A 68,438-nucleotide genomic window follows, 5' to 3' on the forward strand; every position below is an offset into this window, starting at 1 on the left:
AGGATCGCAGAATCCAACATGTTGGATTTCTGACGATCGCGATCAAAAAATGATCGCAATTGTCAAATCGAGGACATTTAACGTGTCAAATGTCTGCGATCAAGCGATGGATCGCAGAACATCTATGGTGGGCGATTGGAAATTTACGATGGTGATCGGAAAATTCCAATTGCAGCCCTGCATCGCGACGATCCGTCGCAGATGTATGGGCACCTTAACTGAAGGTGCTCATACATCTGCGACGGATCGTCGCGATGGAGGGGTGCGATCGGAAATTTCCGATCGCCCATCATCGATGTTCAGCGATTCGTCACCGGATCGCTGACATTTGACATGATAAATGTCCCCTATCATTTTTTGATCGCGATCGTCAAATCACCAAAATCCGACATGTTGGATTTCTGCGATCCTGCGACTCAGCATCGCAGGATTGCGGCACTCCGTCGCAGATGTATGGGGCCGGCCCATGACACCTGAGCTGTGTGGGTTCCTTGAGAACGGTGTTTGGGAACCTCTGGATTAGGCTATCCTTGTCACTTTCATATATTTATTTTGCAGCGAGCATCCCTTACAGAAAGGAAACATGCTAACGCCGCTGCAATAACATTCACACATCACAGGATGTCTGTATTCCCTAAAGGTGCAACTCCATCCAACAATGTTCCTACGCAATACGGCCTCTTAACCCCCTTATATAATAAGCCCATAGCAGGGGTTACATTAAAGTTATGTCAGTATTATTTTGCTACATTAACAAGGGAGACTCATATATAACAGGAGAACACTGCACAAATAAGGCTAAGAAAATATCTTGCCCCAACCAAGATGGCGCAACCTAGTATGTAAAGGGATGTTCCCTGAAGCAACATGGCGGTGCCTGATGCTTCAGCGTAACCCCAGGTCGGCGCATGCGCGTCGCACAGCTCCGGACTTTGCCGAGAGTCGCTTCATGCGTCTCCGGAAAGAGCCGAACCCACCCGACCCCGGAAGTAGCAGCTGGGGCAGCAGCAATCAGAGGGGCAGCGCCGGTGTCCGGCAGCATCCGAGGGGACAATGGAGGCCGGCGGCAGCTAGGTAAGGGTGGAAGCCCTGGGCTCTGATACATTGTATCACACACACACTGCAACAATGTATCATCATTATCCGCCTCTAGCGCCGTACTGCCCGAGGAATGGCTGCCAGGGGGAAGGGGGGTGGGGTGGTCTATGTATTATATATTATCCAGCTATACATTATCTGTGTATTATATATTATCCAGCTATACATTATCTATGTATTATATATTATCCAGCTATACATTATCTGTGTATATTATATTATCCAGCTATACATTATCTGTGTATTATATATAATCCAGCTATACATTATCTGTGTATATTATATATTATCCAGCTATACATTATCTGTGTATAATATATATTATCCAGCTATACATTATCTGTGTATTATATATTATCCAGCTATACATTATCTGTGTATTATATATTATCCAGCTATACATTATCTGTGTATTATATATTATCCAGCTATACATTATCTGTGTATTATATATTATCCAGCTATACATTATCTGTGTATATTATATTATCCAGCTATACATTATCTGTGTATATTATATATTATCCAGCTATACATTATCTGTGTATATTATATATTATCCAGCTATACATTATCTGTGTATTATATATTATCCAGCTATACATTATCTGTGTATATTATATATTATCCAGCTATACATTATCTGTGTATTATATATTATCCAGCTATACATTATCTGTGTATTATATATAATCCAGCTATACATTATCTGTGTATATTATATATTATCCAGCTATACATTATCTGTGTATTATATATTATCCAGCTATACATTATCTGTGTATTATATATAATCCAGCTATACATTATCTGTGTATATTATATTATCCAGCTATACATTATCTGTGTATATTATATATTATCCAGCTATACATTATCTGTGTATTATATATAATCCAGCTATACATTATCTGTGTATATTATATATTATCCAGCTATACATTATCTGTGTATTATATATTATCCAGCTATACATTATCTGTGTATTATATATTATCCAGCTATACATTATCTGTGTATTATATATTATCCAGCTATACATTATCTGTGTATATTATATTATCCAGCTATACATTATCTGTGTATATTATATATTATCCAGCTATACATTATCTGTGTATATTATATATAATCCAGCTATACATTATCTGTGTATATTATATTATCCAGCTATACATTATCTGTGTATATTATATTATCCAGCTATACATTATCTGTGTATATTATATATTATCCAGCTATACATTATCTGTGTATATTATATATTATCCAGCTATACATTATCTGTGTATTATATATTATCCAGCTATACATTATCTGTGTATATTATATATTATCCAGCTATACATTATCTGTGTATTATATATTATCCAGCTATACATTATCTGTGTATTATATATAATCCAGCTATACATTATCTGTGTATATTATATATTATCCAGCTATACATTATCTGTGTATTATATATTATCCAGCTATACATTATCTGTGTATTATATATAATCCAGCTATACATTATCTGTGTATATTATATTATCCAGCTATACATTATCTGTGTATATTATATATTATCCAGCTATACATTATCTGTGTATTATATATAATCCAGCTATACATTATCTGTGTATATTATATATTATCCAGCTATACATTATCTGTGTATTATATATTATCCAGCTATACATTATCTGTGTATTATATATTATCCAGCTATACATTATCTGTGTATTATATATAATCCAGCTATACATTATCTGTGTATATTATATATTATCCAGCTATACATTATCTGTGTATTATATATTATCCAGCTATACATTATCTGTGTATTATATATTATCCAGCTATACATTATCTGTGTATTATATATTATCCAGCTATACATTATCTGTGTATTATATATTATCCAGCTATACATTATCTGTGTATTATATATTATCCAGCTATACATTATCTGTGTATAATATATATAATACAGCTATACATTATCTGTGTATAATATATATTATCCAGCTATACATTATCTGTGTATAATATATATTATCCAGCTATACATTATCTGTGTATAATATATATAATACAGCTATACATTATCTGTGTATTATATATTATCCAGCTATACATTATCTGTGTATTATATATTATCCAGCTATACATTATCTGTGTATTATATATTATCCAGCTATACATTATCTGTGTATTATATATTATCCAGCTATACATTATCTGTGTATTATATATTATCCAGCTATACATTATCTGTGTATTATATATTATCCAGCTATACATTATCTGTGTATTATATATTATCCAGCTATACATTATCTGTGTATTATATATAATCCAGCTATACATTATCTGTGTATAATATATATAATACAGCTATACATTATCTGTGTATAATATATATTATCCAGCTATACATTATCTGTGTATTATATATTATCCAGCTATACATTATCTGTGTATTATATATTATCCAGCTATACATTATCTGTGTATTATATATTATCCAGCTATACATTATCTGTGTATAATATATATAATACAGCTATACATGATTATCTGTGTGTGTTATATATAATGCAGCTATACATTACTTGTGTGTGTATAATATATATAATACAGCTATACATGATTATCTGTGTGTGTTATATATAATGCAGCTATACATTACTTGTGTGTGTATAATATATATAATACAGCTATACATTACTTATCTGTGTGTGTATTATATATATAATGCAGCTATACATTACTTATCTGTGTGTGTATTATATATAATGCAGCTATACATTACTTATCTCTGTGTGAGTGTATTATATAAAATGCAGCTATACATTATCTGTGTATTATATATAATCCAGCTATACATTACTTATCTGTATGTGTATATTACATATAATCCAGCTATACATTACCTATCTGTGTGTGTATAATATATATAATACAGCTATACATTACGTGTGTGTGTGTATTATATATATCATGCAGCTATACATTACTTATCTCTGTATATTATATATAATGCAGCTATACATTACTTATCTCTGTATATTATATATAATGCAGCTATACATTACTTATCTCTGTATATTATATATAATGCAGCTATACATTACTTATCTCTGTGTGTATATTATATATGATACAGCTATACATTACTTGTGTGTGTGTGTATATTATATATAATGCAGCTATACATTACTTATCTGTGTGTGTATATTATATATAATGCAGCTATACATTACTTATCTGTGTGTGTATATTATATATAATGCAGCTATACATTACTTATCTGTGTATATTATATATATATAATGCAGCTATACATTACTTATCTGTATGTGTATATTATATATAATGCAGCTATACATTACTTGTCTGTGTGTGTATATTATATATATAATGCAGGTATACATTACTTATCTCTGTGTGTGTATATTATATATAATGCAGCTATACATTACTTGTCTGTGTGTGTAATATATATATATAATGCAGCTATACATTACTTATCTGTGTGTGTATATATATATATATATATATATATTTATAATGCAGCTATACATTACTTATCTCTGTGTGAGTGTATTATATAAAATGCAGCTATACATTATCTGTGTATTATATATAATGCAGCTATACATTATCTGTGTATTATATGTAATGCAGCTATACATTACTTATCTGTGTGTGTATATTATATATAATCCAGCTATACATTACTTATCTCTCTGTGTGTATATTAGATATAATGCAGCTATACATTACTTATCTCTGTATATTATATATAATGCAGCTATACATTACTTATCTCTGTGTGTATATTATATATAATGCAGCTATACATTACTTATCTCTATGTGTGTATATTATATATAATGCAGCTATACATTATCTCTGTGTATATTATATATATAATGCAGGTATACATTACTTATCTGTGTGTATTTTATATGTAATGCAGCTATACATTACTTATCTCTCTGTGTGTATATATGTATTGCAGCTATACATTGTGTATAATATATATATATATATATATATATATATATATATAATGCAGGTATACATTACTTATCTGTGTGTGTAATATATAATGCAGCTATACATTATCTGTGTATATTATATATAATACAGCTATACATTACGTGTGTGTGTATATTATATATAATGCAGCTATACATTACTTATCTGTGTGTGTATATTATATATAATGCAGCTATACATTACTTATCTCTCTGTGTGTATATATGTATTGCAGCTATACATTGTGTATAATATATATATATATATATATATATATAATGCAGGTATACATTACTTATCTGTGTGTGTAATATATAATGCAGCTATACATTATCTGTGTATATTATATATAATACAGCTATACATTACGTGTGTGTGTATATTATATATAATGCAGCTATACATTACTTCTGTGTGTGTATATTATATATAATGCAGCTATACATTACTTCTGTGTGTGTATATTATATATAACGCATGGGGGAGGAAGTGACAGTAGTGAGTGTGTGTGAAAGATAATTGTGTATCCCCCCTGACACACACCTGTCTGGACGGCATGAGACGTGGCGCCGCTGATGGGCATGAGACGTGACGCCGCTGATGGGCATGAGACGTGTTTGGTCCTGATGAACACACCCCATCACACGACGTCACGGGCGGCACCTCTGCTCTCTGTCCCCAGGTCACGGGCGGCACCTCTGCCCTCTGTCCCCAGGTCACGGGCGGCACCTCTGCCCTCTGTCCCCAGGTCAAGGGCGGCCCTTCCACATGGTCTCTTCATTACAGGTGGCAATTCCATTCGTGTAAGACATGACCCCTCCACCCTCTCTCCCCATGTCACACTTGCCCTCCTTGCCATCTTAACCTGGGTCGTATGTGATTATCACCACCCTGTCTCCAGTTGTCACACATCCGGGTGTCAGTGACGCCCATAGTGGTATGTCTGTACACACCAGGTGCGGGGCGCTGGTCAGTGACGCCCATAGTGGTATGTCTGTACACACCAGGTGCGGGGTGCTGGTCAGTGACGCCCATAGTGGTATGTCTGTACACACCAGGTGCGGGGTGCTGGTCAGTGACGCCCATAGTGGTATGTCTGTACACACCAGGTGCGGGGCGCTGGTCAGTGACGCCCATAGTGGTATGTCTGTACACACCAAGTGCGGGGCGCTGGTCAGTGACGCCCATAGTGGTATGTCTGTACACACCAGGTGCGGGGCGCTGGTCAGTGACGCCCATATTGGTATGTCTGTACACCCCAGGTGCGGGGCGCTGGTCAGTGACGCCCATAGCGGTATGTCTGTACACACCAGGTGCGGGGCGCTGGTCAGTGACGCCCATAGCGGTATGTCTGTACACACCAGGTGCGGGGCGCTGGTCAGTGACGCCCATAGTGGTATGTCTACACCCCAGGTGCAGGGTGCTGGTCAGTGATGGGGGGCATATTGAAAATTTTCCCCCTTCAAAATGTAAATCTGCCCCCCTCACTGACCAGCACCCTGCGCATGACGTGAACGCTAGAAATGACTTGTTCTCGGCTGTATGGGACCCGTGGTTCTGCTGTATGGGACCCGTGGTTCTGCTGTATGGGTTGGGGTGCAGGTGGGATTGATATCACTCTTCATTTTGCTCGGAGTCTTTTCTGCTGTATTACATAGTGCTTCTAGCTCTCACTGACTGACCGTAATACTTGCTGCATATAAACCGCTCTCACCGGACCATTGCTTGGTCTATTCCACCTGTACAATACCCTGACTCTCTGTCTTCCTGGGCAGAGCCGGCCTGAGGCTGCTGTATACTTTATGGTGGTACAGGACAGGGAGGGATGTGAGACCTGCAGAGGGTACTACCCACAGGTAGCGATTCTGCCATGTGGAAGTGGCACTGTGCATACGTACATACACACAGAACAATACCCGCTACTGAGAACTACATCTCCCAGCTGATGAAATGATTCTTCTTGTCCGTATTTATATACCATATGGGTCTCATACATGTATTTTCCCCTGTCACACGGAACATGCCACTGTTTTCGGACACGTCTTGCAGTAAAATGCAGACAAGGGTTTTCTCTCCTTTGACATTTCAGCATTTTAAACTGATATCTTTGCATTTTAGCATATTGTGTTGTGTCCTTGGAACTGTATAGTATAGTATAGTATGTGCTCATGATAAGTCATCTGATTAGGTGTAACCTTTTACCTGTGAGACATGACCACCCCGTGCCCTGTATGTAATGTGTATGTACATTGCTCTGCAATAATAACTAACTGCACGTGGCAATCTGGGGGGTTGTTACTGACCCGTCTGTTGCTGTTTTAGGCTGAGCATAAGCGCGTTGATGAGATTCGCTGTGAATTGCGTCATCATTGCGCAGTGGAGAGATGCTGATACGGTTTGCGTCGTCCCGCCCCTCACGCTGGACCCCTGCATCTCCTGTATGGGAGCTCCCAGAGGGGCGATCGTCAGGATATTCCCTGATCAGTATAAGTCATACTGACTGCTGCTAATAATTGTAGCTATATTCAATAGATGGGAGTGTCAGCTCTTGGGCACAGGATCTCAGAGTGCCAGATGCTGGCCTCAGGGTAGGGTTCAGCTGCTGAGTTAGGATCTTATTACATGACCTATGGAGTGTAAGCCTGTGAGCAGGGCCCTCGTACCTCTCTGTCTGTTATGACCCAGTCTCGTCTTATCTCTGTATGTAATTGTAAAGCGCGATGCTATATAAATGTTAATAAGAATATGGAGAGCTGGTGCTTGCTGGGAGAACTTTGTTTAGTGGCCTAAAGCAGAAGATTGGCGCATTATTCCAGCGTCGCGAAGCTACGATCGCGTACAACTCACTCGGAGTAAACCTATTTAACGTTTCTCCCAAACTATAAGGGTAAGCGCAACGCGTGTAGCATAAACCTAAGGGTAAGCGCAACACGTGGAGCATAAACCTAAGGGTAAGCGCAACACGTTTAGCACAAACCTAAGGGTAAGCGCAACACGTGTAACATAAACCTAAGGGTAAGCGCAACACGTGTAGCACAAACCTAAGGGTAAGCGCAACACGTGTAGCACCAACCTAAGGGTAAGCGCAACACGTGGAGCACAAACCTAAGGGTAAGCGCAACACGTGGAGCATAAACCTAAGGGTAAGCGCAACACGTGGAGCATAAACCTAAGGGTAAGCGCAACACGTGGAGCATAAACCTAAGGGTAAGCGCAACACGTGGAGCATAAACCTAAGGGTAAGCGCAGCACGTGTAGCATAAACCTAAGGGTAAGCGCAGCACGTGGAGCATAAACCTAAGGGTAAGCGCAACACGTGTAGCACAAACCTAAGGGTAAGCGCAACACGTGTAACATAAACCTAAGGGTAAGCGCAACACGTGTAGCACAAACCTAAGGGTAAGCGCAACACGTGTAGCACCAACCTAAGGGTAAGCGCAACACGTGTAGCACCAACCTAAGGGTAAGCGCAACACGTGGAGCACCAACCTAAGGGTAAGCGCAACACGTGGAGCACCAACCTAAGGGTAAGCGCAACACGTGGAGCACCAACCTAAGGGTAAGCGCAACACGTGGAGCACCAACCTAAGGGTAAGCGCAACACGTGGAGCACCAACCTAAGGGTAAGCGCAACACGTGGAGCACCAACCTAAGGGTAAGCGCAACACGTGTAGCCTAAGGGTAAGCGCAACACGTGTAGCATAAACCTAAGGGTAAGCGCAACACGTGGAGCATAAACCTAAGGGTAAGCACAACACGTGTAGCATATACCTAAGGGTAAGCACAACACGTGGAGCATAAACCTAAGGGTAAGCACAACACGTGTAGCATTAAATAACACACCCAATAAGGGTAAACATAACACCGATGGCCCTCATACAGCCAGCCTCAATACACTGTGATGTGAGATGCCTGGCATCAGTGAGCCACCAGGTCCCGTGCGTCTAGGCTTGTGTCTTTATGCAGAAAAATGCGTCTTAGTTGCTATCGGATACGACATACCGCTTTACGAGACTGCACTAATGACTTTGATAAGTGACACTTGTACATGTGTGTGCGTCTGAGTCTGTATAAGAAGCACAACGGAACTTGGTGTAAAAAACTGTGCGGCTACAGATCTCTCTGCTAATGATGCTTAGATCTATGTACCTTCTCCTGACCTCCCCCCCTCTCTCCTCACTCATATCTCCAGCTGTCTCTCTGCTCTCTCTTCCTGGATGTCCCAGTCTTACACTTACCATGTCTGAGCTGATCATCTCTCCACCCTCCCACATAACCTCACTTCCCACTATTCTCCACCTCTCTACAAAGACCCACTAAAACTTCATCATAGCCTTCCAGCTCTCATCCTATTCCACTACTTCATCATAGCCTTCCAGCTCTCATCCTATTCCACTACTTCATCATAGCCTTTCAGCTCTCATCCTAACCCTCCACTTCATCATAGCCTTCCAACTCTCATCCTAACCCACTACTTCATCATAGCCTTCCAGCTCTCATCCTATCCCACTACTACATCATAGCCTTCCAGCTCTCATCCTATCCCACTACTACATCATAGCCTTCCAGCTCTCATCCTATCCCGCTACTTCATCATAGCCTTCCAGCTCTCATCCTATCCCGCTACTTCATCATAGCCTTCCAGCTCTCATCCTAACCCGCTACTACATCATAGCCTTCCAGCTCTCATCCTATCCCACTACTACATCATAGCCTTCCAGCTCTCATCCTATCCCACTACTACATCATAGCCTTCCAGCTCTCATCCTATCCCACTGCTTCATCATAGCCTTCCAGCTCTCATCCTAACCCACTGCTTCATCATAGCCTCCCAGCTCTCATCCTATCCCACTACTTCATCATAGCCTCCCAGCTCTCATCCTAACCCACTACTTCATCATAGCCTTCCAGCTCTCATCCTAACCCACTACTTCATCATAGCCTCCCAGCTCTCATCCTAACCCACTACTTCATCATAGCCTTCCAGCTCTCATCCTATCCCATTACTTCATCATAGCCTTCCAGCTCTCATCCTAACCCACTACTTCATCATAGCCTTCCAGCTCTCATCCTATCCCATTACTTCATCATAGCCTTCCAGTTCTCATTCTATCCCACTACTTCATCATAGCCTTCCAGCTCTCATCCTAACCCACTACTTCACCATAGCCTTCCAGCTCTCATCCTAACCCACTACTTCATCATAGCCTTCCAGCTCTCATCCTATCCCACTACTTCATCATAGCCTTCCAGCTCTCATCCTAACCCACTACTTTACCATAGCCTTCCAGCTCTCATCCTATCCCACTACTTCATCATAGCCTTCCAGCTCTCATCCTAACCCTCTTCTACATACACCTTCCTCCCTGTCTACCCCTATCGGTCTGCCACCTGCCTCTCCCCTTTACACTGTAAGCTCTCACAGCAGGGCCCTCTGTCCTCATGTGACTTTCCTTCGCTTACCTCTGCTTTCATCTACTCCTTACTCCCCACTAGGGCACCTAACACCTGGATTATACACATTGCTGCAATAGTGGTCATAACACTCACATAAACAGCAGGGAGTCAGCAACCTTGTCCTGCATTGTATTGTACTCTTAAGCTGGGTACACACTGACAGATACATTGGCCGATCAATTGATCGGCCAGTGTATCATCTGCTATCGGGCCGTGTGTACTTGCGATATGTCGGTGAACATCGGTGTTCACCGACATGGACAGATATGTCTGCAGACTGCCCGTACACACACAGCGTCAGCCGCGGGGACTGGGCAGGACATGCCCCCAACATGCCCGCCGGGACCCGCAGCAAGACACAGATGATGGTCGCTCAGTGTGTATGAACGTCCATCATCTGCAGATATATCTGTCAGGTGTGTACCCACCTTAAACAAATGCGCGAACAAGGAGCCAGTGACTTATGTACTGTATAAGGCGCTGCGGAACCCTTGTGGCGCCATATAAATAAAAGATAATATGACGTGAATAAGACACTCAGTGTAAGCCGAGTCGCACAGGACCTGCCACGCCAAGAAGGCCTGTTTGGCTCAACTGCGTGGTATAAAACTATAATGGTAACCACAACATGCGTAGCATAAAAGTAAAAATGAATATAATAAGTGTTCTGGCTCTAGTAAGATCCACCCTGGTGTGTTCCCTGTGGGGCTGATTAGTAAGGTAAGATTATCTATTTATGTATTTGTAGTGTCATTTAGCGGTCATGTCTTATGTGTGATACTTTTCCGTGATTTATATCCTGTAGAGCGAAACCTCCAATTAACCTTTTAACAAGTTTTGTCTGTCTGTTTTATGTCTGTACTAATTAGAGGTGCTCTGCAGAAATGAACATAGATGATCCTGGATGTATGTGTTGCGTGTCACTGGTGTGTTTGTACCTAGCCGATGTATGTGTTGCGTGTCACTGGTGTGTTTGTACCTAGCCGGTGTATGTGGTGCGTGTCACTGGTGTGTTTGTACCTAGCCGATGTATGTGGTGCGTGTCACTGGTGTGTTTGTACCTAGCCGATGTATGTGGTGCGTGTCACTGGTGTGTTTGTACCTAGCCGGTGTATGTGGTGCGTGTCACTGGTGTCTTTGTACCTAGCCGGTGTATGTGGTGCGTGTCACTGGTGTCTTTGTACCTAGCCGGTGTATGTGGTGCGTGTCACTGGTGTCTTTGTACCTAGCCGGTGTATGTGGTGCGTGTCACTGGTGTCTTTGTACCTAGCCGATGTATGTGGTGCGTGTCACTGGTGTCTTTGTACCTAGCCGATGTATGTGGTGCGTGTCACTGGTGTGTTTGTACCTAGCCGATGTATGTGGTGCGTGTCACTGGTGTCTTTGTACCTAGCCGGTGTATGTGGTGCGTGTCACTGGTGTCTTTGTACCTAGCCGGTGTATGTGGTGCGTGTCACTGGTGTCTTTGTACCTAGCCGGTGTATGTGGTGCGTGTCACTGGTGTGTTTGTACCTAGCCGATGTATGTGGTGCGTGTCACTGGTGTGTTTGTACCTAGCCGGTGTATGTGGTGCGTGTCACTGGTGTGTTTGTACCTAGCCGATGTATGTGGTGCGTGTCACTGGTGTGTTTGTACCTAGCCGGTGTATGTGGTGCGTGTCACTGGTGTGTTTGTACCTAGCCGGTGTATGTGGTGCGTGTCACTGGTGTGTTTGTACCTAGCCGATGTATGTGGTGCGTGTCACTGGTGTGTTTGTACCTAGCCGATGTATGTGGTGCGTGTCACTGGTGTCTTTGTACCTAGCCGATGTATGTGGTGCGTGTCACTGGTGTCTTTGTACCTAGCCGATGTATGTGGTGCGTGTCACTGGTGTCTTTGTACCTAGCCGATGTATGTGGTGCGTGTCACTGGTGTGTTTGTACCTAGCCGGTGTATGTGGTGCGTGTCACTGGTGTGTTTGTACCTAGCCGGTGTATGTGGTGCGTGTCACTGGTGTGTTTGTACCTAGCCGGTGTATGTGGTGCGTGTCACTGGTGTGTTTGTACCTAGCCGATGTATGTGGTGCGTGTCACTGGTGTGTTTGTACCTAGCCGATGTATGTGGTGCGTGTCACTGGTGTCTTTGTACCTAGCCGATGTATGTGGTGCGTGTCACTGGTGTCTTTGTACCTAGCCGATGTATGTGGTGCGTGTCACTGGTGTCTTTGTACCTAGCCGGTGTATGTGGTGCGTGTCACTGGTGTGTTTGTACCTAGCCGGTGTATGTGGTGCGTGTCACTGGTGTGTTTGTACCTAGCCGGTGTATGTGGTGCGTGTCACTGGTGTGTTTGTACCTAGCCGATGTATGTGGTGCGTGTCACTGGTGTGTTTGTACCTAGCCGATGTATGTGGTGCGTGTCACTGGTGTGTTTGTACCTAGCCGGTGTATGTGGTGCGTGTCACTGGTGTCTTTGTACCTAGCCGGTGTATGTGGTGCGTGTCACTGGTGTGTTTGTACCTAGCCGGTGTATGTGGTGCGTGTCACTGGTGTGTTTGTACCTAGCCGATGTATGTGGTGCGTGTCACTGGTGTGTTTGTACCTAGCCGGTGTATGTGGTGCGTGTCACTGGTGTGTTTGTACCTAGCCCGTTCCCTGTGGCACACCACAACTATGGCCCGTATTCAATTTGAGGCAAAAAGTTAATTTTTTGGGAGAAAAATAACTATGGCTATCAAATTTGGGGTACATAAAAATGGGTGCAAGGATATTTATTTATATTTTTATATGTTCTTTTTAATGAAACACCGTATACAATATAAAAAAAATAAAAACAATATTTGTTACATATCAAATCGGTAACTGGAAACAGAATCAAAAACAAAATAATCTTAAATCGTCACAATAATAAGAACATATATTCATAACAATAAATTGAATCTAAATAATCAAATCAATCGCCTTGAAACAATGCTCCCAATAAAACCTTCACTACAACCTTGTCAAAAAACGAGAGGCGAGAGTTATGTGCAAGGCTAGTTTTAAGTCCCTAAAATTATTATTAAAAATTCTTCAAAAATGCACCTGCCGCTACTACCCGCAATGAAGAAAACACCTGCCGCATACTTTGGAACCCCTCTGCAATTATTTAAGCTATTTTAGAAGTGTGTTCCCTATTTTTTTTTCTTTTTTTTTTTTTTTTTATATATAACCAGAAAATGTAAAATTTTGGGGTGTCCCGATTTTTTATATATTTTTTTTAAACTTTTTTTTGCACACATTGTTTTTAGGGGCCATTCCCAGGGCTGCAGGCTATTTTTTTTATTAAGCCTGAACCCATAAACCCCAATTCTGCACTTTTTTTTCGCCAGCTATAGGCTGGTGAATAATTATCCCTGTTTTTTTTACATTGACTTTTCGCATCGGCGAAAACTCTTTGTAGTTGAATACAGGGATAATGACAATAGGCGAAAATGACGTCATCGGCGATAAATTATATCGCCACTAACGGGTTTTCGCCTCAAATTGAATATGGCCCTATAATGGAATGAGTTAGTGAGATGTTAGGGTGCCTGGGTGACGAGATCGCTGAGCTGTGTCCTGTGCACCTCCTGCTGGTCATCTGTTGTATTACAGGCTGCTGGCACTGACATTCTCATTGGCTTTATAACTCCGTCTACACAATGGGGTCAATCCAATCAGGTGCGAGGTGCTGTTTTCTCTGCAAAGTCATTGTGCCATCCAATTAGCAACTCGCACTGATCCAATCAGAGTGATCTCGCATGTTTCCATTCGCACCTTCCTGAGGGTGAGAGATGGGAAGGAAGATCTTTATTATAGGGTTAAAATGTCAGGACACCGTGATGAACCCCTTGTACACCCGCCCCCCCCACCCCCCCAATCACTAATTAGGCAATTGGAAGTTTCCAATTAGCAAAATTAGACCAATAATTACATGACATTTTTTGGGGTAGAAAAAAAACAATATCATCTTTTTCGTTAGTTGAGGCACCCCAAATTTAATTACAGTGTGTTTTTTTTTTTAAATTGATAAATAATTTGCTTTTTATGTTGTTATCACAAATCAGCCATTTGACACCATTTAAAAATCTTCCGTACTTACCTTATGCCCACGAACAGCCTTCTATAGTACTGCTGACCAAATTATCCATTTTGGGGGGTTCAGAATGGTCTCCCCTCTTTTTCAGGCACTTCTCTCACATTTGACAGTCCATTTGCAAACCCTCGCTGCGCGTACCGTGAATAGGCATTTTTAATTGGATTGGAGAATTCTCAGATGTTCATTTGTGCGCAATCCTGCGAGTTTCATGAAACAAACTCCCAATTCGCCCCTCTTTGGATGCCCCCCATTGTCTGTGTCTGTTGTGTTATCGGCTTAATGTGCTTTGTTCCTCTTGGAATGGCAGTCACTACAGCTACGCCCTGTCAGCCCACCCCGGGGTCACTACAGCTACACCCTGTCAGCCCACCCCGGGGTCACTGCAGCTACGCCCTGTGAGCCCACCCCGGGGTCACTGCAGCTACGCCCTGTGAGCCCACCCCGGGGTCACTGCAGCTACGCCCTGTGAGCCCGTCCCGGGGTCACTGCAGCTACGCCCTGTGAGCCCGTCCCGGGGTCACTGCAGCTACGCCCTGTGAGCCCGTCCCGGGGTCACTGCAGCTATACGCCCTGTGAGCCCGTCCCGGGGTCACTACAGCTACGCCCTGTCAGCCCACCCCGGGGTCACTACAGCTACGCCCTGTCAGCCCACCCCGGGGTCACTACAGCTACGCCCTGTGAGCCCACCCCGGGGTCACTACAGCTACGCCCTGTGAGCCCACCCCGGGGTCACTGCAGCTACGCCCTGTGAGCCCACCCCGGGGTCACTGCAGCTACGCCCTGTGAGCCCACCCCGGGGTCACTGCAGCTACGCCCTGTGAGCCCACCCCGGGGTCACTGCAGCTACGCCCTGTGAGCCCACCCCGGGGTCACTGCAGCTACGCCCTGTGAGCCCACCCCGGGGTCACTGCAGCTACGCCCTGTGAGCCCACCCCGGGGTCACTGCAGCTACGCCCTGTGAGCCCACCCCGGGGTCACTGCAGCTACGCCCTGTGAGCCCACCCCGGGGTCACTGCAGCTACGCCCTGTGAGCCCACCCCGGGGTCACTGCAGCTACGCCCTGTGAGCCCACCCCGGGGTCACTGCAGCTACGCCCTGTGAGCCCACCCCGGGGTCACTGCAGCTACGCCCTGTGAGCCCACCCCGGGGTCACTGCAGCTACGCCCTGTGAGCCCACCCCGGGGTCACTGCGGCTACGCCCTGTGAGTCCACCCCGGGGTCACTGCGGCTACGCCCTGTGAGCCCACCCCGGGGTCACTGCGGCTACGCCCTGTGAGCCCACCCCGGGGTCACTGCGGCTACGCCCTGTGAGCCCACCCCGGGGTCACTGCGGCTACGCCCTGTGAGCCCACCCCGGGGTCACTGCGGCTACGCCCTGTGAGCCCACCCCGGGGTCACTGCGGCTACGCCCTGTGAGCCCACCCCGGGGTCACTGCGGCTACGCCCTGTGAGCCCACCCCGGGGTCACTGCGGCTACGCCCTGTGAGCCCACCCCGGGGTCACTGCGGCTACGCCCTGTGAGCCCACCCCGGGGTCACTGCGGCTACGCCCTGTGAGCCCACCCCGGGGTCACTGCGGCTACGCCCTGTGAGCCCACCCCGGGGTCACTGCGGCTACGCCCTGTGAGCCCACCCCGGGGTCACTGCGGCTACGCCCTGTGAGCCCACCCCGGGGTCACTGCCGCTACGCCCTGTGAGCCCACCCCGGGGTCACTGCAGCTACGCCCTGTGAGCCCACCCCGGGGTCACTGCAGCTACGCCCTGTGAGCCCACCCCGGGGTCACTGCAGCTACGCCCTGTGAGCCCACCCCGGGGTCACTGCAGCTACGCCCTGTGAGCCCACCCCGGGGTCACTGCAGCTACGCCCTGTGAGCCCACCCCGGGGTCACTGCAGCTACGCCCTGTGAGCCCACCCCGGGGTCACTGCAGCTACGCCCTGTGAGCCCACCCCGGGGTCACTGCAGCTACGCCCTGTGAGCCCACCCCGGGGTCACTGCAGCTACGCCCTGTCAGCCCACCCCGGGGTCACTACAGCTACGCCCTGTCAGCCCACCCCGGGGTCACTACGGGCAGTAATAAAGGCACAGTGCTATTATATGTTATACTCCTATGATGATAAAACATTATGTACTATCAATCCCCCAATCATATGTTTTCTGCACCCACCTATTCCTTAGTACAATGAACACATTTACTTTACAGCTAATTATGAGGCCGTGTAATATCAATATGTGCCGTCCCCTAGTCTGCCGCCAACGCTCCGCCCTTTATATATGCGCCAGTGTGACCACGCACATGAGCTTGGAGTAACTCAGTCACTCGGCGGATGCAGGTGTTTTATTTGGCAGGCACTTATGCCGCTTTTATACCGAAATTCCGGGTCTGTCCCGCAGGTTGGAACAGGGTTCCAATCCGGATCAGACCCGGAACTTCCCCTGCACCAACCCAGGATATTCCCAAGCCGGCGCCGTTCACAACGGAGTTGGGTCTGTAGAGACCTGGCTTTTCCGGCGTGGAAGTGGACGCCTGGAGAAGACGTAATCTCTGAGCGCCATTGAAACCGTCCAATTGGCCGGCATGAGCTCCTTTCATCTCCTCCTGTAGCATCTGAGAGACGGGCGTTCTGCTGAATGTTGCTGTTACCACCCTGTACAGCGGCACTTTCTATGTTTATTCTGCCCTGAGGGCACAGCATGAAGGGAACCTGTCCAGTTACATTCTCCTGACTGGTTTGACCACAGTGTACAGAGCTGATTGTTACATTTATACTAACTCTGTTTGTGTTCTACAAGTCTATAATTAATTAGGGAGGGTAAGTGTCGTGGTAATTACACCTAATTTCCTTTGTATCAGCCGCATTCCCCAGGACAGCGTGCTGGCACTGACGGCACTAATGTCGCTTCTCACCCTTTGTGGCCCAGCTCTCTGCCACCCGGCTGGAATAACCTGCTCCTGGCACGTGATGGCACTCTGGAATGACGTATCGCAGGATCAGTGCAGTATAATCACTGGTTCTGCCACGTTGTGTGATATTGCGGCTGCCCACGGGTGTGTGTGGCAGAGGGATGTAGGCAGCTGAGGACGTAGTGACCCCCTGAGCTGACGGTGGACGGGGACCCACGTTAAACATCAAGCAAATTTCTGTCGCCGCCTTTCCTGCTCGTGCGCTAATCCGCCTGTCATTGTGTCCTCCCAGGTCTCGCTGGACATGATTACTTGGACCCCAGGACACCGGGAGCGCTGTACAATGTCCCAATAACACCTATGACAGCTGTGAGGTGAGCTTGGGGGGTAAATTGGGGGAGCTGTACCAATAGTGAGGGACTTGGGGAGGTGGGAAAGATTCTTGTTTGGGGGGTGGGAGGGACCATGATTATGAATTTGTGTAGCGGACAGTTGGGTTACTTAGTGCACGCTATTGGGTAGTGTAATATAGAAGTATAACTGTGTCCATATCGCATATAACGGAGAGAAAGTACCCTGTGCCCAAACATATAACCAGAGAACTGTTCCCATCTCTTCCTGGTGTTATATAGTCACTGTAATAAGTCCAGGTTCCCTATGTCCTACGTGTGATATAGCGCAGATAAATCAGCCCCTCCTGGTCGCTAGACGCTATGTTGGGCAAACTAGAACTCTTCGACACTATACTTTCCAGCCTGCGACATAACAGATAACGGTAATTTTCTGTATTTACAGTCCTGTATATAACGGCAGCATAATCCGTGACCCTGTTACCATTGGGAATCTAAATGATATATGTTTAAAAAAAAGAGATAAATGTCATTGTTTGCATTGAAAGCTTGTGGTAGCCAACCCTGGTCCTCAAGAGCTACCAACAGTGCATGTTTTCCAGGTCTCTTCACAGAATCGCAAGTGTAATAATCAGCTCCACCTGTGGATCTTTTCACATGTGTTGGTGAGTAATGACTACACCTGTGCACCAGCTAGGTGGTCTGGAAAACGTGACCTGTTAGTAGCTCTCCAGGACCGAGGTTGGCTACCCCCTGACTTAGAGCAATAGTTGGGGAAATCCGTATCTCTGCTGCCCGAGGACCAATAGGATTCCCGGAATATACGCGCCACACTGTGAACTGACTGCACTGCGCAGGGGGCAGCGCTGAGTGCGATGGTAATGAGTGTACAGCAGCACTAATGTTACATCGGAGACATGAATAAAATCGTGGCTGGTTTATAGCCGTAAATTATTAGCTAATCTAAAATCAGATGGTTCATTTGAAAATAAATCTAATAAACTGGCGCTCAGGTAAATAGCGCCATAGCCCTGGCATATTGTCCTTTTTATGCTGTATTTGGTTTTGTACAAATGGGCGGTGCCTGTGCATAGGGGCGGTGCCTGTGCATAGGGGCGGTGCCTGTGCATAGGGGCGGTGCCTGTGCATAGGGGCGGTGCCTGTGCAGATGGGCGGTGCCTGTGCAGATGGGCGGTGCCTGTGCAGATGGGCGGTGCCTGTGCAGATGGGCGGTGCCTGTGCAGATGGGCGGTGCCTGTGCAGATGGGCGGTGCCTGTGCAGATGGGCGGTGCCTGTGCAGATGGGCGGTGCCTGTGCAGATGGGCGGTGCCTGTGCAGATGGGCGGTGCCTGTGCAGATGGGCGGTGCCTGTGCAGATGGGCGGTGCCTGTGCAGATGGGCGGTGCCTGTGCAGATGGGCGGTGCCTGTGCAAATGGGCGGTGCCTGTGCAGATGGGCGGTGCCTGTGCAGATGGGCGGTGCCTGTGCAGATGGGCGGTGCCTGTGCAGATGGGCGGTGCCTGTGCAGATGGCCATGTAAACTGAAAACAATGGACTGCCTCAGCCGAGGTGCAGCAATGGCTCCTCTCTGCATAACAAGTCTTTATATTGCTTATCTGTGTCTAGAACATAAAGAACAAAGGATAAGTAACCAGTTCTATTTCATGTCCCCTTTTCAGCTCCGTTGTGCTAATGTTACGCTGTGAGTCTCCCGCATCAGCTTCTTGTTTTGGGCGTCTGTTGGGTACAGAATCCCAGCACCTTCCCCCGTCTCCCTTTTACTCTCCATCAGTAATATTTTAGGAGCATGTGTCCTCCAAGTCGCGATCAGTATCCGTCTGGCACCATCGCAGGGGCGTGTAATCCTATTTGTGCTCTGAGTACGAGCGGCCTGACCTTTCCTGAGCCTTAAATCTTACTCTCATCAGTAACAAGTCCCCCTGACCGATGTCCCTTAGGTGTTCTATATCTAGCTCTGTGTGTGGTCATCCTCAGCTACCGGCCATTTAGGGTCCAAATTCCCCTCACTGTCCTACAGTACGGTTATATGGAGGTGTCGGCATTACGGCCCCAGAGAGTGGTCCCAGTAGAAACAGCGACCGGCTGCTCGCTCTAGGGCTTCCATATTGGTGTAGAGCCGTGATATGTGGATAGGACCTGCCGTGGGTAACAGTCAGTAGATCTGAGCACGTGGAACAGGTGCGATTTCTCCTGTCGCTGCTTCTGTGGTGACTCGCCCTCTTTTATATATAGAAAATTACTCTTTGGGGCTGATGGCGTACAGGCCGGCACAGTTACTCTAATGTGAAACTGATCATATTAAACCATGAACATACTTGAAATTGCAGACGTGTGCGGGTACAATGGACGGCTGTGTATGTCCGGTCCTCCTCCGTCACACGTAGCAGGACAGTGTGTATTACACAGCGAGGAGCACAGCACCACAATTGTCCAGGACGTGCCGGCAGGGTGTGGTTGTATCTGTGGGTCTGTGACCTTCTCTCTCTCCTCCTCCTCTCTCAGGGCGACCTGTCAGACATGCAGTCCTCGGGACACCGCTTCCGCGACGTGGAGCACCATCCTCTTCTTACCGAGAGCGATGGCTATAACACCTCCCTGTCAGAGGGCGAGCTAGCGGACAAGCTGTGGTTCATACGCGACGGCTGTGGCATGGTCTGTGCCGTCATTACGTGGATGCTGGTCGTCTATGCGGACTTTGTGGTGACTTTTGTTATGTTGCTGCCCTCCAGAGACTTTTGGTATTCTGTGATTAACGGGACGGTCTTCAACTGCCTGGCGGTGCTGGCCCTGACCTCCCACATGAGGACCATGCTGACCGACCCGGTGAGTAGCTGACACACTCTTCTGCCGGGTGCTCTTGCCCACTGACCACCCTGTGTACTCTGTCTGCTAGTGATGGGTAATATACACAGGTGTACTCTGCTAGTGATGGGTAATATACACAGGTGTATTCTGTCTGCTAGTGATGGGTAATATACACAGGTGTACTCTGCTAGTGATGGGTAATATACACAGGTGTACTCTGCTAGTGATGGGTAATATACATAGGTGTACTCTGCTAGTGATGGGTAATATACACAGGTGCACTCTGTCTGCTAGTGATGGGTAATATACATAGGTGTACTCTGCTAGTGATGGGTAATATACACAGGTGCACTCTGTCTGCTAGTGATGGGTAATATACACAGGTGTACTCTGCTAGTGATGGGTAATATACACAGGTGTACTCTGCTAGTGATGGGTAATATACACAGGTGTATTCTGTCTGCTAGTGATGGGTAATATACACAGGTGTATTCTGTCTGCTAGTGATGGGTAATATACACAGGTGCACTCTGCTAGTGATGGGTAATATACACAGGAGTATTCTGTCTGCTAGTGATGGGTAATATACACAGGTGCACTCTGCTAGTGATGGGTAATATACACAGGTGTACTCTGTCTGCTAGTGATGGGTAATATACACAGATGTACTCTGTCTGCTAGTGATGGGTAATATACACAGGTGTATTCTGTCTGCTAGTGTTGGGTAATATACACAGGTGTACTCTGTCTGCTAGTGATGGGTAATATACACAGGTGTATTCTGTCTGCTAGTGATGGGTAATATACACAGGTGTACTCTGTCTGCTAGTGATGGGTAATATACACAGGTGTACTCTGCTAGTGATGGGTAATATACACAGGTGCACTCTGCTAGTGATGGGTAATATACACAGGTGCACTCTGTCTGCTAGTGATGGGTAATATACACAGGTGTATTCTGTCTGCTAGTGAGGGGTAATATACACAGGTGTATTCTGTCTGCTAGTGATGGGTAATATACACAGGTGTACTCTGCTAGTGATGGGTAATATACACAGGTGCACTCTGCTAGTGATGGGTAATATACACAGGTGCACTCTGTCTGCTAGTGAGGGGTAATATACACAGGTGTATTCTGTCTGCTAGTGATGGGTAATATACACAGGAGTACTCTGCTAGTGATGGGTAATATACACAGGTGTATTCTGTCTGCTAGTGATGGGTAATATACACAGGTGTATTCTGTCTGCTAGTGATGGGTAATATACACAGGTGTATTCTGTCTGCTAGTGATGGGTAATATACACAGGTGCACTCTGCTAGTGATGGGTAATATACACAGGAGTATTCTGTCTGCTAGTGATGGGTAATATACACAGGTGTACTCTGTCTGCTAGTGATGGGTAATATACACAGGTGTATTCTGTCTGCTAGTGATGGGTAATATACACAGGTGTATTCTGTCTGCTAGTGATGGATTATATACACAGGTGTACTCTGCTAGAGATGGGTAATATACACAGGTGTATTCTGTCTGCTAGTGATGGGTAATATACACAGGTGCACTCTGCTGCTAGTGATGGGTAATATACACAGTTGCACTCTTCTGCTAGTGATGGGTAATATACCCAGGTGCTCTCTGTCTGCTAGTGATGGGTAATATACACAAGTGCCCTCTGCTAGTGATGGGTAATATACACAGGTGTACTCTGCTAGTGATGGGTAAAATACACAGGTGCACTCTGCTAGTGATGGGTAATATACCCAGGTGTATTCTGTCTGCTAGTGATGGGTAATATACACAGGTGTATTCTGTCTGCTAGTGATGGGTAATATACTCAGGTGTATTCTGTCTGCTAGTGATGAGTAATATACACAGATGTACTCTGCTAGTGATGGGTAATATACACAGGTGTACTCTGCTAGTGATGGGTAAAATACACAGGTGCACTCTGCTAGTGATGGGTAATATACCCAGGTGCTCTCTGTCTGCTAGTGATGGGTAATATACACAGGTGTACTCTGCTAGTGATGGGTAATATACACAGGTGTACTTTGCTAGTGATGGGTAATATACACAGATGTACTCTGTCTGCTAGTGATGGGTAATATACACAGGTGCACTCTGCTAGTGATGGGTAATATACACAGGTGTACTCTGCCAGTGATGGGTAATACACACAGATGTACTCTGTCTGCTAGTGATGGGTAATATACACAGGTGCACTCTGTCTGCTAGTGATGGGTAATATACACAGGTGTACTCTGTCTGCTAGTGATGGGTAATATACACAGGTGTATTCTGTCTGCTAGTGATGGGTAATATACTCAGGTGTATTCTGTCTGCTAGTGATGAGTAATATACACAGATGTACTCTGCTAGTGATGGGTAATATACACAGGTGTACTCTGCTAGTGATGGGTAAAATACACAGGTGCACTCTGCTAGTGATGGGTAATATACCCAGGTGCTCTCTGTCTGCTAGTGATGGGTAATATACACAGGTGTACTCTGCTAGTGATGGGTAATATACACAGGTGTACTTTGCTAGTGATGGGTAATATACACAGATGTACTCTGTCTGCTAGTGATGGGTAATATACACAGGTGCACTCTGCTAGTGATGGGTAATATACACAGGTGTACTCTGCCAGTGATGGGTAATACACACAGATGTACTCTGTCTGCTAGTGATGGGTAATATACACAGGTGCACTCTGTCTGCTAGTGATGGGTAATATACACAGGTGTACTCTGTCTGCTAGTGATGGGTAATATACACAGGTGTACTTTGCTAGTGATGGGTAATATACACAGGTGTCTTCTGTCTGCTAGTGATGGGTAATGTACACAGGTGTACTCTGCTAGTGATGGGTAATATACACAGGTGTACTCTGCTAGTGATGGGTAATATACACAGGTGTACTCTGTCTGCTAGTGATGGGTAATATACACAGGTGCACTCTGCTAGTGATGGGTAATATACACAGGTGCACTCTGCTAGTGATGGGTAATATACACAGGTGCACTCTGTCTGCTAGTGATGGGTAATATACACAGGTGTATTCTGTCTGCTAGTGATGGGTAATATACACAGGTGTATTCTGTCTGCTAGTGATGGGTAATATACACTGGTGTATTCTGTCTGCTAGTGATGGGTAATATACACAGGTGTACTCTGCTAGTGATGGGTAATATACACAGGTGTACTCTGCTAGTGATGGGTAATATACACAGGTGTATTCTGTCTGCTAGTGATGGGTAATATACACAGGTGTACTCTGCTAGTGGTGGGTAATATACACAGGTGTACTCTGCTAGTGATGGGTAATATACACAGGTGTATTCTGTCTGCTAGTGATGGGTAATATACACAGGTGTACTCTGCTAGTGGTGGGTAATATACACAGGTGCACTCTGCTAGTGATGGGTAATATACACAGGTGTATTCTGTCTGCTAGTGATGGGTAATATACACAGGTGTATTCTGTCTGCTAGTGATGGGTAATATACACAGGTGTACTATGCTAGTGATGGGTAATATACACAGGTGTACTCTGCTAGTGATGGGTAATATACACAGGTGTACTCTGCTAGTGATGGGTAATATACACAGGTGTATTCTGTCTGCTAGTGATGGGTAATATACACAGGTGTATTCTGTCTGCTAGTGATGGGTAATATACACAGGTGTACTATGCTAGTGATGGGTAATATACACAGGTGTACTCTGCTAGTGATGGGTAATATACACAGGTGTACTCTGCTAGTGATGGGTAATATACACAGGTGTACTCTGCTAGTGATGGGTAATATACACAGGTGTATTCTGTCTGCTAGTGATGGGTAATATACACAGGTGTATTCTGTCTGCTAGTGATGGGTATTATACACAGGTGTATTCTGTCTGCTAGTGATGGGTAATATACACAGGTGTACTATGCTAGTGATGGGTAATATACACAGGTGTACTCTGCTAGTGATGGGTAATATACACAGGTGTACTCTGCTAGTGATGTGTAATATACACAGGTGTATTCTGTCTGCTAGTGATGGGTAATATACACAGGTGTATTCTGTCTGCTAGTGATGGGTAATATACACAGGTGTACTCTGTCTGCTAGTGAAGGGTAATATACACAGGTGTACTCTGCCTGCTAGTGTTGGGTAATATACACAGGTGTACTCTGTCTGCTAGTGATGGGTAATATACACAGGTGTATTCTGTCTGCTAGTGATGGGTAATATACACAGGTGTACTCTGCTAGTGATGGGTAATATACACAGGTGTACTCTGCTAGTGATGGGTAATATACACAGGTGTACTCTGCTAGTGATGGGTAATATACACAGGTGTACTCTGCTAGTGATGGGTAATATACACAGGTGTACTCTACTAGTGATGGGTAATATACACAGGTGTACTCTGTCTGCTAGTGATGGGTAATATACACAGGTGTACTCTGCTAGTGATGGGTAATATACACAGGTGTACTCTGCTAGTGATGGGTAATATACACAGGTGCACTCTGTCTGCTAGTGATGGGTAATATACACAGGTGTACTCTGCTAGTGATGGGTAATATACACAGGTGTACTCTGCTAGTGATGGGTAATATACACAGGTGTATTGTGTTCCGAAATAATAGAGAATACACTCCACTCATGTATTACATTTATTTTAATACATTGATGGTTTTTCAGGCTGTTGGATAACACCAGAGACGTACACACTGTGGGGCTGATTCAGTACGGAACGCAAGTCTGCATACGCACGTACCCGGCCGCTGCTAAAATTTACTAATGAACCCAATCGCAATGACACCACAGCACAAGAACCAAACACCCAGCACTATATAATAGCGCCCACTTCCCTTTTCTAACATCCACAATACCTCGCAATACATCCCACATTACCCCGCTATACATCCCACAATACCCCGCTATACATCCCACAATACCTCGCAATACATCCCACAATACCTCGCAATACATCCCGCAATACATCCCACAATACCTCGCAGTACATCCCACAATACCTCGCAATACATCCCACAATACCTCGCTATACATCCCACAATACCTCGCTGTACATCCCACAATACCTCGCTGTACATCCCACAATACCTCGCTGTACATCCCACAATACCTCGCAATACATCCCACAATACATCCCGCAATACATCCCACAATACATCCCACAATACCCCGCAATACATCCCGCAATACCCCGCAATACATCCCGCAATACCCCGCAATACATCCCGCAATACCCCGCAATACATCCCGCAATACCCCGCAATACATCCCGCAATACCCCGCAATACATCCCGCAATACCCCGCAATACATCCCGCAATACCTCGCAATACATCCCGCAATACATCCCGCAATACCTCGCTATACATCCCACAATACCTCGCTATACATCACTCATTAGCATAATATTAGGTGATCTGTCCTCACTCAGGATTTGGGCAGCTTCCTGTGTGTATCTATAGCTCTGGCTGCGTCTTCCGTTGCGGGGGCTTAATTATGCACGCCCTTGTAACGGCGTTCAAACACACTGGCACGCCTGCGTTTCACTGACCACCCCCCCAATCGGTCACTTCCTGTCAATCCATGTGTGCTGAGACTGCGTGCTCCCTGCGAGCGTTACCCGATCGCAGCGGTGAGTAAACGCTCACGCACTGCGATGAATGCGCAGTGTGAAACAATCTACCGGGTGCGTGCGAAATCGCTGCTGCATTCCTTGCCGCATCAGGCACTGCTGGTACATGATCTCTGCTCTCTCATAACCGCTGTGTATATACAGACGCAATGGCGTGAGAACTCACATTGTTAGGCGTTTTACGTTTTTGCATCAGTTGCTTATTATAAAGGGGGAGATGTACCAAGCCTTGGCTAGAGAATTAGCACAGAGCAGCCAATCGGCTACTAAATGACATAAGCTGATTGGTAGCTTTGGGCACCTTCTCTACTGTATCTCTCTCCAAGGCTCGGTACATCTCCCCCTGTGCTGGACAAATGACTTAGACGCTGATTGGTTGCTTTGAGCAAGTACTACATCTCTCTCCAAGGCTTGATACATCTCTTGTTTTCCGTGGTGTCTGTAGGGGGCGGTGCCCAAAGGAAACGCCACAAAGGAGTTTATGGAGAGCTTACAGCTGAAGCCCGGTGAAGTGATCTATAAATGTCCAAAATGTTGCAGTATCAAACCCGAGCGCGCTCACCACTGCAGGTAATCCCCGGCGTCGCTGCCGTGCGCACACTCTGTACGGTGCCCGCAAACAGACAGGAATTGGGCACCTGCGTAAGGGGAGTGGCCACTAGCGCTCATGTGTGTTCACATGTCAGCGTGACAGGAACTTGGAGCATAAACTATTCACCAGCAAATGTCCAGCTCCTGTGTCTGATATATGCTGGGAGCACTGGTGGGGCGACTGCCCTGGGAACCTCTCACACTCAGGATTGAGGTCTCTGAGCATTATAAACAGTGGTCTGTGTGAATGAGGTGTCTGTGAGCGTTATATACAGTAGTCTGTGTGAATGAGGTCTCTGTGAGTGTTATATACAGTAGTCTGTGTGAATGAGGTGTCTCTGAGCGTTATATACAGTAGTCTGTGTGAATGAGGTGTCTGTGAGCGTTATATACAGTAGTCTGTGTGAATGAGGTCTCTGTGACCCGTTATATACAGTAGTCTGTGTGAATGAGGTGTCTGTGAGCGTTATATACAGTAGTCTGTGTGAATGAGGTGTCTGAGTGTTATATACAGTAGTCTGTGTGAATGAGGTCTCTGTGAGTGTTATATACAGTAGTCTGTGTGAATGAGATCTCTGAGTGTTATATACAGTAGTCTGTGTGAATGAGGTCTCTGTGAGTGTTATATACAGTAGTGTGTGAATGAGGTCTCTGTGAGTGTTATATACAGTAGTGTGTGAATGAGGTGTCTGTGAGTGCTATATACAGTAGTCTGTGTGAATGAGGTGTCTGTGAGTGCTATATACAGTAGTCTGTGTGAATGAGGTCTCTGTGAGTGTTATATACAATAGTCTGTGTGAATGAGGTCTGTGACCCGTTATATACAGTGGTCTGTGTGAATGAGGTGTCTGTGAGTGTTATATACAGTGGTCTGTGTGAATGAGGTCTGTGAGCGTTATATACAGTGGTCTGTGTGAATGAGGTCTGTGACCCGTTATATACAGTGGTCTGTATGAATGAGGTCTGTGACCCGTTATATACAGTGGTCTGTGTGAATGAGGTGTCTGTGAGCGCTATATACAGTAGTCTGTGTGAATGAGGTGTCTGTGAGCGCTACATACAGTAGTGTGTGAATGAGGTCTCTGAGTGCTATATACAGTAGTCTGTGTGAATGAGGTGTCTGTGAGCGCTATATACAATAGTGTGTGAATGAGGTGTCTGTGAGTGTTATATACAGTAGTCTGTGTGAATGAGGTGTCTGTGAGTGCTATATACAGTAGTCTGTGTGAATGAGGTGTCTGTGAGCGCTATATACAATAGTGTGTGAATGAGGTGTCTGTGAGTGTTATATACAGTAGTCTGTGTGAATGAGGTGTCTGTGAGTGCTATATACAGTAGTCTGTGTGAATGAGGTGTCTATGGATAGAGTACAGACTGCGCTCCGGTTATTTCCCCGGTAACACGGTCGTTTCTCTCTGTCCCAGTATTTGCAAGCGATGTATCCGGAAGATGGATCACCACTGCCCGTGGGTGAATAACTGCGTGGGGGAAAAGAACCAGAGGTTCTTCGTGCTGTTCACTGTGAGTCCTCCTCAGTATGTACGATTCATGGACCGCTCTGCTGGTGTGACGCAGGTCATGTGATGTCTGCCGTTACCGCTCCTCCCTTGCCTGACCGCAGCATGATGGGAGTGACAATGTGCTATTGGCCTTTCATTAATAAGACCAAGATGCTATCAGTGGATGTTCAATGCACTGGGAGTCTGGGTTACTGTAGGGAGGGGGGACCCTGGTGCCGGGCTACTGTAGGGAGGGGGGACCCTGGTGCCGGGCTACTGTAGGGAGGGGGGACCCTGGTGCCGGGCTACTGTAGGGAGGGGGGACCCTGGTGCCGGGCTACTGTAGGGAGGGGGGACCCTGGTGCCGGGCTACTGTAGGGAGGGGGGACCCTGGTGCCGGGCTACTGTAGGGAGGGGGGACCCTGGTGCCGGGCTACTGTAGGGAGGGAATGAAGAGGACCCTGGTGCTGGGTTACACTAGGGAGAGGAGATGACACCGGCAATGTCACAATGTATAGGAAATCAAGCTTTACTGTGGGGGAGGGGCCTGAAATACGGAGGATGTACTGTGGGGGAGGAGCCTGACATTCGGAGGATGTACTGTGGGGGAGGAGCCTGACATACGGAGGATGTACTGTGGTGGATGCTTGAGATACACCAGATATACTATTGGGGGGGGGGGGCGATTAAATATGAAGATGTATTCTGGGGGGGTTATATACGGAGGATGTACTGTGGGTTAGGGGCCCGAGATGCAGAGCATGTACTGTAGGGAGTGACACTTGCTATAGACACAGTCTCCTAATTTGACTCTCTCTATCTTCCAGATGTACATAGCTCTGATCTCCCTCCATGCTCTCATCCTTTGTGGCCTCCAGCTTTTCACCTGCGTCAGGGGGCAGTGGATGGGTAAGTGGCTGAATCTACCTTCTACAGACATGGCCAAAAGTTATGAGAATGACACAAGTATTGGTTTTCACAAAGTCTGCGGCTTCAGTGTTGTTAGCACTTTTTAACAGATGTTACTATGGTATACTGAGGTAACATTACAGCATTACATAAGTGTCAGATGTTACTATGGTATACTGAGGAAACACTACAGCATTACATAATTGTCAGATGTTACTATGGTGTACTGAGGTAACATTACATAGTGTCAGATGTTACTATGGTATACTGAGGAAACATTACAGCACTACATAAGTGTCAGATGTTACTATGGTATACTGAGGTAACATTACAGCATGACATAAGTGTCAGATGTTACTATGGTATACTGAGGTAGCCTTACATAAGTGTCAGATGTTACTATGGTATACTGAGGAAACACTACAGCATTACATAATTGTCAGATGTTACTATGGTGTACTGAGGTAACATTACATAAGTGTCAGATGTTACTATGGTATACTGAGGAAACATTACAGCACTACATAAGTGTCAGATGTTACTATGGTATACTGAGGTAACATTACAGCATGACATAAGTGTCAGATGTTACTATGGTATACTGAGGTAGCCTTACATAAGTGTCAGATGTTACTATGGTATACTGAGGTAACATTACATAAGTGTCAGATGTTACTATAGTATACTGAGACAGCATTACATAAGTGTCAGATGTTACTATGGTATACTGAGGTAACATTACATAAATGTCAGATGTTACTATGGTATACTGAGGTAGCATTACATAAGTGTCAGATGTTACTATGGTATACTGAGGTAACATTACAGCATTACATAAGTGTCAGATGTTACTATGGTATACTGAGGTAACATTACAGCATTACATAAGTGTCAGATGTTACTATGGTATACTGAGGTAACATTACAGCATTACAGAAGTGTCAGATGTTACTATGGTATACTGAGGTAACATTACAGCATTACATAAGTGTTAGATGTTACTATGGTATACTGAGGTAACATTACAGCATTACATAAGTGTCAGATGTTACTATGGTATTCTGAGGTAACATTAAAGCATTACATAAGTGTCAGATGTTACTATGCTATACTGAGGTAACATTACAGCATTACATAAGTGTCAGATGTTACTATGGTATACTGAGGTAACATTACAGCATTACATAAGTGTTAGATGTTACTATGGTATACTGAGGTAGCATTACATAAGTGTCAGATGTTACTATGGTATACTGAGGTAGCCTTACATAAGTGTCAGATGTTACTATGGTATACTGAGGTAACATTACATAAGTGTCAGATGTTACTATAGTATACTGAGACAGCATTACATAAGTGTCAGATGTTACTATGGTATACTGAGGTAACATTACAGCATTACATAAGTGTTAGATGTTACTATGGTATACTGAGGTAACATTACAGCATTACATAAGTGTTAGATGTTACTATGGTATACTGAGGTAACATTACAGCATTACATAAGTGTTAGAGACTTTTATTGACAATTACATGAAGTTTATGCAAAGAGTCAGTATTTGCAGTGTTGACCCTTCTTTTTCAAGACCTCTGCAATTCGCCCTGGCATGCTGTCACTCACCTTCTGGACCACATACTGACTGATTGCCGCCCATTCTTGCCTAATCAGTGCTTGGAGTTTGTCAGAATTTGTGGGTTTTTGTTTGTCCACCCGCCTCTTGAGGATTGACCACAATTCTCAATGGGATTAAGGTCTGGGGAGTTTCCTGGCCATGGACCCAAAAATTTGATGTTTTGTTCCCCGAGCTATTTAGTTATCACTTTTGCCTTATGGCAAGGTGCTCCATCATGCTGGAAAAGGTATTGTTCCTCACCAAACTGTTCTTGGATGGTTGGGAGAAGTTTCGCTTGGAGGATGTTTTGATACCATTCTTTATTCATGGCTGTTCTTAGGCAAAATTGTGAGTGTTCCCACTCCCTTGGCTGAGAAATAACTCCACACATGAATGGTCTCAGGATGCATTACTGTTGCCATGACACAGGACTGATGGTAGTGCTCAACTTTCTTTCACCGGACAAGCGTTTTTCCAGATGCCCCAAACAATCTGAAAGGGGTTTCATCAGAGAAAATAACTTTACCCCAGTCCTCAGCAGTCCAATCCCTGTACCTTTTGCAGAATATCAGTCTGTCCCTGATGGTTTTCCTGGACAGAAGTGGCTGTTTTGCTGCCCTTCTTGACACCAGGCCATCCTCCAACAGTCTTCGTCTCACTGTACGTGAAGATGCACTCCCACCTGCCTGTTGCCATTCCCGAGCAAGCTCTGCACTGGTGGTGCCCCAATCCCGCAGCTGAATCAACGTTAGGAGATGGTCCTAGCGCTTGCTGGACGTTCTTGGGCCCCCTGAAGTCATCTTCACAACTATTGAGCATCTCTCCTTGAAGTTCTTGATGATCCAATAAATGGTTGATTTAGATGCAATCTTAATAGCAGCAATATCCTTGCCTGTGAAGCCCTTTTTGTGCAAAGCAATGATGACTGCACGTTTTTCCTTGCAGGTAACCCTGGTTAACAGAGGAAGAACAATGATTTCAAGCTCCACCCTCCTCTTAAAGCTCCCAGTCTGTTCTAACTCAGTGATTCCCAACCTCGGTCCTCAAGGCACACTTACAGTCCTGGTTTTAGTGATATCCAAGATTGTGCACAAATGGTTGAACCAAAATAACTGAGGTACTAATTAAGACACCTGTGCTCAAGTATCCCTAAAACCTGGACTGTTAGTGTTCCTTGAGGACAGTGGTTGGGAACCCCTGTTCGAACTCAATCAGCATGACAGAGTGATCTCCAGCCTTGTCCTCGTCAACACACTCACCTGTGCTAACAAGAGAATCACTGACATGATATGTCAGCTGGTCCGTTTGTGGCAGGGCTGAAGTGGAAATGTTGTTTTTGGTATTAAGGGCCTGATTCAGACCCGCTCGCAAGCGGGTCGATGTTGCCCAAGTGCGCATGTGCAGGACCGAGGCAGCTCTGTCGTGCGCATGCGCGAGACCCGAATAACGACGGCCAAGCCGTCGTTATGGGTCTCGCACCAAAGGGGGCGTGCTGTCGATGGTGATTGACAGCACGCCCCTTTGGTGGGCGTGCCAGCCCAGACGGAGGCGTTCCCATGGGAACGCCTCCGTCTGGGGCCGGCCCCACTGACATCACTAGTGATGTCAGTGGGAGTGCTTTTGGCTCTGATAGAGCCAAAAGCACTCCTGGGCTTGCGGCAGCGAGACCCTACCGCAAGGGTCTCGTCGCAAGCCCGATGGTCGCGATGGTCTTGACCATCGCGACCATCATTTTGGCAGCTCGCTATAGCTGTGGGTGGTCACCCACAGCTATGCGAGCAGCCAGGAGGCCGCTCCAAAAAGTAGGAGGGCCGGCCCTGATTCAGAGCGAGCGCTCTGTCAGAGCGTCCGGCTCTGAATCAGGCCCTAAGTTCATTGTCATGGCAAAGAGGGACTTTACAATTAATTGCAATTCATCTGTTCACTCTTCATGACATTATGGAGTATATGCAAATTGTCACCATAAACACAGAAGCAGCAGACTTTGTGATAACCAATACTTGTCTCATTCTCAAAACTGGACATCGCTCCCCCACCCCTCCCAACACACACACGGACACTGCCGCCTGTACACATTGTCCTGCGCTGGACGTTGCTAAAAAAAAAAGACACCGCTTGCACATGTAGTCCGGTGCTGGATGTCGCTACCCCTTCCCCCCCAAACACACATACCGGCTGTACACGAGGTCCTGTGCTGGCCAGTAAAATGAGCGCTGTGATACAGCTATGCTATATTGTTACCATACTAATGTATACTGGATAGGATATATAGTATAATTCTGTTCTTGTAAGTCGCAGAAGAATTTTCCAGCCTGATTATTTCCTGTTATGTGTTTGTGGCTTTTGGCGGTTCCGGTGATGGGCGTTGCGCTGGCGCACTCTGTCTGACGACCTCTCTCTCTCTCGTAGAGTGCAGCAGCTTCTCACCTCCGGTCACTGTGATCCTAATGATCTTCCTCTGCCTGGAGGGCCTCCTCTTCCTCACATTCACCGCTGTGATGTTCGGTACCCAGATTCACTCAATATGCAATGACGAAACGGTACGATGTCCTGTCTGCAGCCGCTGCTATAGGGGCCCTGGGGTTATCGCCATAGGGGGGAGACACCCCCGTATAATGCATTATATACTGGGCCCACAATGTAATCCTGGTATGTGATCTATTAATGAGACAGATCCTGTGTACAGAGCATAAGGTGACGATGAATGAGGACTAATTAATCATGGTGGTTACGTAGAGCTACACTGACGTAAATCGCTGTGAGTCCTAATGTTGCCCAGCTTTGCTCTATGATGTACGTTAATTAGTACATTAGACACATGGCCTATCCCCCGTATAATTCTGTCTGCTCCTGATTATTGCGAGTAATAACCCCCTATAGAATTGCGCACTCTCTCATATATGATCCTCATCTCGTACACATTTAATGTTTGGGGTCCGGGGAATAAATCCATTACAGGGAAGTGGCTTCCTGTCATTGAGCAATATTTTGTTTCCCCCTATATTCAGTGTAAGTCTAATGTACAGTATATAGAATGTGCTAGTAATGGTTATAGAACAGATGGGAGGCTAATTAGGCTCAGCCATTTAGGGGACCTGAAGCCTGGCTGTATATGAATCCGCATTGGCGGATCTCATCTCACAAAGGGGCCTATTCATCAACACTAAATTAAAGTTTTTAAGGACATTTTCCTTAAATAACGTTATTTTAGTATTCATGAAGTATCTTACTGATATCTCCTGGTTAAGTTCCTCTGCGTTAATTTCCACACTCCCCATACATTAGTATGGGAATATTAGTACATTAGTATGGGTACATTAGTACATTAGTATGGGGACATTAGTACATTTGTACATTAGTATGGGGATATTAGTACATTAGTATGGGTACATTAGTACATTAGTATGGGAACATCAGTACATTAGGATGGGGATGTGGAAATTATGGTATTCATCAAATTCCGAAAATTATGTATTTTCGGAATTTGATGGAGGTACTATCCGCCACTGTGAGGTGGCGAATAGCAGGTGAAACTTACCTGCTTCCAGCTGGACAGGTCCCCCGACGTCTCCCTCCGGCGCTCTGGTGCGTCCTCTGGCTCCGGAGGCTGGTCGGACACTGTGGTCTCCCAGCAGAACACAATAAAGATTAGAAAAAAAAAAAAAAAAAATCTTTTTTTTTTCTAATCTGTACTGTGCTGCGCTGGGAGACCATGTGACAGACCAGCAGGATGGAGCCGGACGCTGCTGCGCGGACAGGTAAGTGCTGAAGGGGGGGAGGTGAGCGAAGGGGGAAGGGGGGTTGGGAGGGGGGCACACAAAATTACCGCAGCTCTAAGTAGTGCTGCGCATGCGCTGGGTTTACGAATGTAACGGCGCATGCGCAGCACTGTTTCCAGATGCGATAAGGTAGTGTAGGCAGGGAAAACTATCTATTTCCCGAAAAGCTGTCATCGCAAAAGTGACAGGTACCGGAATAGATAGTTATGGGGAGGAGGAATGATGAATTCCTCTGGTAATTAGGTAGAACCCATGCCAGTGCTAAACCTAATTACCTCCACTGATTTTTATGTGTTAATGAATAGGCCCCAAAGTCTGTATACTCAACTTTTTGAAAACCATTTTGTTGGCAGGAAATTGAGCGACTGAAGAGTGAAAAGCCGACATGGGAGCGGAGACTGAGGTGGGACGGCATGAGGTCCGTGTTTGGGGGACAACCGTCCTTCCTGTGGATTAACCCCTTCGCAGGTTTGCAAGTCAGACGTTACCTGAGGGCGCGCAAGGGGGGTACTGAGTTCTCGGTCTGAGGATCATCCCTACTCCTTCATGACGTATTTATTTGCTGCACACGGAGATGCATCGCTGCCAGTGACACTACTACTGCCAGAGGAACTATTACACCAAAAACAAAACGAAAAATCATCGTATTTTTTTTTTCCTATTGAAGACGCCTTTCATTTGGCATCACGCAGACGAGCGCCACAATTGTGTCACCTGGGACGGGCGACGGCTGATTCTGGAAGGTTGTAATTTATTCCGATTTGCATCTACATTTATATCCGTTTGTTTTAGGTAATTAACTTATAATGGCATAACGTTTTTTTATTATAATGACCAGCTGGATAAGACTTGTGAGTTCTACGGAATACGTTCCATTGCTGTGTAGAAGATCGATGGGAACTTTTTATTTAGTGTACGAGTTGACGGGACTTCAAAACTGTCGCCGTGGGAGGAGCATACAGCACCATTACAGAGGTCTCTAGGTGTCGGCATGCAGACCCTCGCGCTGGACTTCGGCTTATGCATGTTGGTATAATTGCTTCTCCCAGCGTCACTCGATGACTTACCTTCGTCTTCAGAGCTGTTATTATTCTTCCTGTCGTTCCATTCCTCCATTGTTGTCTAGATTTCCTTACTGTCCTCTCTTCTCCATCCTCCCCTTGTGCCTCCTCTCCTGCCCGCGGCCTACATGACTTGGCACAGAGGCCCCGAGGCACGTGCAGTACAATGTGGGGCTGATTGATGGAGGTTATACACGTTCATTCATTTTTATTTGTTTTTTGTTTGTTTTGTGTGAATGAAAATGTTAAAATACAGAATGTCTATGGGCTCAACCCCTACTGGTAGTCACTGGCCTTCCCCCAACACCCGAGCTGCTGTTCAGTGGCACCCGGTTACATGTGCTAGCCGCGTACTTGCTCCAAGTTCCCATGTTCTAGTGAGAGCTGTTGGACAGGTCCATACGTCATGGTGGCCAGGGCACAGCGTTATGTTCCTATATCGCTGCTGGCTTGGCGTGTACCATGTTCTGCACCGTTTGAATGGCGGATCTTAGGTTATGAATAATTGTGGCTCCTTCATCTGTTGCTGATTCACGCCCTGCAGGTCATACTGACCCCCTGTACGTGATCTGGAGCTGGTGTGGATGGAAGTTCTCTTGCACACTGGTTTGTGGAATAAAGTAGGGATCTAACCTGACTCTCTCGGGAGCGCTGACGTTCTGTTTGGCCATTCTAGAACGTTGGGTTGGATCCTGCTCGTTGTCATTTGGCTTCATTTCTAAATGTCCGATCTCCCTCTGCTTTGTGTGTTGGTCTTCTAAGGCCAAACCTTTTATATATGTGTAAGAGAAGTGATGTTATTACGGGACACTACATCCTCGGCCTATCCCTATTGCTGGAAAATCTGGTTGGTAAATTGTTTCCGATGGGCTTGTGCGGTTTTCCAATCCCCAGTGTGACTGCAGTCCTCAGTCAGCCGCAAGTGTAAAGGGCCTAGGTCTAAAACCGTTATTTATTCACAATTACCCCCCCATATTACATTTACCCTGAAGGCTTCAGTGGTCCGGCACTGCCCTACTTACAGAAGGGCACAGCAGGGTTTTCACTGCCCCTTGTCTGGTCTTGTTAATGGGAGGGGCATTGACAACCGGCAAGGTACAGTGGGAGTATACATTAGAGCTCTTGAGGGAGTGGGCAACAAATTGGTTAGCACTGGGCAAAAGTAAAGTCACACTAGGGTTATCTGTTTTGGGTGTAATTATTCGGTAAAATAGCGCTTGGATTGTGAACATTATACAGCGATTTATCACACTGTACGAGCAGGAGGGGCTGTTCCGTGATTTGCTGTTATTATTCCTAGCGTCCGTAGCTGTACAGCGTAAACCACCTCTAAAGCTACAATACCAGTTACTTATATACGTGAATGGTGTTGGTGGTATAAGGTTTTCTGTGATATTTGTGATGTGACTGCAATCTTCGTGGGGGGGGGGGGTGTACTTTCTCCTAGGCACACCAAATGACCAGGCTGTAACACTGACCACACTGGCTGTGACTACCTGACTACCTATGTGTGTGGCAACCGCTGGCCAGTACATTGCACACAATCCCTGTTATACAGTTTATTAGGCAGGAAGCCTGGGCTCTGGCTGTGGTACAGGAACGTGTGGAGATGTCTGAGTGAATCACAGTGATAGAGCTGGGGGGGGGGAGATGAGTAGAATGTATGGTTACTGTGATTACAGGAGGTGTAATATGGAGATGTATGAGGTGAGGGAATCACAGTGATAGAGCTGGGGGGAGATGAGTAGAATGTATGGTTACTGTGATTACAGGAGGTGTAGTGTGGAGATGTATGAGGTGAGGGAATCACAGTGATAGAGCTGGGGGGAGATGAGTAGAATGTATGGTTACTGTGATTACAGGAGGTGTAATATGGAGATGTATGAGGTGAGGGAATCACAGTGATAGAGCTGGGGGGAGATGAGTAGAATGTATGGTTACTGTGATTACAGGAGGTGTAGTGTGGAGATGTATGAGGTGAGGGAATCACAGTGATAGAGCTGGGGGGAGATGAGTAGAATGTATGGTTACTGTGATTACAGGAGGTGTAATATGGAGATGTATGAGGTGAGGGAATCACAGTGATAGAGCTGGGGGGAGATGAGTAGAATGTATGGTTACTGTGATTACAGGAGGTGTAGTGTGGAGATGTATGAGGTGAGGGAATCACAGTGATAGAGCTGGGGGAGGAGATGAGTAGAATGTATGGTCACTGTGATTACAGGAGGTGTAGTGTGGAGATGTATGAGGTGAGGGAATCACAGTGATAGAGCTGGGGGGGGGAGATGAGTAGAATGTATGGTTACTGTGATTACAGGAGGTGTAGTGTGGAGATGTATGAGGTGAGTGTATCACAGTGATAGAGCTGGGGGGGGGAGATGAGTAGAATGTATGGTTACTGTGATTACAGGAGGTGTAGTGTGGAGATGTATGAGGTGAGGGAATCACAGTGATAGAGCTGGGGGGGGAGATGAGTAGAATGTATGGTTACTGTGATTACAGGAGGTGTAGTGTGGAGATGTATGAGGTGAGGGAATCACAGTGATAGAGCTGGGGGGAGATGAGTAGAATGTATGGTTACTGTGATTACAGGAGGTGTAGTGTGGAGATGTATGAGGTGAGGGAATCACAGTGATAGAGATGAGGGGGGAGATGAGTAGAATGTATGGTTACTGTGATTACAGGAGGTGTAGTGTGGAGATGTATGAGGTGAGTGTATCACAGTGATAGAGCTGGGGGGGGGAGATGAGTAGAATGTATGGTTACTGTGATTACAGGAGGTGTAGTGTGGAGATGTATGAGGTGAGGGAATCACAGTGATAGAGATGAGGGGGGAGATGAGTAGAATGTATGGTTACTGTGATTACAGGAGGTGTAGTGTGGAGATGTATGAGGTGAGGGAATCACAGTGATAGAGATGAGGGGGGAGATGAGTAGAATGTATGGTTACTGTGATTACAGGAGGTGTAGTGTGGAGATGTATGAGGTGAGTGTATCACAGTGATAGAGCTGGGGGGAGATGAGTAGAATGTATGGTTACTGTGATTACAGGAGGTGTAGTGTGGAGATGTATGAGGTGAGTGAATCACAGTGATAGAGCTGGGGGGGGAGATGAGTAGAATGTATGGTTACTGTGATTACAGGAGGTGTAGTGTGGAGATGTATGAGGTGAGTGAATCACAGTGATAGAGATGAGGGGGGGGAGATGAGTAGAATGTATGGTTACTGTGATTACAGGAGGTGTAGTGTGGAGATGTATGAGGTGAGTGTATCACAGTGATAGAGCTGAGGGGGGGGAGATGAGTAGAATGTATGGTTACTGTGATTACAGGAGGTGTAGTGTGGAGATGTATGAGGTGAGTGTATCACAGTGATAGAGCTGGGGGGGGGAGATGAGTAGAATGTATGGTTACTGTGATTACAGGAGGTGTAGTGTGGAGATGTATGAGGTGAGTGTATCACAGTGATAGAGCTGGGGGGGGGAGATGAGTAGAATGTATGGTTACTGTGATTACAGGAGGTGTAGTGTGGAGATGTATGAGATGAGGGAATCACAGTGATAGAGCTGGGGGGAGATGAGTAGAATGTATGGTTACTGTGATTACAGGAGGTGTAGTGTGGAGATGTATGAGGTGAGTGTATCACAGTGATAGAGCTGGGGGGGGAGATGAGTAGAATGTATGGTTACTGTGATTACAGGAGGTGTAGTGTGGAGATGTATGAGGTGAGTGAATCACAGTGATAGAGCTGGGGGGGGGGAGATGAGTAGAATGTATGGTTACTGTGATTACAGGAGGTGTAGTGTGGAGATGTATGAGGTGAGTGTATCACAGTGATAGAGCTGGGGGGGGAGATGAGTAGAATGTATGGTTACTGTGATTACAGGAGGTGTAGTGTGGAGATGTATGAGGTGAGTGTATCACAGTGATAGAGCTGGGGGGAGATGAGTAGAATGTATGGTTACTGTGATTACAGGAGGTGTAGTGTGGAGATGTATGAGGTGAGGGAATCACAGTGATAGAGCTGGGGGGGGAGATGAGTAGAATGTATGGTTACTGTGATTACAGGAGGTGTAGTGTGGAGATGTATGAGGTGAGTGAATCACAGTGATAGAGCTGGGGGGGGATGAGTAGAATGTATGGTTACTGTGATTACAGGAGGTGTAGTGTGGAGATGTATGAGGTGAGGGAATCACAGTGATAGAGCTGGGGGGAGATGAGTAGAATGTATGGTTACTGTGATTACAGGAGGTGTAGTGTGGAGATGTATGAGGTGAGGGAATCACAGTGATAATGATGAGGGGGGAGATGAGTAGAATGTATGGTTACTGTGATTACAGGAGGTGTAGTGTGGAGATGTATGAGGTGAGTGTATCACAGTGATAGAGCTGGGGGGGGGAGATGAGTAGAATGTATGGTTACTGTGATTACAGGAGGTGTAGTGTGGAGATGTATGAGGTGAGGGAATCACAGTGATAGAGATGAGGGGGGAGATGAGTAGAATGTATGGTTACTGTGATTACAGGAGGTGTAGTGTGGAGATGTATGAGGTGAGGGAATCACAGTGATAGAGATGAGGGGGGAGATGAGTAGAATGTATGGTTACTGTGATTACAGGAGGTGTAGTGTGGAGATGTATGAGGTGAGTGAATCACAGTGATAGAGCTGGGGGGGGAGATGAGTAGAATGTATGGTTACTGTGATTACAGGAGGTGTAGTGTGGAGATGTATGAGGTGAGTGAATCACAGTGATAGAGCTGGGGGGAGATGAGTAGAATGTATGGTTACTGTGATTACAGGAGGTGTAGTGTGGAGATGTATGAGGTGAGTGAATCACAGTGATAGAGCTGGGGGGGAGATGAGTAGAATGTATGGTTACTGTGATTACAGGAGGTGTAGTGTGGAGATGTATGAGGTGAGTGAATCACAGTGATAGAGCTGGGGGGGGAGATGAGTAGAATGTATGGTTACTGTGATTACAGGAGGTGTAGTGTGGAGATGTATGAGGTGAGTGTATCACAGTGATAGAGCTGGGGGGGGAGATGAGTAGAATGTATGGTTACTGTGATTACAGGAGGTGTAGTGTGGAGATGTATGAGGTGAGTGTATCACAGTGATAGAGCTGGGGGGGAGATGAGTAGAATGTATGGTTACTGTGATTACAGGAGGTGTGTGGAGATGTATGAGGTGAGGGAATCACAGTGATAGAGCTGGGGGGGGAGATGAGTAGAATGTATGGTTACTGTGATTACAGGAGGTGTAGTGTGGAGATGTATGAGGTGAGGGAATCACAGTGATAGAGCTGGGGGGGAGATGAGTAGAATGTATGGTTACTGTGATTACAGGAGGTGTAGTGTGGAGATGTATGAGGTGAGTGTATCACAGTGATAGAGCTGGGGGGGGAGATGAGTAGAATGTATGGTTACTGTGATTACAGGAGGTGTAGTGTGGAGATGTATGAGGTGAGTGTATCACAGTGATAGAGCTGGGGGGGGGAGATGAGTAGAATGTATGGTTACTGTGATTACAGGAGGTGTAGTGTGGAGATGTATGAGGTGAGGGAATCACAGTGATAGAGCTGGGGGGGAGATGAGTAGAATGTATGGTTACTGTGATTACAGGAGGTGTAGTGTGGAGATGTATGAGGTGAGGGAATCACAGTGATAGAGCTGGGGGGAGATGAGTAGAATGTATGGTTACTGTGATTACAGGAGGTGTAGTGTGGAGATGTATGAGGTGAGGGAATCACAGTGATAGAGCTGGGGGGAGATGAGTAGAATGTATGGTTACTGTGATTACAGGAGGTGTAGTGTGGAGATGTATGAGGTGAGTGTATCACAGTGATAGAGCTGGGGGGGGGGAGATGAGTAGAATGTATGGTTACTGTGATTACAGAAGGTGTAGTGTGGAGATGTATGAGGTGAGGGAATCACAGTGATAGAGCTGGGGGGGGAGATGAGTAGAATGTATGGTTACTGTGATTACAGGAGGTGTAGTGTGGAGATGTATGAGGTGAGGGAATCACAGTGATAGAGATGGGGGGGGATGAGTAGAATGTATGGTTACTGTGATTACAGGAGGTGTAGTGTGGAGATGTATGAGGTGAGTGAGTCACAGTGATAGAGCTGGGGGGGGGGGGATGAGTAGAATGTATGGTTACTGTGATTACAGGAGGTGTAGTGTGGAGATGTATGAGGTGAGTGAATCACAGTGATAGAGCTGGGGGGGGGAGATGATTAGAATGTATGGTTACTGTGATTGTGTGGAGATGTATGAGGTGAGGGAATCACAGTGATAGAGCTGGGGGGGGAGATGAGTAGAATGTATGGTTACTGTGATTACAGGAGGTGTAGTGTGGAGATGTATGAGGTGAGGGAATCACAGTGATAGAGCTGGGGGGAGATGAGTAGAATGTATGGTTACTGTGATTACAGGAGGTGTAGTGTGGAGATGTATGAGGTGAGTGAATCACAGTGATAGAGCTGGGGGGGGATTATTAGAATGTATGGTTACTGTGATTACAGGAGGTGTAGTGTGGAGATGTATGAGGTGAGTGAATCACAGTGATAGAGCTGGGGGGGGGGGATGAGTAGAATGTATGGTTACTGTGATTACAGGAGGTGTAGTGTGGAGATGTATGAGGTGAGTGAATCACAGTGATAGAGCTGGGGGGGGGAGATGATTAGAATGTATGGTTACTGTGATTGTGTGGAGATGTATGAGGTGAGGGAATCACAGTGATAGAGCTGTGGGGGGGGAGATGAGTAGAATGTATGGTTACTGTGATTACAGGAGGCGTAGTGTGGAGATGTATGAGGTGAGGGAATCACAGTGATAGAGCTGGGGGGGGGGATTATTAGAATGTATGGTTACTGTGATTACAGGAGGTGTAGTGTGGAGATGTATGAGGTGAGTGTATCACAGTGATAGAGCTGGGGGGGGGAGATGAGTAGAATGTATGGTTACTGTGATTACAGGAGGTATAGTGTGGAGATGTATGAGGTGAGTGAATCACAGTGATAGAGCTGTGGGGGGGGAGATGAGTAGAATGTATGGTTACTGTGATTACAGGAGGTGTAGTGTGGAGATGTATGAGGTGAGGGAATCACAGTGATAGAGCTGGGGGGGGGGATGAGTAGAATGTATGGTTACTGTGATTACAGGAGGTGTAGTGTGGAGATGTATGAGGTGAGTGTATCACAGTGATAGAGCTGGGGGGGGGAGATGAGTAGAATGTATGGTTACTGTGATTACAGGAGGTGTGTGGAGATGTATGAGGTGAGGGAATCACAGTGATAGAGCTGGGGGGGGGAGATGAGTAGAATGTATGGTTACTGTGATTACAGGAGGTGTGTGGAGATGTATGAGGTGAGGGAATCACAGTGATAGAGTTAGGGGGGGAGATGAGTAGAATGTATGGTTACTGTGATTACAGGAGGTGTAGTGTGGAGATGTATGAGGTGAGGGAATCACAGTGATAGAGCTGGGGGGGGATGAGTAGAATGTATGGTTACTGTGATTACAGGAGGTGTAGTGTGGAGATGTATGAGGTGAGGGAATCACAGTGATAGAGCTGGGGGGGGAGATGAGTAGAATGTATGGTTACTGTGATTACAGGAGGTGTAGTGTGGAGATGTATGAGGTGAGTGAATCACAGTGATAGAGCTGAGGGGGGGGAGATGAGTAGAATGTATGGTTACTGTGATTACAGGAGGTGTAGTGTGGAGATGTATGAGGTGAGGGAATCACAGTGATAGAGCTGGGGGGGGAGATGAGTAGAATGTATGGTTACTGTGATTACAGGAGGTGTAGTGTGGAGATGTATGAGGTGAGTGAATCACAGTGATAGAGCTGGGGGGGGAGATGAGTAGAATGTATGGTTACTGTGATTACAGGAGGTGTAGTGTGGAGATGTATGAGGTGAGGGAATCACAGTGATAGAGCTGGGGGGAGATGAGTAGAATGTATGGTTACTGTGATTACAGGAGGTGTAGTGTGGAGATGTATGAGGTGAGTGAATCACAGTGATAGAGCTGAGGGGGGGGAGATGAGTAGAATGTATGGTTACTGTGATTACAGGAGGTGTAGTGTGGCGTCAGCTTTGTGTATATAACAATTCCGTCTGTACAGGAGCAGCGTACAGTCCTCATCCTCCTGATCTCGCAGTATCCCATCACTGGCATTGTTGGGCTATAAGGTGGTCAGTACCATGCGCAGCAATCTGTCTCACTGCAAAACTAACCTCAGACTGGCTGGGGATGCTGGGACTTGTAGTGCCACAGCTGCTGGAGAGCCATAGGTTGTCTTTCTTGGCTGTACAGGGTCTGCTGCGGCCACATATGTCCATCCTGGCCAGACCTTCCCAGCTATATTTATTCTCCTTGTTTCCTCTGGGATCTGTGACCGATCTGGAATACGCTATGTGTTAAGGTGCCCACACACATAGCGATATTTTACACCATCTGGCCGATTCCGACACATTGGAATGACAGATCGTGTAAAATATGGACAAATCGTGAGTCCCCACTCACGATGCGATGCGCATCCCCGCTGGTCGCACATCGCATCTTCAGATCTGCCGGGCAGTAGGACAGATCTGACAATCTAGGACGCGATGTGAAAGTCTGACTGCAGGAGAGATCGTTTGAAGATTGGACACCATATTGTGTGCAGAGCTGCCGGGGAGTTTTTCAAGGGAAATCGTACACATCGGCTGATCGTGGGCAGATCGGTATGTGTGTGGGCACCTTTATTGATCAGGATTTCTCTTCGTTGTATTTGTTGCTGTAAGGCCCTAGGCTAGACCCCCCATTTAGTCACCCCTGTGTCCGTATGGTGATATAGGAGGACTGCGTCTCTGTGTGATACTGTTACAGTACAGACTATGGATTGAGGTAATACTACAGTTCCCAGCATGCTCTGGTTCAGTCACAGGTCCCCTTTGTACTTGGGCGCGGCTCACCTCTGACCCTCAGCGGCAGGGGGTGGCGCATCTATAATGGGTGCATGGGTCACGAGAGTCCCTGCGCTGCACCCCCTGCTCCCAGGACAGATGCTCCCACTGTTCCGATGCCTGTTCCCCAAACACCACCTCCTCCTCCCTTATTCCTGCAGCACCATCTATCCGGCACAGTACGTAGCAAATGCTTTGCCACTGTGACAGCGTTTTAGCGCATTCATCATCTTTCCATAGACCGCACCAGAAAAATGGCGCCACCAGCTACAGGTGTAGGAGAGGAGGTGCAGGGGGGTCTTGCTGCATATGGCCTCCCCCAGGTCTTTAAATACCTTTAGCGGCAAGGCAGGTGGGTCAGATTTAACTTGGAAATGAACAGGAGATTATTACTAATATTTGTCAATATGCTGTATGTTCTACCTCCAGATAACATTGTTTTTAGCTTGTATATTTGTCTTTCTATCCCTATGTTCTTCAGACTTGTTTTTCTATCATCAGAGAAGAGTTTGATGATCATTGTGCAGGGTGCGCTGGTAACATTTATGTCCAGAGAGCAACAATGGCGACCGGTATAAACCCCAGAGAATAGAAGGTAGCAATGTAATAAGGGCGTGGATGATAGTCATCTGAAGGTGGGAACCCCTTTAGAATGGCGGTCAGTGTATAATAAGGGCGTGGATTATAGTCATCTGAAGGTGGAAACCCCTTTAGTATGGCGGTCAGTGTGTAATAAGGGCATGGATTATAGTCATCTGAAGGTGGAAACCCCTTTAGTATGGCGGTCAGTGTATAATAAGGGCGTGGATGATAGTCATCTGAAGGTGGAAACCCCTTTAGTATGGCGGTCAGTGTGTAATAAGGGCGTGGATGATAGTCATCTGAAGGTGGAAACCCCTTTAGTATGGCGGTCAGTGTGTAATAAGGGCGTGGATGATAGTCATCTGAAGGTGGAAACCCCTTTAGTATGGCGGTCAGTATGTAATAAGGGCATGGATTATAGTCATCTGAAGGTGGAAACCCCTTTAGAATGGCGGTCAGTGTGTAATAAGGGCGTGGATTATAGTCATCTGAAGGTGGAAACCCCTTTAGTATGGCGGTCAGTATGTAATAAGGGCATGGATTATAGTCATCTGAAGGTGGAAACCCCTTTAGTATGGCGGTCGGTGTGTAATAAAGGCATGGATGATAGTCATCTGAAGGTGGAAACCCCTTTAGCATGGCGGTCAGTATGTAATAAGGGCATGGATTATAGTCATCTGAAGGTGGAAACCCCTTTAGTATGGCGGTCAGTATGTAATAAGGGCGTGGATGATAGTCATCTGAAGGTGGAAACCCCTTTAGTATGGCGGTCAGTATGTAATAAGGGCGTGGATGATGGTTGAAAACCCTTTAGTATGGCGGTCAGTGTGTAATAAGGGCGTGGATGATAGTCATCTGAAGGTGGAAACCCCTTTAGTATGGCGGTCAGTGTATAATAAGGGCGTGGATGATAGTCATCTGAAGGTGGAAACCCCTTTAGTATGGCGGTCAGTGTGTAATAAGGGCGTGGATGATAGTCATCTGAAGGTGGAAACCCCTTTAGTATGGCGGTCAGTATGTAATAAGGGCGTGGATGATGGTTGAAAACCCTTTAGTATGGCGGTCAGTGTGTAATAAGGGCGTGGATTATAGTCATCTGAAGGTGGAAACCCCTTTAGTATGGCGGTCAGTATGTAATAAGGGCGTGGATGATGGTTGAAAACCCTTTAGTATGGCGGTCAGTATGTAATAAGGGCATGGATTATAGTCATCTGAAGGTGGAAACCCCTTTAGTATGGCGGTCAGTGTATAATAAGGGCGTGGATGATAGTCATCTGAAGGTGGAAACCCCATTAGTATGGCGGTCAGTGTGTAATAAGGGCGTGGATGATAGTCATCTGAAGGTGGAAACCCCTTTAGTATGGCAGTCAGTATGTAATAAGGGCGTGGATGATGGTTGAAAACCCTTTAGTATGGCGGTCAGTGTGTAATAAGGGCGTGGATGATAGTCATCTGAAGGTGGAAACCCCTTTAGTATGGCGGTCAGTATGTAATAAGGGCGTGGATGATGGTTGAAAACCCTTTAGTATGGCGGTCAGTATGTAATAAGGGCATGGATTATAGTCATCTGAAGGTGGAAACCCCTTTAGTATGGCGGTCAGTGTATAATAAGGGCGTGGATGATAGTCATCTGAAGGTGGAAACCCCTTTAGTATGGCGGTCAGTGTGTAATAAGGGCGTGGATGATAGTCATCTGAAGGTGGAAACCCCTTTAGTATGGCGGTCAGTATGTAATAAGGGCGTGTATGATGGTTGAAAACCCTTTAGTATGGCGGTCAGTGTGTAATAAGGGCGTGGATGATAGTCATCTGAAGGTGGAAACCCCTTTAGTATGGCGGTCAGTATGTAATAAGGGCGTGGATGATGGTTGAAAACCCTTTAGTATGGCGGTCAGTGTGTAATAAGGGCGTGGATGATAGTCATCTGAAGGTGGAAACCCCTTTAGTATGGCGGTCAGTATGTAATAAGGGCGTGGATGATGGTTGAAAACCCTTTAGTATGGCGGTCAGTGTGTAATAAGGGCGTGGATTATAGTCATCTGAAGGTGGAAACCCCTTTAGTATGGCGGTCAGTATGTAATAAGGGCGTGGATGATGGTTGAAAACCCTTTAGTATGGCGGTCAGTATGTAATAAGGGCATGGATTATAGTCATCTGAAGGTGGAAACCCCTTTAGTATGGCGGTCAGTGTATAATAAGGGCGTGGATGATAGTCATCTGAAGGTGGAAACCCCATTAGTATGGCGGTCAGTGTGTAATAAGGGCGTGGATGATAGTCATCTGAAGGTGGAAACCCCTTTAGTATGGCAGTCAGTATGTAATAAGGGCGTGGATGATGGTTGAAAACCCTTTAGTATGGCGGTCAGTGTGTAATAAGGGCGTGGATGATAGTCATCTGAAGGTGGAAACCCCTTTAGTATGGCGGTCAGTATGTAATAAGGGCGTGGATGATGGTTGAAAACCCTTTAGTATGGCGGTCAGTATGTAATAAGGGCATGGATTATAGTCATCTGAAGGTGGAAACCCCTTTAGTATGGCGGTCAGTGTATAATAAGGGCGTGGATGATAGTCATCTGAAGGTGGAAACCCCTTTAGTATGGCGGTCAGTGTATAATAAGGGCGTGGATGATAGTCATCTGAAGGTGGAAACCCCATTAGTATGGCGGTCAGTGTGTAATAAGGGCGTGGATGATAGTCATCTGAAGGTGGAAACCCCTTTAGTATGGCGGTCAGTGTGTAATAAGGGCGTGGATGATAGTCATCTGAAGGTGGAAACCCCTTTAGTATGGCGGTCAGTATGTAATAAGGGCGTGGATGATGGTTGAAAACCCTTTAGTATGGCGGTCAGTTTGTTAATATTGGCGTAGCGGGCAGAACCAGATGATGGTTTTATGTGGAGCCTGAGGGGATGTTTCTGTTTGCAGAAGATAAGTGAATATTGGGTATCGTTATACCACCCTGACGATGAGCTCATACAGCGCCTACGCTACCTGGCGTCTGACTTGGGCTATGTTGGACATTGCATTAATGAGTAATCCTTTTATCTCACTGTATGCAACCAATGTGCTAATTGGCTGTAAACGGTCCACTTTGTGCAATGAGCGTTCTGTCGTACGCTGTTACTAATCCCAGATCTTTTCATTGGTCAGCTGTGCTGGATAATGTGTGAGGTCACAGCGGACGTCATACTGTCAGAGTATTAATGATCATACATAGCAAAGTTAGTGCCGTACTGTTTTATAATCCCATTATTATCCATGGACAAATATGTAAGGCAGTAGTCTGGTCTAGCTGTACCCTTAATAATGTACCGGTTACCTAAGGCCAATGCATTGCGTGTCATCCCCCAGCGATAATTATCTGCCCCCATCCTACCAATGCATTGCGTGTCATCCCCCAGCGATAATTATCTGCCCCCATCCTACCAATGCATTGCGTGTCATCCCCCAGCGATAATTATCTGCCCCCATCCTACCAATGCATTGCGTGTCATCCCCCAGCGATAATTATCTGCCCCCATCCTACCAATGCATTGCGTGTCATCCCCCAGCGATAATTATCTGCCCCCATCCTACCAATGCATTGCGTGTCATCCCCCAGCGATAATTATCTGCCCCCATCCTACCAATGCATTGCGTGTCATCCCCCAGCGATAATTATCTGCCCCCATCCTACCAATGCATTGCGTGTCATCCCCCAGCGATAATTATCTGCCCCCATCCTACCAATGCATTGCGTGTCATCCCCCAGCGATAATTATCTGCCCCCATCCTACCAATGCATTGCGTGTCATCCCCCAGCGATAATTATCTGCCCCCATCCTACCAATGCATTGCGTGTCATCCCCCAGCGATAATTATCTGCCCCCATCCTACCAATGCATTGCGTGTCATCCCCCAGCGATAATTATCTGCCCCCATCCTACCAATGCATTGCGTGTCATCCCCCAGCGATAATTATCTGCCCCCATCCTACCAATGCATTGCGTGTCATCCCCCAGCGATAATTATCTGCCCCCATCCTACCAATGCATTGCGTGTCATCCCCCAGCGATAATTATCTGCCCCCATCCTACCAATGCATTGCGTGTCATCCCCCAGCGATAATTATCTGCCCCCATCCTACCAATGCATTGCGTGTCATCCCCCAGCGATAATTATCTGCCCCCATCCTACCAATGCATTGCGTGTCATCCCCCAGCGATAATTATCTGCCCCCATTCTACTTCTCACTACTGTAACAAACTTTACAGGGAGCTAAATTCATCCTTTCATGTGTTCTGTGAAGCTAAATTGCATTGAAATGTAAGCATGCATCTATAAATACGCACATAATGGCATTATAGAAACAAACGCAATCCCACGTCATGCGCCATAATCGGTGACGGTTTTGTTATTATCTCATCTATGTATTTGCCAGTATTTCCTTAGTGGCTGTGGCGGGAGCATGTCTCATTGTGGGTATATGGGGGCTTTACGCTGTATATTGTCAGACAACGCGGGTCCAATGTTGGAAATATCTGTAGACAGTTTGTATAAATCATTGCATTCAGCCTCCTGTACAATCCCATGTGCTGCTTCCATTTTATTTCATTTTTTTAAAGCTCTTGTTAAATTGTAATTTTCTATGTAAAATAAATTCAGCGACTGATCTCTGGTGTTTGGTATTGTGTGTGTGTATAGTGTGTGTGTGTGTATAGTGTGTGTGTGTAGTGTGTGTGTGTGTGTAGTGTGTGTGTGTGTGTGTATAGTGTGTGTGTGTGTGTATAGTGTGTGTGTGTGTGTATAGTGTGTGTGTGTGTGTATAGTGTGTGTGTGTGTATAGTGTGTGTGTGTGTATAGTGTGTGTGTGACCTCGGGGGTTTGTACTGCCTGTGTATAGTGTGTATGTGACCTCGGGGGTTTGTACTGCCTGTGTATAGAGTGTGTGTGACCTCGGGGGTTTGTACTGCCTGTGTATAGTGTGTGTGTGACCTCAGGTGTTTGGTATTGTGTGTATAGTGTGTGTGAGACCTCGGGGGTTTGTACTGCCTGTGTATAGTGTGTGTGTGACCTCGGGGGTTTGTACTGCCTGTGTATAGTGTGTATGTGACCTCGGGGGTTTGTACTGCCTGTGTATAGTGTGTATGTGACCTCGGGGGTTTGTACTGCCTGTGTATAGTGTGTGTATGTGACCTCGGGGGTTTGTACTGCCTGTGTATAGAGTGTGTGTGACCTCGGGGGTTTGTACTGCCTGTGTATAGTGTGTATGTGACCTCGGGGGTTTGTACTGCCTGTGTATAGTGTGTATGTGACCTCGGGGGTTTGTACTGCCTGTGTATAGTGTGTGTATGTGACCTCGGGGGTTTGTACTGCCTGTGTATAGTGTGTATGTGACCTCGGGGGTTTGTACTGCCTGTGTATAGTGTGTGTGTGACCTCAGGTGTTTGGTATTGTGTGTGTGTGTGTGTGTGTGTGAGACCTCGGGGGTTTGTACTGCCTGTGTATAGTGTGTGTGTGACCTCAGGTGTTTGGTATTGTGTGTATAGTGTGTGTGAGACCTCGGGGGTTTGTACTGCCTGTGTATAGTGTGTATGTGACCTCGGGGGTTTGTACTGCCTGTGTATAGTGTGTATGTGACCTCGGGGGTTTGTACTGCCTGTGTATAGAGTGTGTGTGACCTCGGGGGTTTGTACTGCCTGTGTATAGTGTGTGTGTGACCTCAGGTGTTTGGTATTGTGTGTATAGTGTGTGTGAGACCTCGGGGGTTTGTACTGCCTGTGTATAGTGTGTATGTGACCTCGGGGGTTTGTACTGCCTGTGTATAGTGTGTATGTGACCTCGGGGGTTTGTACTGCCTGTGTATAGAGTGTGTGTGACCTCGGGGGTTTGTACTGCCTGTGTATAGTGTGTGTGTGACCTCAGGTGTTTGGTATTGTGTGTATAGTGTGTGTGAGACCTCGGGGGTTTGTACTGCCTGTGTATAGTGTGTATGTGACCTCGGGGGTTTGTACTGCCTGTGTATAGAGTGTGTGTGACCTCGGGGGTTTGTACTGCCTGTGTATAGTGTGTGTGTGACCTCAGGTGTTTGGTATTGTGTGTATAGTGTGTGTGAGACCTCGGGGGTTTGTACTGCCTGTGTATAGTGTGTGTGTGACCTCGGGGGTTTGTACTGCCTGTGTATAGTGTGTATGTGACCTCGGGGGTTTGTACTGCCTGTGTATAGTGTGTATGTGACCTCGGGGGTTTGTACTGCCTGTGTATAGAGTGTGTGTGACCTCGGGGGTTTGTACTGCCTGTGTATAGTGTGTATGTGACCTCGGGGGTTTGTACTGCCTGTGTATAGTGTGTATGTGACCTCGGGGGTTTGTACTGCCTGTGTATAGTGTGTGTGTGACCTCAGGTGTTTGGTATTGTGTGTGTGTGTGTGTGTGAGACCTCGGGGGTTTGTACTGCCTGTGTATAGTGTGTGTGTGACCTCAGGTGTTTGGTATTGTGTGTATAGTGTGTGTGAGACCTCAGGGGTTTGTACTGCCTGTGTATAGTGTGTGTGTGACCTCGGGGGTTTGTACTGCCTGTGTATAGTGTGTATGTGACCTCGGGGGTTTGTACTGCCTGTGTATAGTGTGTGTATGTGACCTCGGGGGTTTGTACTGCCTGTGTATAGAGTGTGTGTGACCTCGGGGGTTTGTACTGCCTGTGTATAGAGTGTGTGTGACCTCGGGGGTTTGTACTGCCTGTGTATAGTGTGTATGTGACCTCGGGGGTTTGTACTGCCTGTGTATAGTGTGTATGTGACCTCGGGGGTTTGTACTGCCTGTGTATAGTGTGTGTGTGACCTCAGGTGTTTGGTATTGTGTGTGTGTGTGAGACCTCGGGGGTTTGTACTGCCTGTGTATAGTGTGTGTGTGACCTCAGGTGTTTGGTATTGTGTGTATAGTGTGTGTGTGACCTCGGGGGTTTGTACTGCCTGTGTATAGTGTGTGTGTGACCTCAGGTGTTTGGTATTGTGTGTATAGTGTGTGTGTGACCTCAGGTGTTTACTGTGTGTCTGTCCGACCTCGGGGGTTTGTACTGCCTGTGTATTGTATGTGTGACCTCAGGTGTTTACTGTGTGTGTGTGTGACCTCAGGGGGTTTGTACTGCCTGTGTATAGTGTGTGTGTGACCTCGGGGGTTTGTACTGCTTGTGTATTGTGTGTGTGTGTGTGACCTCAGGTGTTTACTGTGTGTCTGTCCGACCTCGGGGGTTTGTACTGCCTGTGTATTGTATGTGTGACCTCAGGTGTTTACTGTGTGTGTGTGTGACCTCAGGGGGTTTGTACTGCCTGTGTATAGTGTGTATGTGACCTCGGGGGTTTGTACTGCCTGTGTATAGTGTGTATGTGACCTCGGGGGTTTGTACTGCCTGTGTATAGAGTGTGTGTGACCTCGGGGGTTTGTACTGCCTGTGTATAGTGTGTATGTGACCTCGGGGGTTTGTACTGCCTGTGTATAGTGTGTATGTGACCTCGGGGGTTTGTACTGCCTGTGTATAGTGTGTGTGTGACCTCAGGTGTTTGGTATTGTGTGTGTGTGTGTGTGTGAGACCTCGGGGGTTTGTACTGCCTGTGTATAGTGTGTGTGTGACCTCAGGTGTTTGGTATTGTGTGTATAGTGTGTGTGAGACCTCAGGGGTTTGTACTGCCTGTGTATAGTGTGTGTGTGACCTCGGGGGTTTGTACTGCCTGTGTATAGTGTGTATGTGACCTCGGGGGTTTGTACTGCCTGTGTATAGTGTGTGTATGTGACCTCGGGGGTTTGTACTGCCTGTGTATAGAGTGTGTGTGACCTCGGGGGTTTGTACTGCCTGTGTATAGAGTGTGTGTGACCTCGGGGGTTTGTACTGCCTGTGTATAGTGTGTATGTGACCTCGGGGGTTTGTACTGCCTGTGTATAGTGTGTATGTGACCTCGGGGGTTTGTACTGCCTGTGTATAGTGTGTGTGTGACCTCAGGTGTTTGGTATTGTGTGTGTGTGTGAGACCTCGGGGGTTTGTACTGCCTGTGTATAGTGTGTGTGTGACCTCAGGTGTTTGGTATTGTGTGTATAGTGTGTGTGTGACCTCGGGGGTTTGTACTGCCTGTGTATAGTGTGTGTGTGACCTCAGGTGTTTGGTATTGTGTGTATAGTGTGTGTGTGACCTCAGGTGTTTACTGTGTGTCTGTCCGACCTCGGGGGTTTGTACTGCCTGTGTATTGTATGTGTGACCTCAGGTGTTTACTGTGTGTGTGTGTGACCTCAGGGGGTTTGTACTGCCTGTGTATAGTGTGTGTGTGACCTCGGGGGTTTGTACTGCTTGTGTATTGTGTGTGTGTGTGTGACCTCAGGTGTTTACTGTGTGTCTGTCCGACCTCGGGGGTTTGTACTGCCTGTGTATTGTATGTGTGACCTCAGGTGTTTACTGTGTGTGTGTGTGACCTCAGGGGGTTTGTACTGCCTGTGTATAGTGTGTGTGTGACCTCGGGGGTTTGTACTGCCTGTGTATAGTGTGTATGTGACCTCGGGGGTTTGTACTGCCTGTGTATATTGTGTGTGTGTGACCTCAGGTGTTTGGTATTGTGTGTGTGAGACCTCGGGGGTTTGTACTGCCTGTGTATAGTGTGTGTGTGTGACCTCAGGGTTTTGTACTGCCTGTGTATAGTGTGTGTATGTGACCTCGGGGGTTTGTACTGCCTGTGTATAGTGTGTGTGTGACCTCAGGTGTTTGGTATTGTGTGTGTGAGACCTCGGGGGTTTGTACTGCCTGTGTATAGTGTGTGTGTGACCTCAGGTGTTTGGTATTGTGTGTATAGTGTGTGTGAGACCTCAGGGGTTTGTACTGCCTGTGTATAGTGTGTGTGTGACCTCGGGGGTTTGTACTGCCTGTGTATAGTGTGTATGTGACCTCGGGGGTTTGTACTGCCTGTGTATAGTGTGTGTATGTGACCTCGGGGGTTTGTACTGCCTGTGTATAGAGTGTGTGTGACCTCGGGGGTTTGTACTGCCTGTGTATAGTGTGTATGTGACCTCGGGGGTTTGTACTGCCTGTGTATAGTGTGTATGTGACCTCGGGGGTTTGTACTGCCTGTGTATAGTGTGTGTGTGACCTCAGGTGTTTGGTATTGTGTGTGTGTGTGAGACCTCGGGGGTTTGTACTGCCTGTGTATAGTGTGTGTGTGACCTCAGGTGTTTGGTATTGTGTGTATAGTGTGTGTGAGACCTCGGGGGTTTGTACTGCCTGTGTATAGTGTGTGTGTGACCTCGGGGGTTTGTACTGCCTGTGTATAGTGTGTATGTGACCTCGGGGGTTTGTACTGCCTGTGTATAGTGTGTGTGTGTGACCTCAGGTGTTTACTGTGTGTCTGTCCGACCTCGGGGGTTTGTACTGCCTGTGTATAGTGTGTATGTGACCTCGGGGGTTTGTACTGCCTGTGTATATTGTGTGTGTGTGTGTGTGTATAGTGTGTGTGTGACCTCAGGTGTTTGGTATTGTGTGTGTGTGTGTGTGTGAGACCTCGGGGGTTTGTACTGCCTGTGTATAGTGTGTGTGTGTGACCTCAGGGTTTTGTACTGCCTGTGTATAGTGTGTGTGAGACCTCAGGGGTTTGTACTGCCTGTGTATAGTGTGTGTGTGACCTCGGGGGTTTGTACTGCCTGTGTATTGTATGTGTGACCTCAGGTGTTTACTGTGTGTGTGTGACCTCAGGGGGTTTGTACTGCCTGTGTATAGTGTGTGTGTGTGACCTCAGGGGGTTTGTACTGCCTGTGTATAGTGGGTATGTGACCTCGGGGGTTTGTACTGCTTGTGTATTGTGTGTGTGTGACCTCGGGGGTTTGTACTGCTTGTGTATTGTGTGTGTGTGTGTGTGACCTCAGGGGGTTTGTACTGCCTGTGTATAGTGGGTATGTGACCTCGGGGGTTTGTACTGCCTGTGTATAGTGTGTGTGTGACCTCGGGGGTTTGTACTGCTTGTGTATTGTGTGTGTGTGACCTCAGGTGTTTACTGTGTGTCTGTCCGACCTCGGGGGTTTGTACTGCCTGTGTATAGTGTGTATGTGACCTCGGGGGTTTGTACTGCCTGTGTATATTGTGTGTGTGTGTGTGTGTGTGTGTGTGTATAGTGTGTGTGTGACCTCAGGTGTTTGGTATTGTGTGTGTGAGACCTCGGGGGTTTGTACTGCCTGTGTATAGTGTGTGTGTGTGACCTCAGGGTTTTGTACTGCCTGTGTATAGTGTGTGTGTGTGACCTCGGGGGTTTGTACTGCCTGTGTATAGTGTGTGTGTGACCTCGGGGGTTTGTACTGCCTGTGTATAGTGTGTATGTGACCTCGGGGGTTTGTACTGCCTGTGTATAGTGGGTATGTGACCTCGGGGGTTTGTACTGCCTGTGTATAGTGTGTGTGTGACCTCGGGGGTTTGTACTGCCTGTGTATAGTGTGTATGTGACCTCGGGGGTTTGTACTGCCTGTGTATAGTGTGTGTGTGTGACCTCGGGGGTTTGTACTGCTTGTGTATTGTGTGTGTGTGACCTCAGGTGTTTACTGTGTGTCTGTCCGACCTCAGGGGGTTTGTACTGCCTGTGTATAGTGTGTATGTGACCTCGGGGGTTTGTACTGCCTGTGTATTGTATGTGTGACCTCAGGTGTTTACTGTGTGTGTGTGAGACCTCGGGGGTTTGTACTGCTTGTGTATTGTGTGTGTGTGACCTCAGGTGTTTACTGTGTGTCTGTCCGACCTCGGGGGTTTGTACTGCCTGTGTATATTGTGTGTGTGTGTATAGTGTGTGTGTGACCTCAGGTGTTTGGTATTGTGTGTATAGTGTGTGTGTGTGACCTCAGGGTTTTGTACTGCCTGTGTATAGTGTGTGTGTGAGACCTCGGGGGTTTGTACTGCCTGTGTATAGTGTGTGTGTGACCTCAGGTGTTTACTGTGTGTGTGTGAGACCTCGGGGGTTTGTACTGCCTGTGTATAGTGTGTATCTGACCTCGGGGGTTTGTACTGCCTGTGTATAGTGTGTATGTGACCTCGGGGGGGTGTACTGCCTGTGTATAGTGTGTGTGTGTGACCTCGGGGGTTTGTACTGCCTGTGTATAGTGTGTATGTGACCTCGGGGGTTTGTACTGCCTGTGTATAGTGTGTATGTGACCTCGGGGGGGTGTATTGTGTGTAGATTAGTAGCATTAGGTCACCAGGCAGAATAATGGCTGCTGTCCATGAAAGACCCCCAGGTCAGATCAGTTGCCCCCTGCTATGACATTGGAGACTTTGGGCAATTTAGTTCTCTACAATGTGACTTCCCGGAGCTGTATCTTATTGTCCTCTCTCTCCATAGTGCGCAGTAATGTGCGCAGCCGGCACATTGCGGGGAATTATGCCCATTGTATCTGCAAAGCTGTAAATTATGGCTCCTTAATTCCTCTTCCATGTATTAAATAGACAGAATGTAGAAAGGACAAGTAAACAAATCTCCAGGTTTAATCAGTGAGTGAATCGGGCAGAGCAGGTTTATCAGGCTCCGGAATTACAGGATAATACACAGTGTGATATCTGACACTGATCCAAGTACGGAACCCGCAATCTCCAGGAAAAGCGCATTCCAGGCGTTACAGCGATACAGGAGGAGGAGACCAACAGCCACTGACGGAAGAAGGTACTTTCTGCACAAACTGTATATTTCTTATAATATAAAATAAATATGTGTGTGTATGTATGTATGTATGTATATATATATATATATATATATATATATATATATATATATATATATATAGTCCATAAATATTGGGACATTGACAGAATTTTCATATTTTGGCCTCTATTCACCACCACAATGGCTTTGAAATGAAACAAACAAGATGTACTTTACCTGCAGACTTTCAGATTTAATTTGAGGGTAATTACATCCAAATCCGGTGAACGGTGTAGGAATTACAATGGTTTCTATATGTGCCTCCCACTTTTTAAGGGGCCAAAAGTAATGGGACAAACTAAACAATCCTAAATCTAACTTTCACTTTTTAATACTTTGTTGCAAATCCTTTGCAGGCAATTACAGCCTGAAGTCTGGAACGCATAGACATCACCAGACGCTGGGTTTCATCCCTGGTGATGCTCTGCCAGGCCTCTATTGCAAATGTCTTCAGTTCCTGCTTGTTCTTGGGGCATTTTCCCTTCAGTTTTGCCTTCATCAAGTGAAATGCATGCTCAATCGGATTCAGGTCAGGGGATTGACTTGGCCATTGCATAATATTCCACTTTATAGCCTTAAAAACCTCTTTGGTTGCTTTTGCAGTATGCTTCGGGTCATTGTCCATCTGCACTGTGAAGCGCCGTCCAATGAGTTCTGAAGCATTTGACTGAATATGAGCATATAATATTGCCCGAAACACTTCAGAATTCATTCTGCTGCTTTTGTCAGCAGTCACATAATCAATAAATACAAGGGAACCAGTTCCATTGGCAGCCATACATACCCACGCCATGACACTACCACCACCATGCTTCACTGATGAGGTGGTATGTTTTGGATCATGAGCAGTTCCTTTCCTTCTCCATACTCTTCTCTTCCCATCACTCTGGTACAAGTTGATCTTTGTCTCATCTGTCCATAGGATGTTGTTCCAGCACTGTAATGGCTTTTTTATATATTGTTTGGCAAACTCTAATCTGGTCTTCCTGTTTTTGAGGCTCACCAATGGTTTGTATCTTGTGGTGAACCCTCTATATTCACTCTTGTGAAGGCTTCTCTTGATTGTTGACTTTGACACATATACATCTACCTCCTGGAGAGTGTTCTTGATTTGGCCAAATGTTGTGAAGGGGTTTTTCTTCACCAGGGAAATAATTCTTCTGTCATCCACCACAGTTGTTTTCCGTGGTCTTCCGGGTCTTTTGGTGTTGCTAAGCTCTCCGGTGCGTTCTTTCTTTTTAAGAATGTTCCAAACAGCTGATTTGGCCACACCTAATGTTTTTGCTATCTCTCTGATGGGTTAGTTTTCATTTTTCAGCCTAATGATGGCTTGCTTCACTGATAGTGACAGCTCTTTGGATCTCATATTGAGAGTCGACAGCAACTGATTCCAAATGCAAATGTCACACCTAGAATCAACTCCAGACCTTGTACCTGCTTAATTGATAATGAAATAACGAGGGAATAGCCCACACCTGTCCATGAAATATTTTTTGAGTTGATAGTCCCATTACTTTTGGACCCTTAAAAAGTGGGAGGCACATATAGAAACCGGTGTAATTCCTACACCGTTCACCTGATTTGTATGTAATTACCCTCAAATTAAATCTGAAAGTCTGCAGGTAAATCACATCTTGTTTGTTTCATTTCAAAGCCATTGTGGTGGTGACTAGAGGGCATAATCTGAAAATTCTGTCAATGTCCCAATATTTATGCACCTGACTATATATATGTGTGTATAATAAATAAATAAATAAATATATATATATATATATATATATAAATAAATAAAAAGGTTAGAAAGACAAGTGCCTGATGGTGTAATATTATTAAATTAGCAACCAGTGCTCAGAATGAATGTGCGTACCAAAAAAAAATTTTTTAGGCTGATCTGGAATCCAAAAGTAAATGGTCCACATTGGATGGAGTAACTGGGATGTCGTCGGCTGGATCACCTTACGTAGAGCTCATACAAGCTCATGGGGGGAGAAGAAAATGGGTGATGTGATTAAATATCTAGAGGCTGCGTACCAGATAATGCCATATTTATAGCCTCCAGTATGTCTCTTATCCACGTATCTCCTCGTACCCAGGTCCAATCCCTCTCAGGAACGTATGTGATCAATATACACGAGCTACATACAAAGGATCCCTCGTCAGTACATTTTCACATAGGTTTTATTGGGTACAACAGTAAAGGGAGACAATACACAGATCATACATATGATAGTAAAAAGAATGGGATTGTGCTTGTCTTTTACACTGGTGCCCAGTCCTCTTAGGTAAATGTCCGCTCCTGAAGAAGCCCCCAGAGGACGAAACGCATTGAGACCAGCTGACCTAGGCTCTCTATCCTTTGGACATTTACTATATATATATATATATAATATGGTTCCATCATCAAATAGATTCTTTGGACGTGGGGGACATAGTAAAATGTATACTTTGCAAAATATTTTTTTTTTCCCCCCATGTGAAACTGGTTAAACACGCAGTAATCCTGAAGACCTGGTTTGCCAGTGGCACTTGAGCCGCTTTCCCCGTCGGCATTAATCATGGCCACGGTGAGTGACACGCTCAGCCCAGGAGTTTATCTGTGATACTTATGAGCATTTATCAGGTACATGACTGCGTTCCCACTGATGACACGGTGCAGATGGACGATCTCTGCTAATTATAGGCTCCAGTGATGCGGTGGTGCCGAGGATCGGAATATCTCTGCTACAGGTCAGTAATCGGGATTAATCCAGCTCACAAAGTGCAGCCACATAGCACTCTAAGGCTTAATCACATGGAAGTAATATGCATTATAATTGCATGTGAATAATAGACATTGCTCGCACTCTTCTATATATTCTCCCTAATGGATAAAGAAATCATCCCGGTATTACTGGTAGAAACTGGCCTCAGGCAATGGTCAAATGGTGATCCCCGCGCAAGAGCAGTGTGACGCAATGGGGGTGATCTGCACCAATACACTGTCCCTTCCTGTGTTTGTTTTGTGCCATGTGCTCGCCCCATTTTTATGCCTGAACTGCGGCGTACACATTGATTGTGTGTGATATACCGGTTTTGTAAATGGAAACACCTGTCACCTGATAATACCTCTACCTGACAACATGCAAAAAAACTACCCCCCTCCCCACAATAGTACATTGCTCTCTGTATTAGAGTTACGGTGTAACCACGCGCTGTTCTAGATGTGCACCAACAGAAAAAACGCAATTATACATGAGCTGAAATAACATTTTTCTGAAAACAAAGTTTTTCTACTGAATAAAGGACAATCTGCGACTGGAGTTGATCCATTGGATGTAAAGGTTAAAAATGTTCGGTGAAAAATTGTATTTCCATGATGTTTTTCTTGCCGGTCATGTATTTCACTCTTTGCACTTAATCACATGTAGCCTATTGCATTAGAGACTGCAGGACGCATGACTGTGCAACATTATATTAGATTAAATCCGCAGCGCAATGAAGTCTTTTCGCCATATGAGATGTTTTAACTGATTTAATTTTTATATCGGCGTTAAAATGCTCCTTTAACTTTTCCAGGTCGGGAAAAAAAAACCAAACTGATTATACGGGCTGCTCGTCCCACGCGCGGCGTCTCCTAACTGATTATACGGGCTGCTCGTCCCACGCGCGGCGTCTCCTAACTGATTAGATAATGGGGTGGTGCCTGTTTAATGGTCTCACACTGGCTAACAGACCGGTGGGCACAACAGGCGTATCTTCTGTTTAAATGGTGCCAATGAGCAGAAATATTTCGGGGGGTGTTTTTCCTGTTTTGGTTCCTCAGTTTCAGGCCTAGTTTCTTCGTTAGCAATATAAAAGAATCCTTATTTAGTTTCAGGGGCCATAAAAAGGTAAGTGCAGACTTTGTGATTAGTCCTTTGTGTTGGATGATGGTACAAGGCCCCTCACATCCCGGTGCCTTTCCCACCAGCATCCTGTGCCCGTAATACTTGGCGGCGATGTGATCTCTTGTTCCTGTGGCTGCGGCTCTTACTCATATGTGACAGTCTCTCATCGCTAATGAGACCCTAATTGTTCCATGTTCTATAATATCTCCTTTTTAGCGATGACTGTGCGCTGCATAACGGGCGCGATAGCTCCGGGTACGGTGTTCATCTTGTAGTCTTCATTTCCGCTGTTGGTGGAAGGGGACGGGAGGCAGGTTTCGGGTGAGGCTAAGGAGAGAGAGAACCTGTTATTTAGGAGAAACGAGGCCTCAGGGACAAAAGTTGATCATATTTTGAATCATTTTTTATAACACAGAAAGTAGTTGGTTTGTACACGTTACATTTGTATGTTTACGTCACTTCTTGTTGAGTAAAACTGTTTAGAGCCGCTCTAGGCTGGGTCATTGGACTTGTTACTCTATGGATTACATTGTGTTCACGACTGGATGCCGCCTGATTTGTGGAAGGGGAGTCAGCGAGGGTAATACTGGGGATACCGCTCAGAAGCAGCATTACAGCAGGAGGTTAATTCCACCAGTAACCAGGGGAAGAACGACGGCAATGGTGACGGGAACGAGGGTAGTGAGGGGCAGTGCGCTGCTGGTGGTTGGGTCATTTAATGATTTAGGTGATTGATGGGGTAATTGGCCACCAGCACTGTGGATGTTGGATAGTCCCGATCTCCCACATTGTATAGGTTGGCCTCTTGTGTAGCGGGTGGGAATGGGTAGCTGAGACCCCTCACAGCTTCCAACCTGTGCTATACCAGAGAGTCAGCGGGGGCTTATCTCTGGGTGTAGGGAGGAGGGTTGGGGAGAACTGGGACGATTCTCTCAGGAGCAGCTTAATAGGGAGTGTGGGGGATTAGATGTATGGAGGAGATAATATACTGGGACTGTAGAGAAGACAGGGAGCCGGGCTTAGTCCGGGGATGGTTAGATGTATGGAGGAGATAATATACTGGGAATGTAGGGAAGACAGGGAGCCGGGCTTAATCCGGGGGTGATTAGAAGAGGGGCTAAGCATTTAGTGAAGGTTCTGCCACAGGAAGCAGATCTATGAGCACCCGGGTCTAACCCTGAGGACTGCACACAGACACAGGTACCGCTGTAGTATATGAATGAGTACAGGGAATCGCCATCTTACCTGAGGGCACCATATGGATCACTGAGTGCAGATTATGGGCATGTACACTGTGGCCAGGCATCAGCTCCAGGCTCAGGGTGGAAGGAGCAGAGTGCAGGTAATGTCCAGCATCCATGGCTGATCCTACAATAAGAATGTGACACTGCAGAGACTGGGCACACACATGGCTAGCCGCCCTGCACACTGTACTACAGTCATTCATCGTACAGTCCTCCTACACCTGTGCCAAAGCAGCAAATGGAATGTCCCCCATCTGTAGGGCAAAGTGGTGACTGTCATGCAGCGTTCTGCGCGGTGACACTGGGCGCGTACACTGGGACCGCGCGGTGACACTGGGCGCGTACACTGGGACCGCGCGGTGACACTGGGCGCGTACACTGGGACCGCGCGGTGACACTGGGCGCGTACACTGGGACCGCGCGGTGACACTGGGCGCGTACACTGGGACCGCGCGGTGACACTGGGCGCGTACACTGGGACCGCGCGGTGACACTGGGCGCGTACACTGGGACCGCGCGGTGACACTGGGCGCGTACACTGGGACCGCGCGGTGACACTGGGCGCGGTGAATATCTATTAGTTAAATAGCAAATGTTAGCAGGTGACGGGGAGCTTGTTGGCGAGATACAGTAGGAGCAGCCATTTTGAGGACTGAGTCAATATGAGTATACCTATGAATATTGGCTTCATCCACTGTGTCCAGGCAACAGTTACAATTAAAATAATTGTCACTATTCCTCATATAATTTCACATTAAAATTAATACTTCAGTTATTTAACATTCAAAGCATTAAGTTCTGTTATTAATGTATGGCAGCTGGATGGTGATAATAATGGTATCACACACTGTATAATGTATGGCAGCTGGATGGTGATAATAATGGTATCACACACTGTATAATGTATGGCAGCTGGATGGTATCACACATTGTACTCTGTATAATGTATGGCAGCTGGATGGTGATAATAATGGTATCATACACTGTATAATGTATGGCAGCTGGATGGTGATAATAGTATCACACACTGTACTCGGTATATTGTATGGCAGCTGGATGGTGATAATAATGGTATCACACACTGTACTCTGATACCATTATTATCACCATCCAGCTGCCATATATTATACAGAGTACAGTGTATGATACCATTATTATCACCATCCAGCTGCCATATATTATACATACACTGTATAATGTATGGCAGCTGGATGGTGATAATAATGGTATCACACACTGTATAATGTATGGCAGCTGGATGGTGATAATAATGGTATCACACACTGTATAATGTATGGCAGCTGGATGGTGATAATAATGGTATCACACACTGTATATTGTATGGCAGGTGGATGGTATCACACATTGTACTCTGTATAATGTATGGCAGCTGGATGGTGATAATGGTATCACACACACTGTACTCTGTATAATGTATGGCAGCTGGTTGGTGATAATAATGGTATCACACACTGTACTCTGATACCATTATTATCACCATCCAGCTGCCATATATTATACAGAGTACAGTGTATGATACCATTATTATCACCATCCAGCTGCCATATATTATACATACACTGTATAATGTATGGCAGCTGGATGGTGATAATAATGGTATCACACACTGTATAATGTATGGCAGCTGGATGGTGATAATAATGGTATCACACACTGTATAATGTATGGCAGCTGGATGGTGATAATAATGGTATCACACACTGTATATTGTATGGCAGGTGGATGGTATCACACATTGTACTCTGTATAATGTATGGCAGCTGGATGGTGATAATGGTATCACACACACTGTACTCTGTATAATGTATGGCAGCTGGTTGGTGATAATAATGGTATCACACACTGTACTCTGATACCATTATTATCACCATCCAGCTGCCATATATTATACAGAGTACAGTGTATGATACCATTATTATCACCATCCAGCTGGCATATATTATACATACACTGTATAATGTATGGCAGCTGGATGGTGATAATAATGGTATCATACACTGTACTCTGTATAATGTATGGCAGCTGGTTGGTGATAATAATGGTATCACACACTGTATATTGTATGGCAGGTGGATGGTATCACACATTGTACTCTGTATAATGTATGGCTGAGACATTGGTGATAATTTACCTCCCAGTAGCATCTCCTGCAGCAAGCTATCAATCTGCGCCATGCCAAAGAGCTTCGCAAACTGCACCTGCTCTATCATCTGCCAGGTAATGCTCTGCAGCGGAGGGAGCAGGAGGAGGATGTCGCTGAACCTTCCTCTGGAGTCATACTGCCGGTCATTAATATAATCCTCTAGGTTTACCTGCACCTGGAACCTCATGTTCTTTACTTTGCTGGAATCGCTGAGCCCCTTACAGTCTGGGGGGAGAGACAAAAGAGGGTCCTGTGAGTATAAGGGAGCAAAGCAACAGGATGGTAGTATGGCATAGTGCTCCGGTACCTATCCGTGCCACACCTAGTGTATATAGATAAGGTAATTATCAGTGCTGCACCTAGTGTATATAGATCAGGTAATTATCAGCGCTGCACCTAGTGTATATAGATCAGGTACATGTGACAGATGGGTAATGATGTAATTAGTGTGATGTAGTGACACAGGTACCTGATCTATATACACATTCCTGCAATATACTATGTAGTGTGTAGGTGGACAATGTATATTACAGTATTTATCTGTAGGTCACAGAGTTTTCCTATTACTTACCGGGGTCAAAAAATATAATGGCTTTCAGGCAGGCATATTCATTCTCATCTATCTGGATTTCTCTTAGAGGTTTAACCAACTCGTCCAGAATCCGCACAGCTACCCGCGCAATTTCCAGATCTGGACATTGCATGGGAATGATGAAATCGTTGCCTGTAGGAAAAGGTAAACCTATAAATACTGGGTGATATGACTGACATGGCAGCGTAGGGAGAAGTGGCCGGCTACACAGAACAATATTGGTGTATGGCACAGTACAATTGCTAAGTAGATAAGAGAAGCCACCAGTGGCTCTGAGAGGTCTCCTCAGGCTCTGCACACAGGAAGGTGGGTGTGCATGGAATATTTCTTTACCCCATAGAACAATGATTGTGAAAATAATCATTTCTGACTGCAGACATCATTCTAATCACTGTAGCGATAATATAACTAATACAGGGGAGATGTACTAAGACTTGGAGAGCGATAACGTACCAACCAATCAGCTCCTGTCACTTTACAGCAGGGATGAGGAACCTTTTTCCTGCCGAGGGACATTTTGGTGTATATATAACATTATTTGTGGGCCTGGTGCAGGGCACGCCCCCTACGTGACGTCACAATCGCCAGTGATTACAGCAATGCCCAGAGCATCCTGAGGATGCTCCGGGGAGATGTAAGGGCAGCAGTGTGACCATATGATGTATCCTAAGGACGCCCCGGGCAGCACTGCTGTATAGAGTCTGGCTGCAGGGTGACATTATAGGCACAGTGATAGCCAGATGAGGCCAGCAGAGAAAAGGTCAGAGGGACAGACCAAATGATTCCGTGGCCTTATACAGCCCCAGGGTCTGAGGTTCCCCATCCCTGCTTTACAGGCTGTGTTTGAAAACTGACAGGAGCTGATTGGTTGGTACTTTATCACTCTCTAAGGCTTTGTACATAGACCCCACACTGAGATATATACACAGCAATACATAGGGCAGATCTCTCGCTGCTGGCCTTTTCCTGCATGAGCGAGATTTGTGGTAATCACCTGGGAGCAAGATTTTATTTTCCTTTGAGCCCCCTCAACGAGAGCCCAATTTTCTTTACATTTGTTTTGTTTTTTAGCAAAAATTGTCTGAACCCCTAAGACAGCCCCCAAATTACTAATTAATTGGTTAATTGGAAACTTCCAATTGCTTAGTCTTGGTGTGTGAGACCCCGTTATGTGTGACCCCTGGTGTGTGAGACTCCCTGTCAAATGTATCGGTCTGTCTAAGTGTCCAAGTCACTGTCAGGTGAGTGTGTGTGTGGGGGACCTGTCAGGTGTGTCCCCCCCTCAGTCACTGTCAGGTGTGTGTGTGGGACCTGTCAGGTGTGTGTGTGGGACCTGTCAGGTGTGTGTCCCCTCAGTCACTGTCAGGTGTGTGTGGGACCTGTCAGGTGTGTGTGTAGGACCTGTCAGGTGTGTGGGGGGGGGACCTGTCAGGTGTGTGTCCCCTCAGTCACTGTCAGGTGTGTGTCCCCTCAGTCACTGTCAGGTGCGTGTCCCCTCAGTCACTGTCAGGTGTGTGTCCCCTCAGTCACTGTCAGGTGCGTGTCCCCTCAGTCACTGTCAGGTGTGTGTGTGGGACCTGTCAGGTGTGTGTCCCCTCAGTCACTGTCAGGTGCGTGTCCCCTCAGTCACTGTCAGGAGTGTGTCCCCTCAGTCACTGTCAGGTGTGTGTCCCCTCAGTCACTGTCAGGTGTGTGTGAGTGTGTGTGTGGGGGGGGGACCTGTCAGGTGTGTGTCCCCTCAGTCACTGTCAGGTGTGTGTCCCCTCAAGTCACTGTCAGGTGTGTGTCCCCTCAGTCACTGTCAGGAGTGTGTCCCCTCAGTCACTGTCAGGTGTGTGTCCCCTCAGTCACTGTCAGGTGTGTGTGTGTGTGTGTGGGGGGGGGACCTGTCAGGTGTGTGTCCCCTCAGTCACTGTCAGGTGTGTGTCCCCTCAAGTCACTGTCAGGTGTGTGTCCCCTCAGTCACTGTCAGGAGTGTGTCCCCTCAGTCACTGTCAGGTGTGTGTCCCCTCAGTCACTGTCAGGTGTGTGTGTGGGACCTGTCAGGTGCGTGTCCCCTCAGTCACTGTCAGGTGCGTGTCCCCTCAGTCACTGTCAGGTGTGTGTGTGTGTGTGTGGGGGGGGACCTGTCAGGTGTGTGTCCCCTCAGTCACTGTCAGGTGTGTGTCCCCTCAGTCACTGTCAGGTGTGTGTCCCCTCAGTCACTGTCAGGTGCGTGTCCCCTCAGTCACTGTCAGGTGCGTGTCCCCTCAGTCACTGTCAGGTGTGTGTGTGGGACCTGTCAGGTGTGTGTCCCCTCAGTCACTGTCAGGTGCATGTCCCCTTAGTCACTGTCAGGAGTGTGTGTGTGTGTGTGGGGGGGGGACCTGTCAGGAGTGTGTCCCCTCAGTCACTGTCAGGTGTGTGTCCCCTCAGTCACTGTCAGGTGTGTGTGTGGGACCTGTCAGGTGCGTGTCCCCTCAGTCACTGTCAGGTGCGTGTCCCCTCAGTCACTGTCAGGTGTGTGTCCCCTCAGTCACTGTCAGGTGTGTGTCCCCTCAGTCACTGTCAGGTGTGTGTCCCCTCAGTCACTGTCAGGTGTGTGTGTGGGACCTGTCAGGTGTGTGTCCCCTCAGTCACTGTCAGGAGTGTGTCCCCTCAGTCACTGTCAGGTGCATGTCCCCTCAGTCACTGTCAGGAGTGTGTGTGTGTGTGTGTGTGTGGGACCTGTCAGGTGTGTGTCCCCTCAGTCACTGTCAGGAGTGTGTCCCCTCAGTCACTGTCAGGAGTGTGTCCCCTCAGTCACTGTCAGGTGCGTGTCCCCTCAGTCACTGTCAGGAGTGTGTCCCCTCAGTCACTGTCAGGTGTGTGTCCCCTTAGTCACTGTCAGGTGTGTGTCCCCTCAGTCACTGTCAGGTGTGTGTGTGGGGGGGGGACCTGTCAGGTGTGTGTCCCCTCAGTCACTGTCAGGTGCGTGTCCCCTCAGTCACTGTCAGGTGTGTGTCCCCTCAGTCACTGTCAGCAGTGTGTCCCCTCAGTCACTGTCAGGTGTGTGTCCCCTCAGTCACTGTCAGGAGTGTGTCCCCTCAGTCACTGTCAGGTGTGTGTCCCCTCAGTCACTGTCAGGTGTGTGTCCCCTCAGTCACTGTCAGGTGTGTGTCCCCTCAGTCACTGTCAGGTGTGTGTCCCCTCAGTCACTGTCAGGTGTGTGTGTGGGACCTGTCAGGTGTGTGTCCCCTCAGTCACTGTCAGGAGTGTGTCCCCTCAGTCACTGTCAGGAGTGTGTCCCCTCAGTCACTGTCAGGAGTGTGTCCCCTCAGTCACTGTCAGGTGTGTGTGTGGGACCTGTCAGGTGTGTGTCCCCTCAGTCACTGTCAGGAGTGTGTCCCCTCAGTCACTGTCAGGTGTGTGTCCCCTCAGTCACTGTCAGGTGTGTGTCCCCTCAGTCACTGTCAGGTGTGTGTGTGGGACCTGTCAGGTGCGTGT

The 68,438-nt window shown here is 46.4% G+C and overlaps 2 protein-coding genes across 5 annotated transcripts in view; one reads left to right on the forward strand and one right to left on the reverse strand.

Annotated features, from left to right (window-relative positions):
• Positions 1 to 958: 958 nt before the first annotated feature.
• ZDHHC7 (zDHHC palmitoyltransferase 7) lies at positions 959 to 39,635 on the forward strand. 3 transcript variants are annotated; one of them, XR_015869877.1, is made up of 9 exons: positions 959 to 1,074; positions 17,879 to 17,960; positions 20,461 to 20,781; positions 26,880 to 27,004; positions 28,450 to 28,546; positions 29,352 to 29,433; positions 33,456 to 33,586; positions 35,179 to 39,496; positions 39,589 to 39,635. XR_015869877.1 is itself a non-coding variant. In XM_088448034.1 (8 exons), the coding sequence occupies exons 3-8, from the start codon at positions 20,476 to 20,478 to the stop codon at positions 35,350 to 35,352; spliced, it is 915 nt and encodes a 304-aa protein (XP_088304160.1). In that variant the 5' UTR covers positions 959 to 1,074; positions 17,879 to 17,960; positions 20,461 to 20,475; the 3' UTR covers positions 35,353 to 39,635. The 3 variants fall into 3 exon arrangements, 1 of the variants encoding a protein (XP_088304160.1); XR_015869878.1 differs by having other exon boundaries at positions 35,179 to 38,666; positions 38,851 to 39,635; XM_088448034.1 differs by having other exon boundaries at positions 35,179 to 39,635.
• A 19,724-nt stretch (positions 39,636 to 59,359) lies between these two features.
• Positions 59,360 to 68,438, reverse strand: part of LOC148505622 (hepatocyte nuclear factor 4-beta-like) — a 177,778-nt gene continuing 168,699 nt past the window's right edge. For both annotated transcript variants that reach the window (XM_088448001.1, XM_088447999.1), the window contains exons 7-10: positions 64,953 to 65,105; positions 64,370 to 64,606; positions 62,219 to 62,341; positions 59,360 to 61,300 (exon numbers count right to left, since the gene is read on the reverse strand). In XM_088448001.1, coding sequence (XP_088304127.1) covers positions 61,170 to 61,300; positions 62,219 to 62,341; positions 64,370 to 64,606; positions 64,953 to 65,105 — 644 coding nt within the window. In that variant the 3' untranslated portion in view covers positions 59,360 to 61,169. The remainder of the gene's footprint in view (positions 61,301 to 62,218; positions 62,342 to 64,369; positions 64,607 to 64,952; positions 65,106 to 68,438) is intronic.

The sequence above is a fragment of the Taudactylus pleione genome, unplaced genomic scaffold (genome assembly GCF_031769625.1).
Source record: "Taudactylus pleione unplaced genomic scaffold, aTauple2 ptg000447l, whole genome shotgun sequence".
Taxonomy (NCBI): domain Eukaryota; kingdom Metazoa; phylum Chordata; class Amphibia; order Anura; family Myobatrachidae; genus Taudactylus; species Taudactylus pleione.

What these genes read in the sequence shown, in the direction of transcription:
- ZDHHC7 (XM_088448034.1), top strand. Translation starts at nt 20,476, where the DNA reads ATGCAGTCCTCGGGACACCGCTTCCGCGACGTGGAGCACCATCCTCTT. An exon ending in GGTTCTTCGTGCTGTTCACT is followed by an intron (nt 28,547 to 29,351) that starts GTGAGTCCTCCT and finishes TCTATCTTCCAG; the next exon opens with ATGTACATAGCTCTGATCTC. An exon ending in CGTCAGGGGGCAGTGGATGG is followed by an intron (nt 29,434 to 33,455) that starts GTAAGTGGCTGA and finishes TCTCTCTCGTAG; the next exon opens with AGTGCAGCAGCTTCTCACCT.